The sequence below is a fragment of the Nannobrachium achirus genome (genome assembly GCF_963921795.1).
Source record: "Nannobrachium achirus genome assembly, chromosome: 19".
NCBI classification, from domain to species: Eukaryota; Metazoa; Chordata; class Actinopteri; order Myctophiformes; family Myctophidae; genus Nannobrachium; species Nannobrachium achirus.
The window spans coordinates 23,658,915-23,712,305 of NC_137826.1; the positions used below are offsets into that span (position 1 = coordinate 23,658,915).

The window sequence follows — 53,391 nt, forward strand, 5'->3', positions numbered from 1 at the left end:
TTAAGTTAAGATGAGTGCTTGAACATAATCGTGTAAACCTCATATAGTATGTCCAAAACTGTTACTTTCCAATATTCTAATTCAAAAATAGCAAAGGTAGCAAGCAGATCTACAAGCTCGAAACGAGCTTGGTGGATATGCAACTTTGGATGCTTTTGTGTGACACTATAGTATGATCAAGTAGACAAGTAGGGTGTTCATTTATGGGGGGGAAAATACTCCCAAAAGTTAAAAATTATGCAGAGAAGAGGTGTATGCTGACAGCAACGACATAACCTGAACATGGAAAGCCAGAAACTGAGCCACAGTCCTTTTGTTTATTCTCTGGGTGGGATTGTGTTGTTCCCTGTCTCCTCTGACTTGGTTATTTTGACTTGAGGAGATACATAACCTCAGTGCCACATGCATGTGCCTGCTGGCAGACCAGGTTGCCTGCCTTCTATGTGTGACCTCGATCACCCCATGTGAATAGTAGGCTACCTCTGCTCTGTATGCTTTCTGTTGTGCTTGCAGTATTTGTTTCAGGATTTGCTCTTTTTTTTGTGAAATATGTGTTGCACTTCCATGCATGCCACCATTATGAAATCTCTCTCTCTCTCTCTCTCTCTCTCTCTCTCTCTCTCTCTCTCTCTCTCTCACACACACACACACGCGCGCACACACGCACACGCACACGCACACACACTCACACACACACACACACACACACACACACACACACACACACACACGCACACACACACACACACACACACACACACACACACACACACAAAGCTATTTGTATTATGTTTTTCTTTCCCTTTTATGCCAAGGCATTGCACCATCCAACATAATATTGTTGCATCAACAATGCACAACTGTGAGCTCTAGCCTATTTTACATTGCTGTAAACTGGAAAAATACATTCCATTGTATCACGACGTGTTGTGCAGATTAGAACGCTATAACGCAATTACATCGAATTCATTTCATGCTTTCTCTAAAAAAAAAAAAAAAACATGCACTGGCTTTACTACCCATCTACTGTAGCTCCATGCAATGCGTCATACTTTTGTCCACTAGATGGAGCACGGCCTAACGTCTCTGCAGATTTTCGCATGTTGGGGTAAAACAATATTTGAACCTATAACCACGGTGAATGAAGGATATTATCAACCTTATAACAGCCAGGCTGGTGTAGTTCAACACAGGGCCCGCGACAATATAAAGGCCTAAACATTATGTAGTTTGATGCCCGGCATGGCCTAATGGCCCACTGCTCTTTCTACTCACTACTCTCTCATCTCATACACGATACGCCATGATGATTAATCTAAATAACCAAGAGCCAGTTTATTAAAGCAAACGTCCATAGGCCTATAGCAGATATCACCAGGTGTTTATGCAAGTGATTTTTATTTTATTTATAAATTGTGTCGCACATCTTTAACAGCATCTAATTCTACTTGTGTTGTAGCCTACGAATAACATGACTATATTCACATCACTGAACTAAAAACACAGGCGGCGAGGGACCGGACAGGATATAACCAACCAACCAGAGTGAGTATAGTATACTATATCTATAGGCTTTTAGTGAATTATTAAAATGAAAACTCACATCAGGAACGGCAGTCCCGTAGTATCCCCATCATGAATGTGCAGCAAACAGAGATCCGCTCTTGTAGTGTGGTGGATCGAGCACTGGCATGATCATCCATCCAGATGTGAAACGAAACGATTAACAAACATCTCCGACTCCAATCCCCCCAAAAAACCTTATTTTGTGCAGGTACAAAAAGGGGCCTATTTAAATAGGAAAAATATAGCTACAACTCAAGCAACCCTAAAATACATTATGTACATTAATAAATAAAGGCTATCAAAAGTGCTTAGCCAACTAACGTCATGTGAGTGTGTCACTGTTGTGGGCTGCGTGCGTGTGTGTGTGTGTGAGGGAGACAGGGGGGTATAGGAGGCGATGGGATGGGGAGGTGGGGTCTATTGTCTCTTCAGTGGATGACATCATTCTAGACCAATGGCAAGCAGAAATGTGAGAAGGCAAGTTAGCTTTGTGGCAACCTCAGCACGTGTATGTATGATGTATGTAGGCTGGATGAGCCAGCAGCTAATTGTATTGGCCAATTTACGAGGTGAAGACCTATGGAGTGACAAATTATTTATTTATATTATCCAAGCAAAAGAAAATTAAAAACACTGATTTTTTTTAAAAACCACAAGCAAAAAAAAATGTCACTCCATAGAAGACAATTCAATGATTCGTGTCATTAAGGACCCCAAAATTGAAAATGTATTTGGCTGTGGAGTGGACCCAACATATTTTGAGGAAAAAGAAATACATAAAAGAAAATAAATGTTTTATATATATATATATATATATATATATATATATATATATATGTGTGTGTGTGTTTACATTTTTTTTTTCTTTTTTTAAAAACACTTTTTGCAAAAATAGTCTATCTACAAGCCCACAACACATAGCTGTGTGCTGAGCTTATAGATCGGATAGTCAAAGCATAAAATGGATTTAAAGAGGTTAAACCGATTTTAACTTGTAAGACACCCTTACTCGTGCGAGGTCGCGTTGAGACCACATGAGACTGACACAGTATGTCCATATATGGGCATTCCCAGGACTTAATATTGATGACATTAATAGGGATCTCCATATATGGGCATAAAAGGGACAAGGATGGCCATATATGGAGCGTGACATGAGCCGTGACTGACTGACATGAGACAGAGGTTTTGATACTAACTTCTCCCTACAGTCGCAATGAACACATTTGGCTGGAGACCCCATATGGAACCATCTCAAAGGACCCACACCCAAAAAAATAATCTCTCAGTTGAACACATTTTAAATGTGTGAAACTTTTCCACCCATTTTATATGAGTAAATTTATATATGGGATATATGTAGTCCCAAGTCAAATCTACATTCAATGCAATGCATGTTGCTCAATTAGTCCAACTCATTTTCATTAACTTAAGCCAAGTTAATTATATGAACTTAATTAATTTACGTTTGTCCAACTCAAACAAATGTTAACGTAAATGTGTTGGTTCAACTCATTTTTATGGAATTAAGCTAAGATAAATAAAATACTTTTACATTTACATAAGAAGAGTTCGGTTTCAGGTTTTCTTCTGGATGATTTGTTTCAAGTTTTACAATATCAACATACAGATGCATAATGGATATATGCACTAACAGTGATTATTGAATAATCAGAACATTTAAGAGAAAACCAACGCAATAACCTCAAAGTTACCATGAGTTCTTCTCTTTTAGCCTAGCATGGGGAGGGAGCTCAAGCTTAAACTAGCAGCCTAGCAGTTAGGGTTAGGGTTAAGGCTCAAATACTGACAAATCAAATTCTGACATATGACAGTCATCTTGCCAAGGCAGACACATTGATATGATACATTTAGCATTTTTAGCTCCCGAAAGCTTAAACATTTCCCTGAAAACCTAGAAAAATGCTGTTCCCAGCATGCTTTGCATAACATGTGACCAACTTATTTGACCAATCAAGGGAAAGGGCTGGAGTCACTTCTCAGATCTGTAAAATGTACTTAATAAAATTGAGTTGGATTCAAACAATATTCTCAGAATGATTTCAGCCTTAAAAACTACTCAATAAAATTGGTGAGAGGCGTGGTTTATGGGACTCTGGGAGTTTTCATTGGAACTCATTTTCAATGTGTTTTTAAATTCCATTACTAAGATTTGAGTTACATGAATGTAATATAAATGCATAATGTTAAATGAATAGATTTTGTATAAGCACTATTAATTACATTTGAGTTGGAACAATTTAATAAAAATGCATATATTGTAAATGTATATATTTAAGGTAAGCACGATTAATATTTGTTCAGTTACATCAATTCAATACATTTGCATATATTATAATTAAATACATTTAAATAAAGCCAACATAATGTAAATGTATCACATCTGGCACTATTAATAATATTTGAGTTATATCAATTAAATGTATATGCTTATGCCTTGAAGTGAAGTAATTAAATAAAGCAAACATAATTTATATGTGTCACATTTATAGGGGGGTTGAATCAGTTTTTTGGGTGCAGGGGCCCTTGAGGAAACAATATAAGATACTTTTGGGAAACAATGAGGTAAGAATCGAATGTAAACAAAGTGCAAATGCTAGGGCGTGACCTGTATGACTGGGGGTGAAAATTACATGAGTAGAGAAACGGCTATGGCATTGTACGCATCAACATGACATCAACATGGGGTGCCCCGCTGGCCTACCGGTCCAGGCGGCGGGTGCATACCATAGGCTCAGTATAGCCTGACAGTGTGTCACTGGTTCGATTCCTGGTCCCGACTACCTTTGCTGCGTGTCACTCCCCATCTCTCTCCCCATTTCCTGTCAGTCTACTGTCCTATCAATAAAGGCATAAAAGCCCCAAAACATATCTTAAAGGAGCTATAGTCAACCTTTTCTTGAAAAACGGATGCTAAATTAAAAATATTTTTTGAAAATATTTTATAAAAGAAAATATGCTTCATATATGTGTTTCTGTTCAAAAATGTCCACAAAAAGCGTAAAATAATGATAAAATAATCATTTTGGCAATTGTCAGGCTGACACTTTGTTTACATCTTATCAATCCATATAAAAGAATAGACTTGTCAGTCACATTTAGCTGGACTACCTCTTGTGTCAAATGTCTTATGCTATACAGTAAATGGTGTCTAAATCATCACCATAGTATGACCTGAGGGTCAGAACTCAGAATGCCTCATAGTTCAAGACATCTGCTGACAGGTGCCCTTCACCAACCTGTAGGAGTCACTAGTGCAGCAATAAATATGCAACTAGTGCAGCAATAAAAAGGACAAAGAATGCCCTCCCCATACAACTTCCCTCCCACAAACACATTCAGCTGTTTTTGTTGGAATACCAAAATACCACTACACACACACACACACACACACACACACACACACACACACACACACACACACACACACACACACACACACACACAGAATAGAGAGACAGAGAGAGAGAGACATGCAGTGTGCGTAATCCGACACCATATCACAGTGCTATCGAGTATGTTTTACAAATTGTCAAAGAGAGAAGAGAGAGACATGCAGTGTGTGTAATCTGACTCTACATTACAGCACCATTGTGTATGTTTTACACTTCATCAATGAGAGAGAGAGAATGAGTAGAGAACTAGAAATGCACAATTATTTAATAGACCTTTCCCACTAAAATTAGAAGCCATTTACTGCCAAACTTTATGGACTAACACAAATCTGTGTGATTATCTATTCACTGCTGAGTGCTGCTGACTCACCTGCTAGTGAGGAGCCCACACCGGGAGGACGTAGAGCCTCCGTCCTACTCCTCCCGCCCAACACTCCCCAGCAAGCACGGTCAGGACCTGGACCAATCAGTGACATCTCGATTGGGGCCAGATCAAGTCAAAGACATGACTAGTCAGATCTGGCCTAGATATAGAGAGGGTCCGATCGAGGCCAGATAAATATCATAACTAGACAGATATGTCCCAGAATATAACCTTACATGCTCATATTTCAACTAACATTACAAACAATAACGATAATCCTATAGTCCATATGACGTCCTGGTAATGACGTCAAGATCATCCCCATATGGGCTGTGATCTGGCCTAGTTCTGAACGTCACCGGAGGACGTTATCATAACGTCATCAAGGCGTCATTTGGCTTGCTGGGTCCCTTCTGACAGGTGCCGCCTAGATAGGATTACATGCAGTGAACAATTATTACCCTCCCCTTCCGACTTTCCAATTATGTTCGTATAGACAGTAGACACACGACAAAGCCGGATAAACCACAGTAGATTCTAGCCCCCAGACTCTGTGGTGGTCGCGATCTACTTTGCCACTGTGCCAACGGTTCATATTCAGGAGATCAGGACTGACCAACAACTTATAGTGTTTGCCAACGTTGACGCAATTGTAGTACTTAGCGGCCATCTTTTGGGTAAAAACACAGGTGTTTCAATTGTTTGATTGCATAGAAATAATGCTTTACTCCAATCAGAAGACCTGTGTAAGGCTGTGTTGACCCAAGAAATGGCCGCTCTTAGAACTACATTTGGCACACCCTATAGTGCCAGTGATTGAGCCTTTCCTCCATCATTCTAGCTAGAACCTCAGCCTCTTGTGCTTGCTCTTGGGCGTCCACTGGATTATCCAGCCGAATCAGAACTGCGGGATCATGTCCAACTTCAAAAGGTAAAATTCAAGCTATTTAGGTCTTGTGGATCTCTAGTCTGTGAAACACCATTCACGTATTGTTATTTGTATCTATAATCCTACACGCTATACACGCTATACTCTATACAGTTTTAGAAGTCTGTGGCCTATAGCCATAGACATCTGTAAGCTTATAGTTATATGTTCAACAACGTGCTCTGAAATCATACTGCATTCCATCTCTCAGTCCCTCCTTAATTTCAACGTTGTTAGATCTGCAACTCTGTGCATCATTATGGTCATGTTCCTTCCTCTTTCTTGAGCACCATTTTTCACCCAATTGCATAAACTGTAATCCTGGGTGCTACTCTCCCTCTGCCAACTTGGGGAGGGCCCCAAACTGAGCTCATGCTTCCTTTTGTGCATGAGGAGTAAGCAGGCCGCTTCTTATCACCTGATAGGGGGGAGTTGGATGTTGGATGGAGTGACATCCAATCACAACTGAGCAGTGCCAGACCAAATCTGGCGAGGGCATTTTTTTCCTTTTGCAATGGCAGATTTCTCTGGTTTCCAGGCTAACTAAAATCTTGGGTTATTCAATGGTATCAGGGGACTTGGTCAGCACTACCCTGCCTACCCTGTCCACTCATACTGGACAAAGCTATCCACTAACCGCCTTAATACTATGGGCTATATAATGATCCATGCCTTATGCCTAAACTTCTTTGCCTTTTTTTTACTATTTTGAAAAACATTTTTAAATATTTCAAATAGCTGATCTGCAAGCTCACAACGTGCAGATGTCGATCAGCATTTGAAGTATTTTAAAATGTTTTTCAAAATAGTAAAAAAAAAAAAAGGGAAAGAGGTTTAGGCATAAGGCATAAGGCATGGATCATAATATAGCCCTATATGTGTTTCGCCCATTCAGATACTCTGGTGGAGAATAGGCCGCTGGTAGACTGACAGCCGCGGTGTGAGCATCCCCTATCAGCAAAACGAGGAGGTGCACACTGCACAGTCCATTCTTCCACCGGCCAGCAGCACGTTGCTGCTGGGGGTCCACCCTATGTTCCCCAGGTTCTATGTTCCCCACTTCCCCCCAAAAAAGGTTCTATGGTCCCCAGGTTCTACTGTATGTTCCCCACCCACCCTCCCCACAAAAAGGTTCTATGTTCCCCGCTCAACCCAAAAAAGGATCTACTGTATGTCTCCCTGAACTGTACAACAGACAACATAGACAAACTAGAAATACTGTTCCTTCGAAACAGTGTGGGCTCGCTTCCAACCAAAAAAATAATAGTAAAAAGTGTCAAGGTCCCAGGCAATGCTCTCTTTCATTTTACTGACGTAAAATGGTAATGGAAATACAATGTAGACAAGCAGTGTTATTACATGAACTTAACGTTATGGACAATTAAATCAAAATAAAATTAAAACATAATGTGGACGGTACCTTATGGTACTTTACCTTACTGTACTGTACTGTACTGTACTGTACTGTATCATACCTTACTGTACCATACCGTATTGTACCGTACCGTATTGTACCGTACCTTACTGTACTTTACCTTACGGTACTTTACTGTACTGTACCTTACTGTCCCGTACTGTACATTACTGTACTTTACTGAAACGTTCTGTACCTTACTGTACTGTATTGTACTGCACCTTACTGTAATGTACTGTACCTTACTGTACTTTACTGTACACTACTGTATATTGCTGTACCTTACTGTGCTGTACGTTACTGTACTTTACTGTACTTTACTGTACATTACTGTACTGTACTGTACCTTACAGTACTGTACTTTACTGTACTCTGCTGTACCTTACTGTACTTTACTGTACTCTACTGTAACTTACTGTACCTTACTGTACTGTACTTTACTCTACTCTACTGTACTGTACCTTACTGTACTTTACTGTACTCTACTGTAACTTACTGTACCTTACTGTACTGTACTTTACTCTACTCTACTGTACTGTACCTTACTGTACTTTACTGTACTCTACTGTACCTTACTGTACTGTACCTTACTGTACTGTACTTTACTGTACTCTACTGTACCTTACTGTACTATACTGTACTGTACTCTACTGTGCCGTACTGTAACTTACTGTACTGTACTCTACTGTACCTTACTATACTGTACTTTACTGTACTCTACTGTACCTTACTGTACTCTACTGTACTTTACTGTACTCTACTGTACCTTACTGTACTGTATTGTACTTTACTGTACCTTACTGTACTGTACTTTACTGTACACTACTGTATCTTGCTGTACCTTACTGTGCTGTACGTTACTGTACTTTACTGTACACTACTGTACTGTACTGTACCTTACAGTACTGTACTTTACTGTACTGTACTCTGCTGTACCTTACTGTATTTACTGTACTCTACTGTAACTTACTGTACCTTACTGTACTGTACTTTACTCTACTCTACTGTACTGTACCTTACTGTACTTTACTGTACTCTACTGTACCTTACTGTACTGTACCTTACTGTACTGTACTTTACTGTACTCTACTGTACCTTACTGTACTATACTGTACTGTACTCTACTGTGCCGTACTGTACCTTACTGTACTGTACTCTACTGTACCTTACTATACTGTACTTTACTGTACTCTACTGTACCTTACTGTACTCTACTGTACTTTACTGTACTCTACTGTACCTTACTGTACTGTATTGTACTTTACTGTACCTTACTGTACTGTACTCTACTGTACCTTTCTGTACTGTACCTTTCTGTACCTTACTGTACTTTACTGTACTCTACTGAACCTTACTGTACTTTTACTGTACTCTACTGAACCTTACTGTACTGTACATATTCTATGTGTTCTAGATCTACATTTTTGATTCTGTGTTTGGGAACCAGCAACTGTCAAATGGACTCCAACTGTAGTGGAGTATATTGAGTGCATATACTGTAGGCTAACAATCCCAGATCACATCTGTCCTCCACTATGTCTATAACCAAGGCGTTCTTCTATGTGGCCACTCCAGACTGAGGAGTGGAGCATGGCTTTTATTGTGTTTGTGGATCTGACTTGGAAATGCATTGGTTTTGATATCTCCCTGACAACCAACAACAACCACTAATATGGCTGACTGTCCCTGCGGGCTCTAGGATATATGGCTATGGGATTTACATCCCATCGCCCGGACTTGATTCTTGATCACAGCTGTGTAATCAGTAGAGTGGAGAGGGACATTTATTTATAGTTTTAACTATAACTATAGTTTTATACATCACACAGCTTAGATATTTGGATCAAATCAGAGAGCAGACCTGTGTGAACGCATTGATATAAATAGCATATCTGAAGTGTGAATATTGCAGCCACAGCGCCTTAATATAAACATGGGTCCCTTTCCTCTGTCTCACGCTGTCCCCACTCACTAAACCCATTGGAAATGCATTGGGTGCTTAAAGTTAAACATTTTTATTTTTTTATAATTATACTACAAAACATTTCAAAAAGAAAAATACACGCACACTTGTCCTCAGTAAGCTGAACACATAAAAATTTGAATGGTGTTGAAAGGTGTAAGCGTTTAGGAGATGAATCGCGCCAAAGTTTTGAGGATACTGACTAGTATAGAAACAAATAAATAATGAAGATAACATACGTGTGCTCGCCTTCCAGGCGAGCCCACAATAAAACAATAACAATTATTAAAAATCACAGACAAGGACCAGGCAAATAAATATATTTGGTCTATAGACTCACCATACTGCGTACTGACGAGAGGTGAGGCACAGCTAGTGCACATTCTGCAGCTGTTTCCAAACCTTTTAGGCAATGCAACCAATTCTACATCCCAACCTGGTTGTGCATCGCCAATGCCCAAGAAAGACCTTAAAAAAAAGGGTGAAAAAAAGAAAAACGTAATCTATATAGTGGCATTAAAGGCATCAACTTTGATCAAGATAAGAAAACGTAACAACATTATGAGATAGGCCTATTGAACTCTCACATAAAGTGGGGAGGATAATAATATAAAGTGAACTTTTGCTCGCATTAGCAAGCCCATAATTAACCATATAGGCTGTCTGGCAGCAGTTATTATAGAAAATACAACGCCAGTAATTTTAATCAAATTGCAACTTCTCTTTCATGACCCATAACCTTAGATATCCCACCGCTGTACAGTTTCCCTGATTATAACCATTTCTCGGGCGAGACTGTCCTGCATAAAATAACACTATGCTTCATTATTAGTATGTTGATAGTATGTTGAGCTGTAAAGACAATCAAATCTTGTAGCAAAATCTTCTTAGGTGCTTAAGCTGTCATTGCGTTGACTGTGTCTATTGCTGTACACAACAGTACTTTTTCTTTCTCTTTCTCTATCTATCTAATGCATGTCAAAATAACCGTTACCTCATGAAACCCGCCACCACTAAACAATGACCCCATGTCACCTATGTCCTTGTACCAAAAACTGACCAATTCTGTTATTTTTACTGTGACAACTTCTCCTGCACTCCAACTCCAACTCTGTGTTAGTTCTGCTGTCTGCTGACCATGGGTTGAGATGTCAAACCGCATCCTCCTGGCATTGTTGTTTACGGCAGGACAAGGATAGGAGCAGTTTGGTTTGGCATACTTCTCGCGTAGCAACAGCGTAGCAACCGAGGGACACAAGAGAGAGTCTGCAGTACCTAGTAAACAACACAGTTATTCACAGGTCATCATAGGTCAAACAGCTATTCAGTTATTTTCTGGGCCTATGCTATAAGAATAGCCTAAACTCATGGCATAATAATAGTCATACAATTATCAAATAATTAAAGCAAAATAAAATCTCAGCTTGAATATTTTGTAAACAACTGCATGTAGAAAGCATCTTCATTCTGCCTGTGGCCTTTAACCTATTTCTCTCAACATGTCTTCAATTACCCCTAGGTTCTCTGCATCAGGTACATTATCATTGTTATGGATAGTGGTACTCTTCTTCATATACACATCCTCAGTCAGGGGCAGTGGGGAGCAGTGTTGTAAAGTAACTACTTTATGTACATTTACTCAAGTACTGTACTTAAACGGGGTACACATTATAGTGTTACTGTTACTGTTACCAGTTACTGGAGTAAGAGAGGAAACGACCGCTTTACCTACCCAGTACGGAGATGTGAGAGATTAGGAAAATCTTTTGTACCGGCTGCCCTTAAGCTGTACAACGAGACACATAACGGACGCTTGAAAAGGTCTCCCTTCCTAACTTAGACTTACGGAACCATTGCTGTATTGACTTTGACCTCTAAGGAACATTTGCTGTATTGACTTTGACCTCTAAGGACCTTCCAGGAAGAGTGCTCATGTGCGCCTTGCGGTGACACGCTTCCTAGTTTCTTCTTTTTTCGCACTGATTTTTGACACTGCACTATTAGGTTGTTAGAGTTGGTAGTTTCTGAGTATTTTTGCTTTGTTTAACAATGACAGTGAGATACTTGTTTGCACTAACTAGCATTGACTGCTATGGTCTCTTTTGCAAGACACTTTATGTATATATACTTATATATTATTCGCCCCCTCTATTGATGCACCTTCTCCTTATTGGTACTGTACTGCTCTTGTCTTTGTTTTGTTTTTTTCCCTCTTATCTATCTTTCTTACGTCTCTGTAACTTTGTAAATAACTGTATACTGCTGTGCTACTACTGGACAACTAAATGTCCCCCTTGGGATAATAAAGGTATCTATCTAGTGTATTATTATTTTATGCTTTAACTATTGAAAAATAGCAGATATACACGAGTTACAAACGTTCGCTTTAAAAATACATATATTCAAAGATTTGCTCAAATATTCACAACTTTTCCAAAAATAGCAGATCTACAAGCTTGCAGCGCGGCACTCGGTGCCGCGCTGTGAGCTTGTATATCTGCTATTTTTCAATAGTTAAAGCATTCAAAAGTTCTAGGCCTAAATGGGTTAAGTACAATTTTGAGGTATTTTTTTTACTTTACGATAGTATTTCCAATTTTCTGTACCTTTATGTCTATTCCACAACTCCACTTTTACTAAAACCTTTATTTAGTTACTTTGTATATAATTTGATTATTATTTCAATACATACAGTCCATACATTTCGTCCATTTAGCTGATCTACAAGCTGACATTGTGATCTTGTAGATCTGCCATTTTCAAAATATCTTTATACATTTTATACATTTGAAAACTTGTGAAACGGGACATTCTACACAATGAGTAGCCATTCCATTTTTGGTAGGCTACTTTAATTACATTTTGATACCAATACTTTCGTACTTTGAAGGACAACTTTAGTTTTTTACAACAAGGGTTCATATTTTAGATTGTAATTAAAGAATATAAAAGATGAGTCTTAAAATTATTTCATTTTACTTCTTTCTATTGTTTTAGAGATTCTTATTTCAGTGGTTGGGGGCATGCGTACATGTGGCTAAATATGTCATTTTACACAGAATAAGCCCATTCCCAAGATACAACGCAACCTTTCATGGTTGGATGTGACTTATATGGGGACTAGAAGTGTTACTGTAAATAGCAATAAAGAAACTGCTGGCTAAAAAGACATATTTAGCCACTTGTACGCATGCCCCCATGCGCAATTACGCATGCCCCCATGCATACGCATGCCCCAAATTTTAGCACGGTAAACAAGATAAAACAATAGAACAAAGCAAATGAAAACATTTTAACACTAACTTTTTCTTTTCTCTAATTACAATCTAAAATATGAACCCTTGTTGTAAAAAAACAAAGTTGTCCTTTAACTTTTACTTAAAGGAGCAATAGTCAACTTTTTCATTGTAGGGCCGACACTTTGTTTACATCCTAGTCTATAGACTAGAATGTAAACAAAGTGTCGGTCTGACAATGGCCAAAATGATTATTTTATCATTATTTTACTCTTTTTGTGGTCATTTTTGAATAGAAACACATATATGAAGTCTATTTTTTTATAAAATATTTTCGAAACATTACTTTTATTTTAGCTTCCGTTTTTCAAGAAAAAGTTGACTATAGCTCCTTCGAGTATTTTGCAGCATTGATACTTTTACTTAAGTAAAAAATCACACCCGTGTGAAGTGGAGCTGTGTGTGTGTGTGTGTGTGTGTGTGTGTGTGTGTGTGTGTGTGTGTGTGTGTGTGTGTGTGTGTGTGTGTACCGATTTTTGTGACATTTGAAGAAAATATGTAGGAAAAGGAGCAAAAAGTGTGTTTTGGAGAAAATTCAAGATGGCGGAAAATCTATCATGGCGCAAATGGGCGTGGCCTATATGGGGAGATGCGTCATGGCCCAAGGAATCCAGGGAAAAAATATTTTTAATTTTCCGACCTACGGTTCAAGAGTTACAGGCCAAAACGTAAAGTGGGGTGTTATGGCGCCACCATGTGGCCAAATGACACAATTATTTTTTATTTAATCCTTGAAATCATTATGAACCTCCTCTCCAAGTCTTGAAACTCTAGCCCCTATGGTTTGCGAGAGACAAATAATTGAATGTGAGTTTTTGCGATTCCCATTATAAGTCAATGGGGAAAATTAATTCACTAATAAATTAATATCAATTAAACTATAGAACCTTTCTCTTAGAAAAGTAATAGCCCACGATTCCCGAGTAAGCCGGTCGATTTGACATATGGCGCGAGTGTGTGGTGGCAAAACTGTGGGACTAGTGGCGTGCCGAAGTTTAGGAAGTTCAGGCTACATACAGACAGACACACACACACACACACACACACACAGACACACAGACCCACACAGCCACGTATAGGGAGCCTGTGCTTCACACAGCTCCAAAAACTACATTACCTTTTCCACCACTGGAATGGATTGTTGGAGAATCTTCCACTCCCAGCCATGTTGGAGAATAAGACATCTGATGAGTCCCCCTGCTGGGCGAACTCTCCAACTTCAGCTGGCTGTGGGATATTTCCTTCCTCTGTATATTCCCTGTCTCATTCCCTGTAGCCTACTTCCATCCTTCGACTCAACTGTTCTGCATCACTTATTTCTATCAGGCATTTGTCCCAGGCTGGCTCTCCCGACTCATCACAGCTGCAGTGCCTTGTTTCCGCAACTGGCAGTCTGTGTGAGCTTCTGCTTGTACGCTGGGAGAAGATTAGATTTACCAAACACTGGGCAAATGAGCATACAGGACCTGTAAGCGTTGTGTAACAATGTAACAATGTAAAACTTTATTCCCATTCTACTTGACATTTATGAAATGGAAGTGTATTTTTTTTAATATATATATTTTTATCCCACGGTTTTTGCAACCCATTTTCTCACCCAGTGCCAACTACCTAACCTGTAGTCCTGGTTTCCGTTCTCCCCCTGCCGCGCCAGGGGAATTGGGGAGCACCTGGCCAGCTAGGGGGGGTTAGTATAGAAACCAGGACTACTGCATGTTTTTGTGAGGGCATCTACCCTAGGAGACATGGGGAGAACATGCAAACTCCACACAGAAAGGCCCTATCGCCAACCCCACCTAGGGTGTGGGCGCCAATGACGCGGAGGGAGGCACACGTCCCCAGCACCCACAGCAGGAATCGAACCCAGGACCTTCTAGCTGTGAGGCAAAGCACTAACCACTGTGCCACCATTCCCCCGAAATGGAAGTGTATTTTAGCAATACTTTCCTCATGTTGGTTGAAGCCACAACCACGATAAAAGTGGCCTTTGCCCTCTGGATGTTGATTCTCTGCAATGCTAATAGGTCTGTGTAGCTCTTTGTTAACAAGCTGGTGTTAGCCTGCGGCCGAATGTAGAGTAGACGACTGCAAAGTGAACAATACACAGAACAGCATAATACATTAATTCCCATAACACACTCCCCATAACAGATAACACAATGACACAAATACACTAGAGAACAATAACTGTCAGTGTGTGCTGCAAGCTCTCATCAACTAGTTGACAGTCCAGGATGTTACAATGATTTCTATCCTGTTTTGTGAAATTACCACAAGACACAGTTCATGGTAGCATGAATTAACACCTGTTTATTTGCACTTTGCAACACATTTAAACGTGCACTTCAATAAAATTTGAACAACAATGTCCGTATACAATAAAGAATACCGATAATGTCATACTATCACAATAACAATGCCTCTATTTCTAAGATTCAAAAAACAATAACAACCAAAAAATCTGAATAACACAGGTAAACACTTGTCTTTCTTTTGGTACATAGGTATCACGTTTTCTTTTTTTTTTACAAATAATGAACCTGTTTATTCTGTGTGCTATATGATTAGGAAACATCTCTCCATTTGAACAAATAAAGAAGAATAAAGCTGTGCTTTTCTCTCTACTGTGCTTTGTAATAGTTGTGTTGTGTTCACAGCTTCAGTGTGTATCACATTCCTCTTATGGATGATTAGAAGCATAGAAACTGTAAAGATCCTTCTCTCGATCAAACAGTTCATGGTGAGCTAAAAGCCTTGCCTTCCATTTGACGCCGAAGACATAGAGTACACACGCACAAGCACACGCGCACGCACACACACGCAAACACGCACATGCACACGCACACACACACACACACACACACACACACACACACACACACACACACACACACACACACACAGCGTGAGTGTGCCAAAGAATTCATGTTCTATAGCCCAATTTGAAGCAGGAGCAGTGCTAACATTAATGGTTGAAGTTGAAGTATATCTGATATAAAAAAGGGGTTTTAAGACCTTGGAGAGCACCCTATACTGCAGGTCAGCTGTGTCTTCACAAGGTAGGCCTACCAACCAGTGTTGATAAGGTAGGCCTACCAACCAGTGTTGATTTCGTCGACTAAAACTATGGCGAAATCTTTTCGTCAACTTCTTTTCACAGATGAAAACGAGAACAAAACGGAATAAAAACTAAGCTTAGCTATTATGACTAAAACTAAGACTAAATATGTTCAAAAAATAAAAACTAGACTAAAATGTTAGGGAGGGACCATAGTGGAGAAGAGATCCAGTAGGACTAAAAGACAAGTAATTTTATGCTTGGTTGCACTCGGGTGTTGTGCTCTGAAAATAGAAGATCTGCAAGCTCACAAGTGGTCCAAGTGGTGCGACGCGTTGTGAATTTGTAGTGTAAAATCAGGCATTAGGACGCCATCAAGGCCTGCCAAAATACATTTTGGTTGACAAAATCAACTGTAGATTTAGTTGTCTAAAAGCTTATGAAAGCCGACTAAAACTAAAATAAAACTAAAACAATTCAGATGACTAAATATGACTAAAACTAAATGAAATGTTATTCAAAAGACTAACCCAAAATTTGCTGTCAAAAATCAACACTGCTACCAACGGGGGACAAAGTGAACCTATAGCTTGTAGTACAGGGCACACAGGGCAGTGATATAGACTTATATTCTGCTGTGCTTACAGAGCTGGGAGCCACATTAACAGCCTTATCAAAATATTACGTAAAATACTGGAAAATATATTACCCAAAAAGTTCTTAATCCAATACGTGCAAAAATAAACACCTATTCTCTCACAAAACACACACACACGTGCATACGCTCACACAGACGAGCACAAACACACACACACACACACACACACACACACACACACACACACACACACACACACACACACACACACACACACACACACACACACACACACACACACACACACACACACACACACACACAAACAAACACACAACATGTAAAGTGATATACTGTCTAATAAATTCAATAATATATAGCTTGAATAATATCAATAGTAAGTCTTGGTAACACATAGTTTTTCCACTGATCACCATTTCCACACTATTCTCTATTCTTTTGGTAAAAATGTCAAGTGTAATGCAGTAGTACCATAGTATCACGCACTTACTATTTCCATTTCATATTTCCTTTCAAAGTAGTAGAAAACATTATAAAGTCTATATGAATTTGACATTCTTTTCAAATGTATACTCAATATTCTGGTAATTCAAATCACAATTAAAATATTATCAAATAATTGCACAAGAGAGGGGAGCAGTTTCTTTAGGTCTTATGTTATGCTAAAGACTTTTGAGTGTCATTTAGTATATTAATGGAATAGAAACAAAATACACCACAGTGGTGCACCAGAGAGCTGTATGAATCCGTTTTCATATTAAGTCTTCAATTCATGCCACTTGGTGGAGATGTTGGTAATTTACCAGTGGACCTTTATTATTTGGAATAGCCTAATAGGCCTCAAGTTGTTTTCTGCAAGGTAGGTTTTTATTACGTGGCTCTACCAAGAGGTTTGCTGTTTATGAGAGTGTCGGTCTGTGTGTGTTGGAGATTAATGATTTTAATGACTTACTGGCAATTTGTTTCACATAATTATGCCTTATGCCTTTCAAATATTTAGCTTCATATTGAAAGTCATTATAGGATCAGGCTGAAACCTTGCCTGTTCTTCTTCATCTTTATGCATTCATGTACCATCAATGCACTTTTTTGTAGTGCATGACTGCATGTTACTAACACTCGATGCATTCATATCCCAATGCATGTCACTTGCTTGACTTTCTGTTAGTTCTTTCCTGAATTTCTTTGTGCTTTCTCATTTCACAGCTTCCATGGATTATGATTGAGGATACATTTTGGCTATGGTTCGAGGGTTTCCATTTTTGGACAGGATGTTTTTAACCGGCCTGTGCTGCACTGCATATATTTGTATTGTCTGTACGTGTTATGTTAATCATGATTGTCTAAATAAATGAATCAATCAATCAATCAAAAACCATGGAATAAGCCATGTTATAAAGTTTACTGTCAGAACCGGCACAGCTTGTCCATATCCGACCGTATGGGTAACACTGTGGTTCCCCTGACACATCACTGTGACATCACAGTGATGTCAGATACTCAGAGCACGGATCTCCATATATGGGTATAAACAGGTGACATCACAATGGTGTGGCTGGCTCAGACAGGGATCTCCATGTATGGGCATAAAAGGGATTGTATGTTGTGATGTCATGGGAACCACTCTATGCCCATAAATGGAGATCCCTGATGTCATCAAGATTAAGCCCATATCTAACAGGACTTCATATGGGAATGCCCATATATGGAGGAAGACAGCCCATATATGGAGGAAGACAGCCCATATCTGTGTGGCTGGTACAGACAGGGATCTCCATGTATGGGCATAAAAGGGATTGTATCTATGATGTCAGATGTGATAGACGTCATAGGATTTTCACATAACAAATGACTGAGTAAGCATGTTTGGGGTCTCACAGCATATCTCCAGACATGGCCTGACCTCGCCCTTTAGGGCAATGTCGCTTGTCGCCCTGAGGCGTCATACTAGTTGTTATTGTTGTAATTATAGTTGGTACTATTGTTGCTGTTAACCCATTTAGGCCTGAACACATTATGACTTAATATTTTATGCTTTAAATATAAAAAAAATAGCAGATATACAAGCTCACAGCGCGGCACCGAGTGCCGCGCTGCGAGCTTGTAGATCTGCTATTTTTGAAAAATCGTGAAAATTAGAATTTTGACCCGATTCTATAAGTGTCTTTTGAATCCTTCTAAGATTTTTGGAGCAATCTGGCCAGCCATCGTCAAAGAAAAGATCCTTTTCACTTAACTGGAGCTCAGTTAGTCTGTTCTTGAGAGATTACTATGTCAGTGGTGCTCAAACCTTTTCATGTGAAGGACCCCCAAAATGATATGTATTTGGCCACGGACCCCCATTTCAAAATATCTAGTTCCAGGGACCACCCCAGAAGCAAAATTTTAGTTACAAACGTTCGCTTTGAAAATACATATATTCAAAGATTTGCACACATTTTCACGACTTTTAAAAAAATAGCAGATCTACAAGCTCGCAGCACGGCACTCGGTGCCGCGCTGTGAGCTTGTATATCTGCTATTTTTCACTGGTTAAAGCATTCAATAATTTTAGGCCTAAATGTTGTTAGTGTCCGATTTTGGATCACCCCTCTCTCTCTGTCATTATCTCTCCCTCTCACCCTCTCTCTGTCTCCCTCTCTGTGACCCTAGCACAGTCCAGGCAGATGGCCGTCCACCCTGGAGCCTGATTCTGCTCAAGGTTTGAGGAGTTTTTCCATAGCCACTGTCACCACATGCTTGTTACGGAGGGAAAACCTTGGGTCTCTGCTCAATGATGTGAAGTGTCTTGAGAGACAACTTGATTTGGCACTATAATAGCATGGAATTGAGTGGTTCACATTAACTGGAACACACTGCAATCCCAGTGCCTAAAGCAAACCTCCACAACATAGGCTAGTAGATGGTAGAAAAGTTCAAAAGTTCAAAGTACCAGAGTCGATCAGATACTGTACAGCATCAATAACAAATAATAATACAAACATTATACAAACGCTCATGAAAGTAGACGATACGACGTTAAAGACAAGTTGCTTCTCCTCCCTCTGTCTCAGAAGCCAGGGACGTGGCAGTAGGCCTCCAGCGAGGACAGCAGGATGTAGAGGAACCAGAGGGAGAGGAAGAAGAAGAACGTGACGAGCTTGGCTGTCCGTGGGCCCCCGAGCTCGCCTCCCGCCACGTTGGCCCGGCGGCGGTACATTAGGATCACCACGCACACCAGCGCCATGACGGTGAAGAGGGTGACGGAGAAGGCCAGCGAGCCGGGGTTGACGTGGAACGTCTTCCCCTGGATCTTCCAGTAGACGGAGGCGATGGTCCACGCCACGCCGATGCCCAGGAACACGTTGACCGCGTTGCTGCCCGTCACGTTGCCGATGGAGGCGTCGGCGTACTGGTCCTGGATGGCGGCCACTTTGCTGGCGAATGTGTCTGTGGGGACACGGAGGATCGTATATGTGAATGTTTTGTGACAGAAGCACAAGGCAGACAAGAGATGCATTATATTTCACCAATAATAATGCCCAAAATAGGGGATGGATGCCAGGTTGAATTTGCCTCTGTATGGGGCATTCAGTTATGAGTGCGTAGTCTGCACACAAAGTACTGATATAGTAAAGAGAAAACAGTGTGTGTGTGTGTGTGTGTGTGTGTGTGTGTGTGTGTGTGTGTGTGTGTGTGTGTGTGTGTGTGTGTGTGTGTGTGTGTGTATATACTGTACAGAGAGAGAGAGAGAGAGAGAAAGGGAGAGAGATACAGTATATGAAAACCTTCATAACTTTGTATATAGTTTTATTGCTATAATAAGCTGTGGTTGCAACAAAGTCCCAAGACTATAAACCTAGACTTGTCACACAGCACACTGTTAGGGAACCACTGGTCTAGAGGCTAGCCTAAACAAACCAGACCCTATAGACACCCAGACAACCCACCTGGAACAGAAGTGCCGAGGGCCACAAACACAACAGCAGTGACTGAATCCTTGAGGCCGACGGTGCAACCAAAGTGAGAGGCTAGGTCCCCCGTAACGGCCGTCAGAGCACCAATGAGGGAGATGGAGACAAAGAAGCAGGCCCAGCCATTCCAGTACTCTGTGGGTGGGACAAACGCAAACAGAACCTTCCAGAACACCGTCAGGAAGTGCATGATGTAATCAAAGCAGGAAGGTAAGCGTTCTTCCCCACTGTCCTCCTCGTCATCATCACCTGAGGGGGGGAGAGAGAGAGAGAGAGAGAGTGGCAATGACTGTAGATACACACATTACATTATGGCACTGTTTCTTAACATCTGGTCTGGACCAGGGCTTTCACCAACTAGTCCACTAGTCGACTTTTATAAACACTAGTCGATCTTGTTGGTTGTAAAAAAAAAGAAAAGAATTAGAGTAATTTCATTTGATGTTTTAATATGTAGCAAACTAATTTAAATTCGATTATAGTTATTATAGTTTTATTTTTAACAACCATTATAAACGGAATACCCACACACTGCATCTGGCACCGGGGGTTAATCCCAGAGTTCACTCAAAGTTCATCCTGTCAGCACACCGCAGCGAACGTGTCCACTACGGGGACTACACTACAGTACAGAATGCTAACAAAGCAAGTTAAGACAGCCCCAGTTCACAACAGACCACCCGACGTTCGTTTGATTAGAAGTAATTAAAAGACGGTGGAGAGTTGCTTTGTCCCAGCCTGAAGCCTCAAAAAGTCTAGTATCTCCCTCATTCCATAGGGATATCCCTTTGGAGTAATGGTTAAGATATTGGACTTTCACACGGGAGGCCTGGGTTCAAAGCCCGGGTGGTGAGGTTCACATCACCTCCGTTACACTAGCCTATAGCCTGTTGACAACCATCCATTCTGGATTACTTTGTTTAACGAGAGACACAGCAGATACAGTCATTTTGGTGAGTCCCGTTTCCATTCTTTATTATTGTAGCAGCTAAAATGGATGTGGCAATTGTGAAATGCTGGTCTTTGTTATGTTGCCAGACTTGCAGTAACGTGCACACGTGGGCGTGGATTTGTGTGAGTACACGTTGTCATGGCAACTTGGCTGCTGCGAAAAGCTGTGACACAGAGCGTCTTTTTTATTACATAATAGGTTAGCGACTAGTCGACTAGTCGACTACCAGTGAAATCAACTAGTTGATTAGCAAAAAATACTAGTCGTGAAAGCCCTAGTCTGGACCCACTAGGAGTCCAAATGGACCCTTTCGAATGAAGTGTACAAATGGAAATATTTTTGGGACCCCAATCTACGCTGTGTCAATTTAACTCCAGACAACGACTCCACAATCTCTGAATGCTACATAGGCTAACAACCCTATGTGCATTATTAACACTGTTTTTAGTGTAGTTCCAGACTATATAACGTTCTGCGATTGTGGAACTGGTCAAGAAAGACCAGTGCGTTGTCTTTCTTTATGCCATGGCTCTGCAGGAGGCTAGTCATCAATAATAATAATAGTTACCTACTCCTCCCACGAGGGAAATTCAGATATCACAGCCCAACCCAGCTGCTTTTTTCAGCTTAACCCAGCTGAATCCAGTGCTGCCCACAAGGAGCACGAGGGGGAGGGGAGCTGTGATAGCTGGAGTGGGGAAACGTACCTGCGACTTCTGGGGCCTCCGGAGTCCTAGGTATATGGACACTAACCACTCAGCCATCACTGCTCCAATGAGAGTGTCCAGTGTCCAGAACTATTCTCACAACTGCTAGACCGATCAGCACACAACGCCTTGCGGTGCGAGGCGTTGTGTGCTTGTAGATCTGCTGTTTTCACTACTTTTGTGCGACGGCCTTGTATGATTTGCAAAAGAACTTACAAATTTGGAGATACGAGATTTCCACCCGACAACGACGATATACTAGTGTTGTTGCTGCTCTTATACTACCATTATTACTGGGGTTGGTGGGGGCCAGACAGTAGCCCCCCGCGGGCCGCAAATGGCCCGCAGCCCGCCTATTGGGGAACCCTGGTGTAGATCATAGATATCACGACTGACGTCACAGGCTGGCCAGATGAAGTCCAACATCCCCATTGGAGCCACGCCGTTCCCATGTGGGTCATTGGATTTTTAAATTCTGTCTTAAAAAGCTTTATCTTTATTCCTTGGCTTTGACCCCAGTATGAGAGTTGGCTTCCTTTTTTTCTTCTTATGGTCTCATTGTTTTTATTATTTTATCATCTTTTCTGTGCTTTAAACTGGTCTTTGTGTTTTTATGGTATTGTTTTACGTGTTTTTATTGTTTTTGATTGTACAGTATTTTGGTCAACGGTTGGCTCATAAATACACTTGATTTGGGCATGAATTTTAGTGTATGGTAGCCAAACCTTTAAAATATTTGCACCGAATCACTGAATCAGTGATTATGTTTTGCATTATTCAGTTACTCCTTCTACCTTGAATAAGAGGCAATCGGAGCCACGCTGGTGCACTCACAAACAAACAATTAATGCCATTGAGAGAGAGAGAGAGAGAGAGAGAGAGAGAGAGAGAGAGAGAGAGAGAGAGAGAGAGAGAGAGAGAGAGAGAACATAACAAATCCCTAAACTGCAAGTCATCCCCTTTCCCAAATGCCCTGGGTTCTTGTGGAGACCTAACTAAATAATTCCATTTGGCAGGGTAAAAACAAATACTTCTCTGCATGGTGTACATCTAACATTAACTCCTCAGATCCCTTTAATAGCTGAGGCCGGAGTGTGGGCAATTACATTTGATGGATCACATAAAGTCTTTGCCATGTAATGCATTTTTAATACCATTACTGGGCTAGGATGTTGTTTTCAAACAAATTATAATACAAGTGGCACTAAAAACAAACCCAAGACAAGTTCAGCGTACATTTTTGAATAAGCTAGAAAATAGCAGTGGAGCGGTGAAGGCTATTGCAGGGCTGTATGATATTGAAAGTGCCCAAAAGTGTTACTGACTAAAACAGCTGCTGGAACCAGTGGTTCCCGGGGGTGATTATTTTATAGCCAGCAAGGTCTGGGTTGAGCCATTTCAAGACTTTATTTGTTCTAAATGTGAAATTCATTCTGTAGCACATTATAAAAGAAAAATACACAAAATGCAAAATAGACTCATGCACTGAACGTCAGGGTACAACGAATTAGCATGCTGAAAATAGGGCTATTAAATGCATTTTGTGTGTGTGTGTGCGTGTGTGTGTGTGTGTGTGTGTGTGTGTGTGTGTGTGTGTGTGTGTGTGTGTGTCTCTCTCTCTCTCTCTACTCTAGGAGGCAGGAATATTTCAAAATGAGGCTTTATATCTTATGATTAGGCAGGTTTTCAGCCCATGGCTATGGCATAAATAAATCCTTCCATCTGTTTGACCTGCTACCTGAGGGACATCTTTCCCCACAAGTGGGTGAGCCTCGATCCTGTACGGTAAGCTCAGTGCTGCTGGCCTGGCGGACATGTACAGACTGTGCTGCAGATGTCACTGAGGCTCTCTGGTTTGTGAAATGCTGCATTGATGTTCCGGGGACTCACCTGCACTCACAGTCACAGCGCTGACAAACTGTTCTCTCCAGCTGCTGCTGCCCACAACCAGAGCCAAGTTGGTCTTCTTAATGAGCTTGTCCACCGTGTTCTGCAGATAACCCACAACAACAACAACAACAACAAAAAAAGAATCTTTTAATCTTAACCCTCAATAAAATCCATGTACTGTGAGTGAGAAAGATACTATCTGCGGTGGAAAAACCCACTTAAGACAACATAATTATACCTCCTGACAAGACAATTATCAAAAAGTACAAAAGTAATGACGTATGCTCTCATACAGGATGCAGACTCTCTTGTGCCCCTCGGTTGCTACATTGTTGCTATGCGAGAAGAGGAAACAAGTACCAATCTGCCACTATCCTTTGCCTGCCATAAACAGAACAAACACATTTTCTTCCTAGAGGGTCCTAGTAAAAAATCGCAGGTGCTCACTTTGCATGGTATCAAATACGACACACGTGCATACTGTATCTCCTTCCTTGTATGGGCTGTTCTGTCCGTGACATAAGCTGTGGTGATGTCGGTCTCTGCGTACTTTCTATGATGTTAGTCTTGTGTGACGTTAGTCTCGTACTGCGAGGTATGATTGTGTAGAGTCTACACAATCTATACCCAGTAAAATATTTACAGTAAATAGCTTTGTGGTATATAGCCTGTGGATAAATATACAGTATTTGTACAGTTTTGTTTCTCTTTTGTTCTTATGTTTAGTTTTTTGACCATGCCCTCATTTAGGGCTCTCTTTCTAAAGCTTGAGCCCTGGGCCTGTGAGGCATCAGCACGCAGCACAGCAGCACTTATCATTTGGCATCATCACAAACAGTCCATTACTAGTATGATGTCCCTCATGTTCCTTTTGTCCTGCTCCAGCACCTGGGTGTTATGCAAATTAAAATATATTTTCACTCGGGCTGAACTGTTTTATTGAGGAAGATTGGAGCATAAAAACAGCAAAGCAGCAGTACAGCTTATAGGCCTCCTGGCCTTGGCTTCAAAGCTCCCCTGTGCCGTCTCCCTGTCCAGGCTCTTCTGTCCTCCGTTTTCCTAACAACCCAGTATATATCCCTTTTATACTTGTCTACTCACACACGGAATTCATCCTTTAATATGTAGACGTTCTAAACTAATAGAATAACAATACTGACAGGTTCAGAATTAGGAGGACGGTGAAATCAGCTGTTGAATGGACATGGGGATTTGCTGACTGGATCCCCTGCTGCGGAGCCAAACAGTCTCAATGAATAGACAGGTCACAGTACTCTTAAGATGCAATGCTCTGCAGCAGATTTCTGAACAAGCAAATAATATAATATGCACATTTGGCATTCTGCGCATTTCTGAGAAATGCTACGAAAAGGGCCGGGAGAGCGATCCCTGTGGTGAGCTCAGCCAACCTCACCATCCTTCCGCCGCACTCGTATAGATGCTGGGAAGAGCTCTATATCCACTCCAAACCATATCGTCGCTGTCGGGTGGAAACCTTGTATCTCCAAGTTTCACATTTGTACGTTCTTTCGCGAAGTAAAGCCCTGCTTCATCACACAAGGCCGTGAAAACAGCAGATCTACAAGCACACAACGCCTCGCGGTGCGAGGCGTTGCGTGCTCGTAGATCGGCTGTTTTCACTAGTTTAAATCATTTTTAAAATGATAAATGCAAAACGAACGGTTTTGGACATACAGGGTTTTCACCCGACAACAACAATATAGTCATGCCCCCTGACAGGATGCTCTGGGTTGTAGCAGAGTAGAACGACGTTAGGATCTTGTACGAGCTGACACCTCCCTCAGTAGTTTGTGCGGATCAGGGGGGGTGGAGGGCCCGTTGCATGAGGCTGTTGGCCAGTCATCAGGGTCAGCCACTGCTGCAGGGCTGCCATCAGTGTCGTCAAGGCTACCATCAGGGCCTTACTGCTGCTGCCGCAGGGCTGTTGACAGGGCCGGGTGTTGCTGCAGGAGCTGTCCTCTCAGCACTGCTGCTGCTGTTACGTGGCTGTTGTCAGGGCCAGTTGTGGCTGCGGGGCTCCTGCCGAGCTCTACTGCAACCAGTGGTCCTGTTGCTGCCTGCCGGGCTGGCATCAGGATCTGCTGCTACTGCGGTGGGGTGCCTTCCCGCCGAGGCCTGCTGCTGCCATGGGGTTCACGCCAGGCTCTGCAGCTGCTGCTGAGCTCTCAACCGGAGGGGTGTGATTTGAGTTTGGGGGAGGTGTGACCACGGGGAGGAGGATTGTTTGGGGACTGTTTTTCCGTATTTTCGTTTTTTTTTTTTACCATTCCTGCCTGTTCCCATGAAATGGTTTCATTTCTGACCGCCCGCAGTTAATTCCTGAATGCCTGCTCACGCCCAAGGCCATATTTAAGTACCATCGAGTCCCACAATATTTTCATTCTGATCCAAATATTACACAGAGTGAGAGCTATAGAGCTATAGAGCTAGAGAGAGAGAGAGAGAGAGAGAGAGAGAGAGAGAGAGAGAGAGAGAGACACACATTACAACACCACAGACAGCGACACAGTGGGCTGGGATTACTGCTACTCATAGGTCATTAATACATAGGTGCAACACCATTTCAAAGTCTGTTCTCCACCTCCAGTTTGTCAGTAACCATTTAGAAATGCATCCTCCTCCAGACCTTCCTCCTTGCTTTGCTTTTATATTCTAATCGCAAGCTTTGATCTTCTTATAAACCTCAATTGACTCCATACTCTATCCATGTTACTTTGTTCCAACAACCGGTGCTTCAGTTCAGGTGCACATCCAGATTATTACAGCGGGATTTTTTAAAAATTTGTATTATTCTTTTAACGCCCATTCCCACCTACAGCAACTTAAAAACCATCCACTCCCGTGAGATTTGTGTTGGGTCACAGGATCCCAATCCCAATGCAAGGCTGTCAGATTTCTTGTACCTCTGAAACAATACTGTGTCTTTTATGCTGAGCACTCTTCACCAGCACAAAATATGCCCATATCTGTTTATTAAACTTTGCAGACAACAGACAGTAGTGAAAATAATCTAAATAGTGATGGAGCAGCAAAGCTTGCAAGTATTAAGCAAGAGCACAAAACATTCTTCTTGATAATGACACCTTTCAAAACAGAAAGGTGTCATTATCAAGAAGAATGTTTTGTGCTCCCTCTTCTGTAGTTGATTTTCTTAGTTTGGCTTTCATATAAAACATTGAAATATAACCTTTTCTTATATTTGTGATGAGTTGTATTGAAAAAATCACACCCGTGTGAACTGAGCGGTGGTCGCGGAGGCTGCACATCATCCATCCGTGTGTGTGTGTGTGTGTGTGTGTGTGTGTGTGTGTGTGTGTGTGTGTGTGTGTGTGTGTGTGTGTGTGTCTGGCCTGGCCTGAACAACAGCGCCCCTCCCTTAACATGTGTGGTCACAAAAGGTACTGTAGGCTACATACAGACACGCACACACACACACACACACACAGACGCATACACACACGGCCACGTATAGGAGACGGTGTAACCACCGCTCAAAAATACATATATTTTTCAAATGTGTCAGGTTAATCTTGTTCACCTGTGTCCAGTTAGCTCCAGCCTATCATGTTTGATTGTCGTTTGAGTTGCACCTCTGTGTACAGTGGTTAGTGTTAGGTATTTTGTTGTGGTTTATATAATCTTTTTATCATTTCATATTGATGACCAACTGACCACCTGACCCGAAGGCACAGCTCGTGACTGTGTCCTGCTATAATGCCATGTGCAGCATTTACAAGGCCAGGCTTCTGTCTGGTAGAAATTATGCCTTATCTACTGCCATGGAGCCTGTACCAAAAACAATGAGAATTGTTTTGGTTCAGCTCAGCCTGGAAGGACATCCCTTCAGCAACCTATGAACTCTTTGCCACGTATATGGAACCCACTTGTGGACAAGAAATATCCTATGTACTGTTGAAACGTCATCCATTGACTGACGAAATGACCATGTCAAAACATCACTTGTCAGAGAGCACGAACCATTGAACCATTATTTCTGTACTGTACCTGTCTTGAATTCTCTCTCTCCATAGTAAACATTCCATTCTCACTCTGAACCTGAACTCTCCTGTCTTATTTCTTTGTGATGGATTAATCTATCTCATAGGGGAATAAGAAGGTGTTGTTGTTTACAAATAATATATTTATCAGTTAGTATACCCATTTGTTGTTGAGTGTTTGTCAGATCCTGTGTTTGCATCACTTGTTTGCTTCTGTAACCTGTTGTTTTAAACTGTGTTTTATATGTGAGAAACTGGATATTTAAAACCTAAAATGTTTTCACTTTGAGTTGTAATCCGGGTCTACCTGTGTTTGAGTTTGAAATCACCTGACATGTGTGATGATGAAATTGTTCGTAACCAAATTATTCTTTTTATGTTTGTACCCCTAGTATGCCAAAGCACCAATGCGAGGAACATTTGGGCAGCACTTCCAGGCTGCCAATTAGGTCAAACCGTAGGTCAAAACTGACAGTACAGGTTCAGCTTGTTGGCACTTTCCAGGGATTCTTTTACTACTGTGCTCGCTGAACTGGCATGGCCTGTAATCCTCCTAAGATCCCCCCAACATACCTCGGTACAGTTGTTGAAGCCCTGTAGCACTCAGCCTGTGGCATGTATCAACAACTCTTAGGATTTAGAACATTGGTTTAGAACAGTGGTTATAAAAATAGCAGACATACAAGCTCACAGCACATCACGAAGATTTTTGTAAAGTCGAACTCCTGTTGGGTCGAACAGTGTCGGTAGGTTAGATACCCGCGTCACGGTTACTGAGGTTAGGGTTAGGGTTAAGTTTAGGCATAGTTTTACTGAGGTTAGGGTTAGGGTTAAGGTTAGGTTTTGTTGAACCAAAGGGTGTTCGACCTAATGACATGTTACCTTTTGTAAAATCCTGAAAGTGTTTGAAAAATATTTGTTATAATACTTTTTAAGATCACATGAAAGAAAGGGTCATACTTTTAATTCCAGTAGCAGAGGAATGTACCAGCACATCAGTGGGCAGTGGGTACAATGTAAAATCTCTTACATCCCGCAAGCTATTAGTCTATGTTGACTGCTGCCCAACACTGCCGTACTGCGCATCAAGCGCATGTGCTGAGTTTACTTGTGCGTAATGCTGGCGAATGTACAGTATGTTGGAACTGTTGCAGGTACCAAGTACAAAGTTACTTTCCATCCTTGATACACTGTGCACACAACGTATAACCCAAATTCTGCACATACCCTGGGTGTTCATATCCCCGGACGGCCTGGGTATGGGCTAGTTAATATCATGTTTGTGCCTTCCAGGTACATTTTTACACATATCAGGCTTTTACTGTACATGAGCCCATACAGGACTGTAGAAGGAGGAGGATGGATCGCACACAGTGGCAAGAGTTGTTTTTTCTTTATTGTTGCATTTGCATGGATGAGAAACAAACGTTTCGGCTGTAAGCCTTCTTCAGTGTATCTGGTGTAGCTTACAGCCGAAACGTTTGTTTCTCATCCATGCAAATGCAACAATAAAGAAAAAACAACTCTTGCCACTGTGTGCGATCCATCCTCCTCCTTCTACATGTTGATTTAAAGGGATACCGCACCAGTAGAGTCAGAGCGCGGTGGTAACCAAAAAGTCTACCCATACAGGACTGAGAATCAGTTCATGTCCATTTTCGTGTTGACAAATCCTATGAATAATGGAATCAGAATAAAAACATGAAAAATAAAAAATAAAACAAAAGTCCAGCAGCAGGTTTTCAAGCAATCCAGACGATTCAAGGAAATTCAAGGGAACGCTTTGCCCACTTTCTTATTGTCTTCAAGTCATGAATAAATAATGTCTATCTAACTATTCTGGTGTGTGCACCACTGTTTTGTTTATTCTGATTTACCCTGCACTGACTGGCACCCTAGAGAGTACTGTAGCACTGCAGTGCACAGAGAGCATCTTCTACTTTGAATAATGGAATCAATTAAGGTAGCTGGAAACACTGAAGGAGGCTGTCTGTGGCGCTACTTGTGGGTGGTTACACAGTTCTGTTTTGCACTGCACATTCACTGTCCACATTTCTTAAGAATTTCACCATGAAATAGCCTTCTTACCTAAGGCGTTTTAACTTTTTTGCTAGAAGAGTACTTTGTACCTTTTGTCGAATTGTTGTGTTCCCTACAAGAGCACCTTCATTACTGTACATGTATTTGGACTTCTAAGCCCTGCAGAGTAGACCTTTTCCGATTTCCATGTCAGGGTGTGTGGTAGAAATATTTACAGAGTAACAAATATGTTTATGTAGTCTACAGAAAATCTCACAAGGCTACTCATTTAGATGTACCTGCAGCTGTCAATCTAACAGCTGAGTTCTCCCCCAAGCTTACTTCTTAGTCTGTCAGCAAATCCTTATTTCTGTAACTGTTTCTATGTTGCTGTGTTTAGAACATATCCTTATAAGACCATGTTACCATGTTAGAATAGCATCACTGTCAGAATGGACTATAAGAACTGTATGATAATGGTACAGGGGAGGCTTGTGCCCGGAGGGGCTAACAGGAGAGGCCAGGAGGCCTGCTCCTCAAAGGATCTGTACTGCTGTTACTCTGTTCAACTTTTTGCCTCTTTGGAATAAATCTTTGTCAACTCTTCAAATCCTTCATCCTTGTGGAACATTAATTAATTTCTATCATATTTGGCGCCTGAACAGGGACCAATATTTCATCTTTACCATAGATGGATACTTGGTCAAAAGAACTCTGGGGTGAAGGAAGTTTTTGGAAAGGAGATTTTTGAAAGCAGACCTAAAGCAGGTCCACCACCATGAAGGACAAAGAGGAGACCACTACAGAAACAACTTGCAAGCTATGCAAACTCAACAAGAACTGACTTTCAAGCAGATCTACAAGGTCGAGACCTCACAGATTAACAATAATCTTGTGATGACTGCAGCCTGTGGTGACAAGGAGGGCAGATTGCAATTCACCAACATGGAGAGCAAGTCGGGCACCAAGAAACAACACAGGTTGACAGTGGAGGTGACAGAATCGACACCACGTCAAACAACAACAGACTTTTGCCACAGCAGGAGGACAAGCCACAGAGACACATGCTGGCACGTCAGAGAGCCACTGAACTGGACCCCACCAGCCCACTGGAGATCGCTGAAGCAGAGACATTAACCGCCACATGTCATAAGCCAAATGAAGATGGGAGGACAACGCCATGAAGACTACAACAACTATGTGTTTGATATTAAGCTGAGTAATTTATAGGGATAACATTTAGAGAATATTAGCTAAAAGTTGATATCTAAAATATGAGTCAACAAGGCATTTGCCACTAATGTGAGAATATTTGGTTTGATGGCGGGCTCTTGATTTTGTAAAACAGAGTTTCAAGTACAAACAAATATAGATTCACATTTACTAAATTCTAGAAACGTTTCTGTTGAAAACATTTGTACGTGAGGACTAAATTCCATGTGGCAAGATTCCATGTAGCGAATTGCACTAAACACACTTGCACGTGAGGACTAAATTCCATGTGGCAAGAAAATTATTGCAATTCCATGTGATGCTGTTTAATTCAGACAACCCTTAAGAACGAGAGAAACCTCTCAAACCCAAACAAGCAGATCTACTATTCTGTAAGGTATAGCTCAACATGTACTGTAATTGTCTGAAATGTCTATTGATTTGGCACTCTATAAATATCCTGTTGTATGTAAATGAATACATTATTCATTCACAAAAAAAAGGATGGAATGTGGTAGAAATATTTACAGAGTAACAAATATGTGTATGTAGTCTACAGAAAATCTCACAAGGCTACTCATTTAGATGTACCTGCAGCTGTCAATCTAACAGCTGAGTTCTCCCCCAAGCTTACTTCTTAGTCTGTCAGCAAATCCTTATTTCTGTAACTGTTTCTATGTTGCTGTGTTTAGAACATATCCTTATAAGACCATGTTACCATGTTAGAATAGCATCACTGTCAGAATGGACTATAAGAACTGTATGATAATGGTACAGGGGAGGCTTGTGCCCGGAGGGGCTAACAGGAGAGGCCAGGAGGCCTGCTCCTCAAAGGATCTGTACTGCTGTTACTCTGTTCAACTTTTTGCCTCTTTGAATAAATCTTTGTCAACTCTTCAAATCCTTCATCCTTGTGGAACATTAATTAATTTCTATCATAGGTGGCATACAGTTACAGCTAGGGCTGGGGCGGTATGGATTTTTTTGTTATTGCAGTAATAACTCACTGTTTACCGACGGTATGGCAGTATCTCAATAATAATCTTTTAAAAGACAAAGAAGTGGCCGCACACACTGTTGCCAAAGTGACAATATTTATTTTAGGACGCAGATTATAGGGAAAACAATGTTTCAGCAGCAAACTGCCTTCTTCAGGGTATAGAGTATCGCATTATCTCCCCAAAAAGTTATTTTGAATGGAAAGAAATTATACATTTTAAATACATTTAAATTAAATAAATATTTAAAAAATAATCGCGGTATAATTGCGGTTATGAACTCGTCACGCGGTATGCATTACACAACCGCGGTATGGCGGTTTTGCATTTATTGCACCCAGCCCTAGTTACAGCATGATATTGCCAGCGAAATCCTGTTACTGAGTGTAAAATATTTTCATGTGTGATTGATTACCATTAATAATCACGAAGAGCTTTGCTTGAGTTACCTTGAATTCATAGGACTCTTCAATGACGACCTCCAACCTGGTGTGCTCTCCCAGACTGGGGCAGCCCATCTTGGCTACATCCTCCAGCCCTACCGCTGGCTTGTTATCGTTGGAGTCTCCTGGTTGCAAAGGAGGAGCACATTCATGTCAACCCACAGTGGACATCATACACGGTGAGATCCACTGTTGCTCTAACTATGACAGTCAATTGGGTTGCCTGTGGCTTGGATTTGGGTTATGTGGTGGTGTTCACTCAGGGTCAGTGAATACTGGTAAGAAATTAGGAAGATTCCAAGGGTTCTGGGCAGATAGTCGCCCTCATAAATGACATCGGGAAATTGTATATTAATTAATAGACATTTGGGGACTAATATAATTGTGGGCTCGCCGAAGGCAAGAACACCATGTTATCCTCATTATTTATAGACTGAGTTCCGCCGCATATTTCCGCCGCAGACAGTTGGCATTTTCCGCCGCAGACAGTAGAAAGGCAGAGCCACTAGCCAATGAGGTGGCTATGTTATCCTCCACTAGCCAATGAGGTGGCTATGTTATCCTCATTATTTATAGTGAGTTCCGCCGTATATTTCCGCCGCAGACAGTTGGCATTTTCCGCCGCAGACAGTAGAAAGGCAGAGCCACTAGCCAATGAGGTGGCATGATTGTATTTGAGTTCCGTCGCAGACAGTATAAAGGCAGGGCCCTTAGCCAATGAGGTGTAATGGAGGTGTGGAAAATCTGGGAGTGGTGTTAACTGGGGTATTGGTTGAGCTTCACATGACAATTAACACGTCACCTTTGGGGAGAAATATATAATGAGTTCTGCCGTATATTTTTGCCACATATTCCTAATATGTCGATATGATATATTTTTTTTACAGGCGAGCCCACACTGTTTCGTAGGAACAGTATCTCTAGTTCCAATTGGTATCTCTGACGCTGAGTTGACTTACCGTGCTTCTGTCCCACCTCCAGCAGAATGGGCTCCTCCAGGATGATGATGAAGGTCTTGTTCTTCTCATACTCTTCATCATCAATGATCTTCACTTCCAGCAGCTTCCTAAAAACAGACGGGTCATAATATTAGCTGTGGTGAGATGACAACTAAAATGAAGCTGGCACAACAAGATCTGTGTGAAACAAGGCTTTAAACTAGCGTCAGGAACCATACAGTATTTATGACAATGTTTAGGTAAGAAAATCAAATGTAAACATTTGGGGGAAATGAATGGAATCCTATGGAGAACATGTTGCTTTTGGTACCAGAACAGCGCAATTAACTAACGGCCAATCATAGGAACTTTTAGTTCTGTGTTTGCTTCATTGTAAATCCGGTCAACTGCCCCCCTGTGCTGAAGCTTAGTTAGTTATGCTACGTAGGCCAGTGCTGTCCATGGTCCTGAAGCATATTTATGCTATGTAGGTGAGTGCTGTCCATTGTGCTGAAATGTAGCTGCGCGGAAAGAAACTGATTCTGGTGCCGAAGTTTAACCTTCGGCACCAGAATCTAAAATGAATCTAAAATGACTATTTTGGGTATTTTATTTTGAAGTTTCAGTTTGAAAAGGAAGCCTGTGTGTTTCTGAACCTATCCGAGGGGACCAGCCCTTCAGGCGATGGGATTTAAAATCTGAGTAATGGGAGTAATGGGAGCCAGCAATACTCCCATTACTCAGATTTTAAATCCCATCGCCTGAAGGGCTGGTCCCCTCGGATTGGTTCAGAAACACACAGGCTTCCTTTTCAAACTGAAACTTCAAAATAAAATACCCAAAATAGTCATTTCATTGGGTCTTTAACCACTTGGGGGGGGGGGGGGGGGGGGACTTTGTGTGCATGTTTGTATGTATCATTGAAATATGTGACCAAACATTCCATCTGTCCATCATTTGGCTGCTTGCACCAATTAGAGAGTGACACATAAACCATCTTGAATCTTGAGTCATGATTTGAATTAATGTGTTAAGCGTTGGCAGCCCTGCTTCTAACTTATACGGTATGACAGCCTTGTTGTTTTCAATTAAGCGATTGACAGTTGTTGTTTTCGATTCAGCATTTGACAGTTGAATATTATGTAGTGTATATTTGTGAAAATATAGCCTATTTACAGGGTGAGGCGGAAATGGCCAATGCCGACTTTTCACACATACTGTAGAATCAGCTGGCATCGCCTTTACTCGTTTTTACCCCACCTCTTCTCTAAGAGATTATATTATGGTCTGTATCAGCCGATTAACAAGGTTGTCGATCCCCTTTACAAAATGCTAGACCGGGGAGATGTAACAGTACTGAGGCTGTGGTGCGCCACACCTAACTTCGGCTCCCAGTACTCGCCACATGTCTTAGTTACTCAAGCTGTGCTTTTTTCCCATTTGTTGTCCATTTTGATACAAGTGAAATATTCATTTATTTTTGCATGGGCTAGTATGTGACGCAGCAATGCGGTTCCTCAACATTCCACAAGAGGGTGTAGTCCCTCCACACCATCAACCTTGATGAGCAAGTGAAAGACAATGAAAATCATACATAATATACGTAGGTTCCACAAAGCAGGACACTTGGACACACAAATTGCGTCAACGATGTCATAGGCGGCAGAAATGTACGTCGATGTTCAAAATAGCCATTTATGTGACGACGTTCCATTGTATTTTGTAACAAACCCTCCCACTGAGCTGATCCAAGCCCATTAAAACAACTGGGAAACATGTGTCACACCGCATGACCCTAGCGGGTCACATACACAATAAGCTACGTGTGTGGTTCCTTGACATGCTTCATTGTGACCTAGCGTGCGTGCCTCAGCCTGTTCCATTCTCCTAAACTGTCACATTGAGTCTGTCTTATTTCTTTGCTGTGTTTCTCCCTAATGATGTGTGGGAGGGTGTCTATTTCTGTCGACACACACTCAATGGGTTGGGTATACTTTCAAACATGGGCTGGCAGAGGAACAGAAACCAGGGGGCTTTACACAATGTTGATACGCTGTGGCTTGTCAAAATGTCGACGGGAAGAACAGAGATTGTCTGGAGAGTTGCTACTAATGCTTAAAAAGGATCATGTTGCAATGTTGGAGGAATTAAGACAAAGAGTGTAAAGTTCTTGTTCTTGAAGTGATGTTATAATCTGTTGGTGGGATTGTCACCTTTGGTTTCTCCCGCATAACCATAAACTACTGTCCAAAAGATAAAGATACAAGATCTTCTCTTTCAAGCCACTGTGTACTGCTGTGTTATGTCACATTGCAGATATGAATTCTGACTGTGCAAATTTACCCCTACGGATCCAGCTTTCAGTTATATTAACGCTCAGGATTAATTAATAATTAAACAACGTGTCATGTTGTCCTGTGATGTCAATTATGTTTATCTTCCATATCCCAGAAGGTTTATTAATAATAATAATTAATCAGAGCCTACCTGTGTGTTCCATCCCCCCAGCCATGAGCACTTTGCATCTTTATAACCCTCAAAGATAGAAAGTCATTATGATATCTCTGCTATCAAACAAGACAGTATGCTTGAGTGTGTCTGCATTTGTTCTGGGTTTTAAAATGAGTAGAGGGTTTAAAAACAGCTCCAGGGAGCGCAAATCCTCTCCACCGTGAGAAAAGATTAACCCAAATCAATACGTTGTTCTTCAAAGGAGCAGTCAGATGTCTTTTCTCATTAGCCTGGGGTAGCCTGCTGTATTCTATTATAATAGAAACTAACACTTCCAAGTATTGATGTGTATTCTGCTATACTAGCAACAAATGCTTAAAAGTACTATACCAACCACTAAGATCAATTATGTATGTGCATTCTATTAACAGACACTTCCAAATATATGTGTGTGTATTATATTAGACTAGGTAATAACCCTTCCAAGTATCAGTAGATGTGTATTACTAGCCACTAACATATTATCATAGATGTGTATTCTACAGTACTAGCAATAAGACTTAAAATGTGTGTCTCTGACAGTCTTTGTCCCTTTTATGCCCATATATGGAGATCCCTGATGGCATCAGTGGGACTAAGTCTGTGCGTGTCAGTGTGACGTAAATCGCATATGTGCCCAAATGGAGATCTCTGTATCTGTCAGTCCTTGTCCACTTTTATGGACATATTGGGTGGATCGGTGGTTCGACTGAAACGTTTTGTTTCGTACAACTAAAATCGTGCAAGTACAGTAACGACAGGGGAAGTATAAGAACATAGGCAAAAATCTGAGCTATCCGTGTGCGAAAGTTGGAGTCACCGTGTGCTGTGAGACCCAAGACATGCTGACTCGGGACCCCATGGGTCTCGGCGTCAATTAGTATCAGGGATATTCTATTTTTGTTCTATTCTATTTGCCACTAACTCTTCCAAGTATACAGTATATGTGAAGTATTACTGGACTAACAACTAATGCTTCCAAGATGTGTACCCTAAACAACCACTAACACTTCCAATTGTAGATTCATAGTATACCACTAACATTTACAACTGTTGAGGTAGATTTTCTGCCAAGACCAAAAATGCTTGCACATGAGTGCATAATCCATGGTTATTATTCATCTTGTCTATGGGATAAACATAACAAATGATTGGTTAATGTTTATCAGGACAGGACAGGACTCACTGATATGCAGTAGGGCTGCGAATCTTTGGGTATCCCACGATTCGATTCAGAATCGATTCTTGGGGTCACAATTCACGATTTTTTTCGATTCTTTCAAATCCAAACGATTCAAATTCAGAAACGATTATTTTCCGATTTAAAAACGATTCTTGATTCAAAACGTTTCTCTATTCAATTCATAGGATATCAGGATCTACTTCAGTCTGCTGGCATGAAAGCAGAGTACATTTACGTGGCTTTTATAATTGTAAAGGTTTTATCAACTTATTGCAATAATGTAAACACACAAAGGTAAATCCAAGACAACATGTCTGATTTATTCATGCTTGCACACATTCTTTTGACTTGTACAAACATCGATTTTTGGAAAATGAGAATCGATTCTGAATCTTACCATGTTAGAAACCCAATTCGAATTCAAATCGATTTTTTTCCTGCACCCCTAATATGCAGTATTGTGGAGATACTGTACTGTAAGATAAGAGAGGACAACATCTCTGGAGATGGGCGGTTAGGAGACGTCAGGAGAAGAGAGAAGAGTATAAAGACCAATTAGAAGACTATAAGCAAGAATCCTCCAAACAATCGGTTCAAGAAACAGAAACAAGTCTTGCCTGCATTAAAAACTGTAAACTTCTAGTCTGCGGTGTGTTGTTCTCCACTGACAAACAAACAAATTACCTTAAATAGAGAAAACATGTCCCTCAGGCATAATGAAAAACAATCTTCAGAATAAACACAAAGCCTGGATTCTGTGTAGAATTTCAAATCTTTCAATTTTCATTTTTATCCACAATTTTTGGTTGATTAAATGTGAAATATTTCATGCCATAATGGTCAGGGGGGGACTAGTGTTTGGGGAGATGGACTCACGGAGTCATAGTCTTTAGAATAAAATGTCATTTAGTTTTTTGTAATATTTAGTCATCTTGAGTTTTTGTTTTTGTTTTAGTCAACTACAGTACATTTCAATTCATTTCAAAGGAGCTTTATTTGCATGAGAAAACATAGGTTTACATCAAAATATAATAAAGAAATGTTGAAAATGGGGAACATATATAATACAGTTGGAGGGAGTAGAGCCATTGTGTAAACAGAGCTACCGGTATGTCACTTTGCTTCGTTATATACCTGTACATATATATATACCCTGTATATGATATATACAGGGTATAAAGCTTTTTGAAACAAATGACAGCAATCTTTTGCAGTCGTTTTAGGACAAATAGCAGCACAAAAAAGCCTCAGATTTAAAATGCGTTTAAACTTAAAGGAAGCAGCTCTGTTATGTGGTCTAGAGGTCTACTCGGTAAAGATAGTGCACGACACTAAATGGTTTCTAGTCCTTAGGCTGGTTGTATTCCATTGGCTAACCTTCTTTTATTGCAACAGTTCACACATTTTGCTGCTGTGTTTGGACATTGTTGTATTTCTCCCAGCAGATGGGAGTTTCTTTTATCTTGAAGAGAATAAACTGATCTACGAGTTCCAGTCTGGCTTCAGAGAGTCCCATTCCACAGATACATGCCTCATCTATTTGAATGATTACATCAAACGTGAAATTCACGATTGCAAATATTGCGGCATGGTCATGCTGGACCTCCAGAAGGCATTTGACTCCGTCGATCATTCTATTCTGATTGAAAAACTCAAAGCTATTGGTCTTGACAGCAGTGAGATGGATGCACTCTTACTTGGTGGGGAGGGAACAGATGGTGGAAGTCAACGGACCCCCCCCCCCGCCTCCCAGTAAACTGTGGAGTACCTCAAGGGAGTATACTAGGACCACTGTTGTTCTTAATATACATAAACGACATGTCATCTGCTTGTGACTGTAATCTGTTTCTGTTCGCGGATGACTCGGCTCTCCTAGTCTCAGGCAGAGACATATTGCAGGTTGAAAAGGCCCTTAACTGTGAACTAAACATGATCTGCACCTGGCTCAATGACAACAGACTCTCAATTCACCTAGGTAAAACTGAATGTATCCTCTTCGGATCTAGTCAGAAACTTAGCCTAGTTGAGAAATTCACAATTAAAGTAGGTGACACTGTGATAGAAAGAAAAAAACACATCTGCTACCTGGGTTGCATCCTGGAGGCTAACCTATCCAGTGAAAAAATGACTACCAAGGTAATCAATAAAGTCAACCAACGAATTCATTTCTTGCAAAGGGTTGCCCCGCTGATCAATATTAAATCTCAAAAGACACTAGGAGATGCTCATATTGGGCCCCGCATTGATTATGGAGTCCTTGTCTGGTATCGCGACGCCCCCCCAGCTGCCTTGTTGATGCTGTTTGATTTGTCCTGTTATGTTTAGTGCTGTTTTGTTTTGTTTCACTTGTTTGTTTTGTTTATTTGTTTAGTTTTGTTTGTTCTACACAGATACTGTATGTATCTGTAACTTGAGGATGTCCTTGAAAACGAGATGGTTCATCTCAATGGTTTATTCCTAATAAAGAATTTCAATAAAGTTAAAGCTCCAAACAGCCCAGAACAAACTAATTAGGGTTGTGCTTGGTCTTCCTCCTCAGACCCACCTTACCGATCATCACTACGAAAGCGTGGGGTGGCTCAAAGTAGCTGACAGAGTACAGATCTTGCAATGGGCCTGGTGTACAAGATACACTACACCTCCAAGATACCCATGTACCTGACAAACTACTTCTTAAAGGTCAAGGATGTTCACGATCACAACACCAGAGGAAGCTCCACTAATCATCATCAACGTAGATTTAACACTAAACAAGGCTCTAACTCGTTCTCCTGCTATACCATCAACATGTGGAACGCCCTTCCACAAGCCTTAAAGGAGAGCAAATCCCTAGCCTCCTTCAAAATTGGTATGAAAAGTCACCTTCAGGCGGCTGCTACCCGTGACTTGTAAATAGACTAAGCCCTCATGCTCCCCCCACCCCCTTTTTTTTCTGCCTTTGTATTTGATGTTATGCTTTTGAAACTGATATTATCCTAGATAAAGTACTATGTTCTATCCGTCTGTCTTTCAATATTATATGAGATACTCAAAGTGTGGTTCCTGTGGAAATAAGCCTCGGCTTTCTAGGATCTCCTTTTAGTTGACCTTGTACCAGTGATTTGTACTGTCATGAAACTGTACTTTTTTCTATTGCAAACTCCTAATACATTCTTCAATCAATCAATCAATTGGTCGTGTTTTCAAACTCACTGTGTATGTAATCTGTGGGAATATCATAAGAGTTTAGTCAACCAAATCTACAGTTGATTTTGTCAACCAAAAAAAGTATTTTGGCAGGCCTTGATAGTGTCATAATACCTGATTTTACACTTGGTTGCATGTTGAAAATAGACGATCTTGTAGATCTGCTAGTTTCAGTGCGCAACACCCGAGCGCAGCCAAACATAAAATAACTTGTTTTAGTTCTACTAGATCTCTTCTCAACTAACATTTTAATCTAGTAACTCTAGTTTTTATTTGTTGACAAAATTGTCATCATAGTTTTTATTTCGTTTTCATCAGTGAAAAAAGGCAGTCGACAATTTATTTTCCATCGACCATCATGAAGGCTCCATCATGAAGGCTCATCCTTTTCCTGCTCACTCATATGTCACTCTAGATGAAGGCCTTGCTTAACCACTTCAGCTCTATTCTTCTTTGACTGGACTCCCCCAGAGGTCTATATTGTTCATGTGGTTAAAATGCTTGCTGTTCTCCACCATATTGTGTTTGCTTAACTTTCACAACAGGAACTTGCTCTGGACTCTGGATGCAGTGGCAGTTATCCTATGATTAAAGATGATCAAACCCCCTAATTGACATATTATTTTCATATCAGTCAGCCTACTCAGCCCATGAAGCCTTGAATTCATGGAAATGTTTTTGTTTTGTCGCCGCACTCCTGATCCAATATTCCAATATTTGATGAATTGACGGAAACAGGAGGCCAAGCTTATAACAAGCAATACTATATTTAAAACCTTTGCTTATAACCTGGACAGTTGACTACACTGTAAGAGTTGTTTTGACATAAGAGACTCACGGTGTGCATTCTGTGCAACCTGCGGAAGATACAATTACACAGTATAATATAGGCCCAATTAGATGAAATACAAAACGGTTAATGTAATCATATTCAGTGTAGTGGAGAAGGGGGTAAGATGAACCTGTGGGTAAGTTGAACTACCCCCTGTATCTTCAAAACAGACATGAGTTGTCATGTGACCTTAAAATAATGACACAACCATCATTTCCACCTGGCTGTGGAGTTGACAGACACATGGGCAAAGTGCCAAGCACATTTCTACACAAAATAAGGAGTATTTTTTTGCTGGTCTAAACTTATATACCGGTATCATGCATGTTGGTGATATTCCAATGTATCCACCTGTTTCCGCAAGACTTTACTGTAGCATTATCTGCGCGACACTTCAGGTTAACAGCAGACATACATGCTCACGTCGCGTCACAGATGCAACCGCTGTGAGCCTGTAGATCACACTCGGCTGCAACGCCGGAAATGCCGCTCGCCTTCTGCGCAATGCACGATGGGATGTTGGAAAGTTGTGGATACAAATATGTGAATCATTTAGCTAAAGATCAGCCTGAAGCATTAAGCTAGCCAGATTTTGTCAAAATGGTGGCCGTGGGGCAAGATGAACCAAATGTCCCGGGGTAAAATGAGCCAATTATCCAAATATATGAATCACTATGCATATTTTTTGATGAATACACTCATTTAAGAGAAGTTTTCAATGTTATATTAATAATTGCAAATATTAAAAGGTTCTGAATAACAAACTTTATTTAATTGGTTTTACTGTATATTGTTTAAATAACTGTAAGAAAATAAATACAGTAAGACAATTAGGGACATTTATTTGAGTAAATATTAAGTAAATACATATTTGTTCAAGTTTAAACTGTCAAAGTTTAGAATATCATGTGGGTCAACTTACACCTTGACTTGGATGATTATAATTAATTACATCTAAAGATGCTTCTCCAGCTTCATTCACGTTTGGTGAATGTAGCCTTGGCCAGGAAGAGTGGATGTCTTCAGGCGGTAACCATCGTCATCAGGTGTTTCGACCCTTGAACCGCTACACCCTCCGATGGCAGGGTCGACAGTGGTGGCCAAGTCACTGCCCATCTCCTCCTCCTGGCCAAGGCTAAACTCCTCCCTCCGGCTCCATAAATTATTGATCAACTTACCCCTAACCTAAATGCTTACTCATAATTTCAAATGATAGAAGACAACCTGAAATATGTCTAGATGTTTTGATTTTACAGCCATCTCACTTTTTCTTGCTTCCAGGGAAACTTAAGCAAAAATCTTACCCCGTTCTCAAATTTGGCAAACCGGGTGGCATGATTGGATTGAAGTTTACTTATGATCAGTCCAAATCCGTTCAAATTCCTGGACCTTGATGCTTTGATGTTTGGGAACTATTCTCAAACACCATTGTTGTGATACCCTTGAGCAGGTCACACTATTGCCAAACTGGATTATAGCTGGCTCTGTGTGACTGTATGGACATGAAACAGGCATTGCTGCTCCAGGGCCAATATCTCACAGTATACTGTAGCACTCCCACTCATGTATTATTGCTTAGACTGTAGAAAGTGTCATTGTTCCATACTGGCACTCTAAAAAAATAGCATTTATGTATAAGAAAGACCATGTGGAAAGGTGTGAAAGTAAAGAACAGTCAGAGCAAAGGGGTATTATTCAACCTATCACATGGACATATTTTTTCTGCTGCTAGCTAGCTAGCTAGAATGAAAGACCTGGGCGTGATTTTAGATTCTGACCTAAATTTTAATTCTCATTTTAACAAAGTCACGAGAACAGCCTTCCTTCACCTAAGGAACATGGCCAAAGTAAGACCATTTTTAAATCAAAATGATGCTGAAGTACTTACTCATGCTTTTATAACAAGCCGGCTGGACTACTGCAATTCACTTTTTACAGGATTAACCAAAAAATCTATAAGAAAACTTCAGGTAATCCAAAATGCAGCAGATAGAATTTTAACCCACACAAGAAGAAGGGGTCACATTAGTCCAGTCCTGTCTACATTACATTGGTTACCTGTAACTTTTAGAATTGATTTTAAAGCTCTTTTATTTATTTTTAAAGCACTAAATAACTTGGCACCCTCCTATATTAGTGATTCTATTGAGTTTTATGTTCCACCAAGAACGCTTAGGTCCTCCACGGCTCTTCTACTAGAGGTCCCTAAAGGTCCTCATAAAGCCATTGGTATGGCCGCTTTTTGGGTTTATGGCCCTCAGTTATGGAACACATTACCTCTGGAGCTTAAAAGGGCAAGCTCTCTCAGTGTTTTTAAAACTAAGCTGAAAACCTATTTTTTTAATATGGCTTTTACTTAAATCAGTTTTTTTGTTGTTGTTGTGTTTACTTCCTTTATTAAGTGTGCCTGCTATGCAATAGCAGAACACTTATTGTAATCCGCCATACTTAATGATAATAATGATCCCACAAATTTCGGCACGTAATAACTGCCGCACAATTTACGCCACCGCCGCAATATATACATCAAAACGTGCGGCTCGGCCGGGAATGGTGTGCTATTACTTTTCTTTCCGATCCGCGTTACCATTGCGACGTAATTCGCAAAAAACGACGCCCAAAAACCCCATTGACTTAGAATGGGGGAAACTTCAGCACGTAATAACTGCCGCACAATTTACGCCACCGCCGCAATATATACATCAAAACGTGCGGCTCGACCGGGAATGGTGTGCTATTACTTTTCTTTCTGATCCGCGTTACCATTGCGACGTAATTCGCAAAAAACAACGCCCAAAAACTCCATTGACTTTGAATGGGGGACTCCGAAAAAAACCCAGAAACTTTGGCGCCAAATAACTCTGCCATACTTTTGCCTAGCAACGTCATTTAAAATGTAAAATGCTCACACAACTTTGGTCTTTTTCCGACCAATAGGGATGAGCTGTAATTGATTAAGCCCCGCCCCCTCTATAACAGGAAGTGCCCTTCACCAAACAGGAAGTGCCTCTATAATTCATGAACCGTTTGTCGTACAGACTCGCGGCTGGTGTCATACATTTTTTTTTCCTCAAAAATTTTTTTTTCTCAAAGATTTTTTTTTCTCAATTTTTTTTCCTCAATTTTTTTTTCTCAAAAATTTTTTTTCTCAAATTTTTTTTTTCTCAAATTTTTTTTTCTCAAAAATTTTTTTTTTCTCAAAAAATTTTTTTTCTCAATTTTTTTTTCTCAAAAAATTTTCTCAAATTTTTTTTTTCTCAATTTTTTTTTTCAAATTTTTTTTTCTCAAATTTTTTTTTCTCAAATTTTTTTTTTCTCAAAAAATTTTTTTTTCTCAAATTTTTTTTTCTCAAATTTTTTTTTCTCAAAATGTTTTTTCCTCAAAAATTTATTTTTCTCAATTTTTTTTTTTTATTTTTTTTTTCTCAAAAAACTTTTTTTTTTCTCAAAAAACTTTTTTTTTTCTCAAAAAACTTTTTTTTTCTCACAAAACTGTCGTTAAAGTGCGACCCGTGATAACGGCCAAAAATGCGCCAAAACGCCACTAATTAGTCGAAATGGCTGACTTCCTGTTTGGTTTCTGATTGGCTGCTGGCCTTGTGACGTGGGTAGAGCTGCGAGGGCCCGGTCATCGCTGCTTGCAGCTTTAATTCATTAATCGTCCATGACCTTAATTGGGGCCTATTTCGCCAAACAGGAAGTGCCCCTCACCAAACAGGAAGTGACCCTTGATCTCGTGAACCGTTTGTCATACAGACACGCGGGTTGCGTCAAATGACAAGATTAAGAGTCCTTAAACTTAATTGGGGCCTATTTCGCCAAACAGGAAGTGCCCCTCACCAAACAGGAAGTGACCTGTTTTCTCGTGAACCGTTTGTCGTACAGACATGTGGGTGGTGTCATATGAAGAACAATAATGTTAAAGTTTATGCAAAAAAATGCTAATGTTAATAACGCTAATGCTAACACCAACCGCTACACAAGGTTGCACAGACTTAGCGAGCTGCAGGCACACTTAAAATGTCTTAGAAATTTTCTTTTCTAGTTATTTCTTATTGTTATTCCTTTTTAACACCACTGTTTCTGTTTTTATTTTATTTTATTGTATTTTACTTGTATGTAAAGCACTTTGGGCTACATTGTATGTATGAAAGGTGCTATACAAATAAAGTTCATTATCATTAAAGAGGTAAGCAGTCTTGGGAACCAACAGTTCCCAAGCTGAGAGGCCCGTGGCTCATTAGCCTATCTCCTGTTGCCATAGCATCAGGCAGCTTGATCTACAAGTAGCCTACTGTACACCCCCGGATTTACCCCCAATCCAAACCTTTGGTACCATTTTTTTATAGTCTTTGGCATGACTTGCCCGGGGATTGAACCCTATCTCGGGGGCGGACACTCTAACCACAAGGCCACTGAGCTGGTAGCGAGCTATCTGGGCTTCGACTAATTTGGTTTCCACCAGTATAGGACTTATTTCTGTACATGACTGCACAGGTGAAATGGATGTCGGGTAGAAGCAGGACAGCCACTTTATTTTCTATTCATTTTCCGAGTTTTCCGAAGTATAGACTGTTTGGTGGAAGGATTTGATATTTGTGGGAGCTAAAACGTCTGTCACAAGAGACTACTTTCTAAGAGATAATTTTAGGTGGCATACCTGAAGCAAGATAGAAAACATTTTTTTGAAAAAACAAATTCAGTGCTGTGGATGATTCAACCAGTATGAGTCTCTTGGGGTGCACTGCACTCGCTCATGTTGCACGTCAAGATGTTTGGGTCATTATTGATCCAGTCCTGTCGGCATAAACCGTGAGTACTGAGTACTAGTAAAGAACATATCCCTGACTCTCTGTATCGATTTCCCCCAGAGAAGTTATTGCGCTCACAGTTCACAGTTCACTTTCATCCTTGCTTACATAACTGCTCCCATTACACACACACACACACACACACACACACACACACACACATACACACATGCGCGTGCACACGCACGCAAGCACGCACACACGCACTAAGCCAGCCAAAGATGAACATGAGCTGTAAATAAACGAAGGCATAAAGAAGGTTTTATGCAGATCTCCCCCTAATCCAGTATACAGAGCTAAATAGTTATCCAAATTAAATGTGCATGTTTATTTTGGCTGTGTGTGTGTGTGTGTGTGTGTGTGTGTGTGTGTGTGTGTGTGTGTGTGTGTGTGTGTGTGTGTGTGTGTGTGTGTGTGTGTGCGTGCGCGTGCGCGCGTGCGTATGTGTGTGTGTGTGTGTGTGTGTGTGTGTGTGTGTGTGTGTGTGTCTCTATTTACTGCAGTGCAGATTTTTTTATTAGAGTGAATTTTAACCTGCCTAAAACACAGAGCCATCTCTTCATCTGCTGGGATCCCCATGCACACTCACAAAAGCTCAATACATGCAGAGAAACACACACACACACACACACACACACACACACACACACACACACACACACACACACACACACACACACACACACACACACACACACACACAGGAACAGAAACATACACTCGCGCATAGATCCATGCCAGCAAACATGTGTAAACAACATCCACATCCACACACATGTGTGTGCACACACACACACGTGCATGCATACACACACGTGCACCCACGCAAGCCCCTTAGCCTTGCTGCTGACTGCTGTCATCTTCCTTGAGCAGTGTCCGCCCCGGGGAGAAAACCCAATTAAAAAGAGCCAACTCTGTTGTTTGAAACAGAAACTTTGTCTGTATGGTCAGCAGAATAAAAGGGGAAACAGAAACACCAAACAAATAAACACTGACACGTGAAGCTCACGCAAGCCTGCATGTTCACAGACATGCATACAGTACAGTACAGAACAGAAAAATAAAAAAAACGATGTCCCCTTTTCCACATTCTCTAACAGCCTGAATTCAATTTCAACATGGATTGTTGCTGATGTGATCTACTAACAGTACATACAAGTCATACATCCTATCTTAAAATTACCTAGAGGTTGATCGGCCGGGCGGGAGGACGGACGGTGAATGGACTTCACAAACATGCAGACTTGCAAGGTGTACCATTGGTTCGATCCGCACCAAACTTTGCACAAACACTGTTCAGGGATCTACCATAACAATAGTCACACAAACAATATATATTCGCACACATATATGGCACGACACTGCAGTGTTACAGCAGTTTCAAATGGCCATAACTCGGTGACATACTCTGACCAGTGCAATATACTATATAGGACTCGATTTGTAGGCTACATAGCGCCATGAAAGTCTAGTAGATACATAATGCCAAATTGCATGGCCACAAATGTCCATTATGTGCAACACAAACATGCAACAATGATGACATGATAATTTTTTAAACAACACTGACTGACAAATAGGAATTTCATTTAATTGTTTTAACACTCCAGAACCTGGACGGGCCACTCCCATGTCCCACCAAAGAAGAAATTGCATCACCATGGTCTGAAAGTGCAAGTGAGTCAGTTTAGTGGGTACTGGAACTAAATAATGCCATAGAGAAGGGTGTATCAGACTTGGCAATACCACAATAATTCAGTTTTCATTATTCCTTTGAGAGTGATTGTTTGTATAGCACTAACTTTCAACCTTTTGCAACCTTGAACCTCTCTATTTACCATCATTTCCCTTTTCCGCAGCTCTTACGGTTGTTCCCCTTTAAAGCAACATTGTGTTTGATTTGTGTTCAAAGTGAAAGTGACACAGCCACACAGCCACACACACACACACACACACACACACACACACACACACACACACACACACGCACACACGCACACACACACACACACACACACACACACACACACACACAGAGGTGCACACACAAATATAAAGGTATGCTGTATGTGTGTGCACAAGTCAACAACCCGAAAACAACACAAAGCGACGAATGAAATCATAATTTCTTGTCTGAACTGCTAGGCAGGACAAAATGGAATAGGGCCTATCTTCTCTTTTGACACAATGCACATTCACCTGGCACTTTTCCCTCTCGTCCAACCCACACAATACACCCACACACCAGCCCTGAAATCCTCTTCACAGGAACATACTCATCTGGCTCTTATACACGCACGCATGCACACACACACACACACATACGCAAGGCAAGCTAGCCCGCACACGCACGCATGCAGGCACGCACGCAGGCACGCACGCAGGCACGCACGCAGGCACGCAGGCATGCACACACGCACGCACGCACGCACACACACACGCACTCTAAATTCAGCCATGATTTTATTACAGTAGCCTGTATTTGAACTGCATACCATAAGTCTACAGTATATACTGTACTGTACATTACATCTATCTATCTATCTATCTATCTATCTATCTATCTATCTATTTATCTTAACTACGAGTCCTGCTTAATTTATATTTCATAAATCTGTACTCTCTGTATACAGACAGTGTTATGTTATTGTAGGTATGCAAAATGAGCAAAAGTCAGCTTTGGCTATACACTATACTTTACCTTACTCTACATAATCAAACCAATTGTCTGACCATTTTTGGGGGATTTCAAATCTAGTAATTAAAATGTTACGGAACTTACCTGAATTATAGATTCAATGTCGGCTAAACATCGCTTGCAGTTAAGCAGTCAAGGACAAGAATAAATTAAGCAGGACTCGTCATTAATAAGGTGAAACACGTCAGACCACCGGTCTGGTAGTCCCTCTTGTCCTCCTCTCTGCTCTCAGGTAGGCTGATAATTATAAATAAACATGCTTTGATAGTTTATCGCCCACTCATTTTTCTAGATGTTTCTCTCACTTGCCCTTGCTATGTCAAATAATACATCCAGACAAAATTGGAGCTGGAACACTAAAATGTATATCGTTCGTTGTCGGGCAGAAACCTCGTATCTCCAAGTTTCAAATGTGTACGTTCTTTCCCAAAGTAAAGCCCTGCTTCATCATACAAGGCCATCGCACAAAAGTATTGAAAACAGCAGATCTACAAGCTGCGAGGCGTTGTGTGCTTGTAGATCGGCTGTTTTCACTAGTTTAAATCATTTTTAAAATGATAAATGCAAAACGAACGGTTTTGGACATACAAGGTTTTCACCCGACAACGACGATATGCTGATAATGGGTTCTCTCTGCTGACTTGAGGCAACTGGGATACTGAACAGAACATGTAAGAGCTGGGGTCATGGGGAGAACCCTGTTACTGAACAAACTCTCTATAGCAAAAAGTTACTTTCTGACCAAAAACTATTGTTTTACCCAAATATATCACTTACAGAATCATTAAGCATTCAGAAATATATTACAGTATAATCTATCCTGCCTTTCCATGCTTTTCCCTCAGTGACAGAACATAAAAGCAATCACTCTAAACAGCCAATCTACCATGTCTTCGTCATTTAACCAAAATAACTTGTGGTTAGTTATCATTTTTCAAAAAGAGACACTCTTAACTCTTCGTACAGTGCAACAAAAACAAGTCACATACAGAACACAATCTCTCTTCCTTAAAAATAAATAAATAAATCTACCTACCTCAACTGCCAATAAGCATATATCGTAAGTCTACTCTCTAAATATGGGGAGTCTGTTCTGCCTTCATTAAAGCAGAGATGCGGAGAGGGCAACAGCAAAGGGAAGTGCCAGGAAAGAAATGTGTGGTGGGATTTCATCCCAGGCCTGGGAGGCTAGCAAACAACTCCCTGTTTCTAGCAGTTACATATATTATGTTCTCATCAGGGAGCACTACCACAGTCTCCTACTCTTAGCCACAGAACAGTTTACCGGAGCAATATAGGATTTTAGTGCTCAAGGGCTCAGCGGTTATTGAGGAAGAGGAGATCATTTTCTCATTCACTTTCTCTGTGTCCAGATTTCCCCTGCCAGCTCTGAGATTTAAAACTCTTAAACCTAAAAGTTAGTTGTAAAGCTGCATCTTTCATCTCTAGGCCACGGCCATACTCTCTGGACTTTTTTGTAAGGCTCCCTGCTACAAAGCTATTTGTTACAAAGCAATTTATAATTAAATAGGACTCAATGGGTTAAAGAGGACTTTGACATTGGCAACATCATTTCAAATGTCTGAATCTGTGATGCGACATGAGGGTGACTCACATGGTCTCGTCGTTCTGAAACTCCAGTTTCCCTGAGGCTTCCTCGTAGTCCTCCCCGGCTTTGGCAGTGCCCTCTACGGTGTGGTACGGAATGGCCACCTTTCCCCTGGCACCCGAGGTACGGTGAACTTTCACCTGCATACTGCCGATGCTCTCGCTGACTCGCGTGCTCTCAATCTCGAATGTAAAAATACCGGCATGGTCGTCGTCATAGATGGTCACTGTCGCAGTGTGAGTGTTGCCCAGGGCTGCCTTTGGCGGCATGTGGGGCAGGATACCCACCATGCTGTTGCTTGAGGTGATGGAGTTGGGTTCTAGGATGGAGACCTCGGCGCGATGCGCGATGCGGGGGTTGCTGAGGTGCACGTAGAAGTGCTCGTCCTCTTCGAATATGTCGTCATCGATGACTCCGACGGTGAACTCTTTCACCGTCTCTCCGGGCTTGAAGACGAGCGTGCCTTCAGCAAACTCGTAGTCAGAGCCAGCGTTGGCGGTCCCGTCTTCAGTGCGGTAGTCCACCTGTGGGCACACAGGGACTTGTTTTGGTTGAATACTAAAACCTCATCAAACAACACAGAAACACATGTAAGCATCTGGCCCAAAAGCACTCCCCCTTTCATTCTCTTACTGAAAGGAATACAGCATATGGTACATAGCAGTATTATGTCTGTTGTCTACTTAAGATCTCTGGGTCATGCATGATATGAAATATTGTATATCCTATAAATTCCTTATTTAATTTGTCAGTATAGTCCTGACAGGTCTTAATTGCATTATACTGGGTTGTCACTATACACCACCATGTGAAATGGAAAGCTCCTTATATGCACCCTGTGCTTGGTAATGTTCTTTCTAATCTAATTCCAGCTCTAAACCAGTTTACTGATGAGAAGAAATTCAACTGAAGATGTATCTTGTTGAACCTTTTGCAAACTCTCCTCGCTCGAATGATTTGAGCACACACTCCCATATCCATTCCACCACTGTAAAGCTTTTCAAGTGGTGTGAGTGTACTTAATCTCAGGAGTGATTTGACACCAAGGGAGCTACAGTATGCATAATGTCAACCATGATAAATGGTAAAGTCTCAGTCTCTTACCTTCACAGTGCATCCGCTCTCTCCCCCGTGGCGAGTGACAGATAGCTTCATAGAACCACAGTTCTCAAAGCACTGGTAGTGAGAAGGCTCAAACTGCAGGTAAATAGTATGGGGGTCTTCTTCTTGGCCACTTGCCTCATGACAGCTCACCACCTTTCTCGCTTGGTCAGCAGCGTGCTTTTTCAGGATGTTTCCGGCTCCGATCATCATGCGCGTCGCCTGGATGCGATAAAACGCCCGGCTCTTCTGCTGCTGGACCAGCACCTGGTAGTTGGCCATCTCGATCAGCTGCTCCATGTCCTTCTCGGGGTGCCTCTGTTTCAGCTCTTTCAGCGTCCGGGCCATTTCCCGACGAGCCTCCTCCTCCTGGTCCTGTCCTGGGTCATCTCCTCCCCCACCTTCCTCTACCCCCTCCAGCATGCCGTCCAGGACCTCTTTGGGATGAGCGTTGGAGTTGATGCCCTGACCGTCCATCTCCAGGTCCATTTTGGTGAACATGGCCTCCGTCTCGATGATGATGCCGTGGTCCTTCTTGACGCGGTAATGCTTGTGCATGTACTTGTAGACGAGCAGGCGTCGGTCGGCAATCCAGGCCTGCACCACGCAGATGGGAAAGAAGAGGAAGGTGAGGACCGCCTCCCACACCTCTACTTCTCCTGGGGAGATCACAGCCAGGATGAGATACAGCCAGATGTAGGCAAAAATGCTCCAGGCTGCGGTAACGAAGAACACCCGCAGGTGCTTTATCTTGCGAGTTTCATTATCCGGCACCACGTACACACAGATGGCAATGATGATGAACATGTTGAAAGCAGCGCTGCCCACGATGGTGCTGGGCCCGAGGGAGCCTGCCTCGAACCTATGGCCGACCACCTCGATGACGGAGAGCAGGATCTCTGGGGCGGAGGAGCCCAGGGCCATCAGGGTGAGGTTGGACACCGTCTCGTTCCAGACGCGCACGGTGGTCGTGGTCGTCTCGCCGTTGGGTTTCTTGATCGTGATCTCCTTCTCCTGGGAGGTGATGACCTCGATGGAGGACATGAAGCGGTCCGCGATGATGGACATGCCCAGGAACATGTAGATGAGAGCCGCAAAATAGACAATGGCGCGTGCCACCTTATCGCCCACCGAGGGATTCTGGGGATTCCAGGTGGGCAGGACAACGCCTTCGGAGCAGCTGTCCTCGCCGGAGCAGTTGCCTGCCCCGCCAGCTTCGGCTGCATGGCTGGAGCTGTCCTGGGACGCGTATGAAATCCCCGGGAGCAGGAGGAGAACCAGCAAGAAGGAGGTTAAATGGCGGGAGCTTAAAGATGGACGCTTGCCTATCAACATGGCGGTGATGGGACTGGCGGGAGTCCTTGAACCCTCTTCTGATGCCTCAATCGACTTCATGTCCCTTGCCGTCGCAGACACTTCTAGAATAGAAGACAAAGGGAAGAAATTGCTCACTTTATATGGGGCATAACAAATATTGTTTTTCAGGTGGTGCTGGCAGTCTGTTCTTCATTAGCATTTTTCTTTCCTGAGATGGATGGAGGAAGATGAATGGATATAGGATGAGAGAAACAGAAAAAAGAAAAAAAAAGAAAGTACTGGTGGTATTTCAACCTGGGCCACCTGGGATCTGTGTGGATTTAAAGGAAAAGAGTAAATATCCAAGATCAAATGATCAAATGAAGATCCATATACTTTGAAACATCACTGAATGAAATATAGAGAGCAT

General features: G+C 41.4%; 1 protein-coding gene across 1 annotated transcript; it reads right to left on the minus strand.

Annotated features, from left to right (window-relative positions):
• Positions 1-19,673: 19,673 nt before the first annotated feature.
• On the minus strand, positions 19,674-52,865 carry slc8a4a (solute carrier family 8 member 4a; the record flags this gene model as incomplete). Its single annotated transcript, XM_080749051.1, has 7 exons — positions 51,669-52,865; positions 50,571-51,088; positions 33,777-33,883; positions 32,824-32,942; positions 24,127-24,226; positions 20,554-20,826; positions 19,674-20,053 (listed from the first exon to the last, which is right to left on the minus strand). Exons 1-7 carry the CDS (start codon positions 52,743-52,745, stop codon positions 19,674-19,676), a joined length of 2,574 nt encoding a protein of 857 aa, XP_080605177.1. The 5' UTR covers positions 52,746-52,865.
• Positions 52,866-53,391: the final 526 nt, after the last annotated feature.